We start from the raw sequence: 72,089 nt of genomic DNA, 5'->3' as shown, positions 1-72,089 counted from the left end.
GTGTTTTGAGTTAAAAGACACATTTTATATTGTCTTCTCATATTTTTTTTAAGTCATAATTCTTTAAATTAAAACATATTATCAATATTATTGATGCAGACTCTGTATACCATCTAATCCATATATTACTGACAACTCATGTAAGCTCATGTAAGCATGCAAGAGAAGAATTATTATTAAAGAAATGGAAGCAAATATTTGGTTTAGAACTTTCACTAAATAAATAAGGATGATTTTTGAGACTTTAAAAAATCTATCATAACCCATAACTTAAGAGGTAATAATTCAAATCTCAAACAATCAAAAATCCTAACAATCCTTGGTACTTACCTGACTTTATCCGGAAAAATGGCTATGTAGGAAATACTAAGTTATTTATAAATTTTAAAATACAAAACCTTGATGCAATAATTTTTAAGTTATTGTTTTCGTTATAGAATATAAGTTGTTTATAAATTTTTGAATACAGAAACTTGATGTGTTCATTTTTAAAGTTTTAAATTTCATTAGAGAAATAGATAATCGTATATAGAAATACAAGTTGTCATATCATATCGATTTTACTAACTTTAAATTATTATGTAATGCTATTATTGTGAAATCCTTGAATTATGTTTTTGGATCCTTTACTCTACCAAGTGTAAACACTGCATACCCTATAAGAAATTTCTAGATCCGAGTCCAAAGGCCAGGAGCGAACCGGATTTTTAAATTCAAGTGCAAGAGTCAGCCAAAAAATATGAGCGCTCTTGCACCATACTTTTTTGCGTCACCCTATCTTGCTGCAGATTTTGGCCACTGTTTAGAATGGTTATGGTATTATGGTTATACTCGTCTGATTACTAGATTTCGTATGCAATTCCATTTGTCTCCATCTATGTACCCGTTCCGTAACCATTTATATTTTTGGAATACTTATTATTTTATTATTAATATATATGATTTTAAAGTTATATTATAATATTATATATGATAGTAAAAATAAGGAGTGAAACGATGCTGGTCGACGACGAGCATCGTAACCATCATCGTCATGAAGGGCTGAAGGACAAAAGTAAAAAAATGAAACTTATGTGAAAGCGGTTGAAATTGTTTAGCAAAGAGATGGTGATCAGAAGTTGGATCGCTGGTCGGTCAGAGACGATGGGGAGGTAGGACGTCGTCGACTTTTATGTTAGGATATGAAATCTCAGTGGCTTGTTTAGGGTTAGAAAAGGTCTTCCAAAACCAAAAAAATATCATTTTATCTTCTACAAAAAAGGTAGAATTTCGTATATACCCTTAATAAATGTCAAAATATCATATTTGTTGAACCTATTTTTTAAATATCATGTTTACCCATCTTAAGTTGTCAAAATATCAAATTTGTCCAAAATCTTTTTCTTTAACATTTTTCAATCATTTCTTGTATTTTAAAATCATTAAAATTGAAAAAGAAATTTGAATGGATTATATTGCCCTTGCTTCTAAATCACAGGAGCTCTTTATGCAATATACGTACAAGATCATCTTCGCCATTCGAACCTGAAATTCAAGTGTTAACCTCTCGTCGTCTTACCTCTTGCCCCACTCCGTCTTCCTTCTTGTAGACGTTTATAAGAATCAATCAATTCTAGGTAATTCGGGTGTTAACATCTTAGAATTTTAGGGATTTCCTTGTGAATTCATATATTGTTGTATGAGCTTTTGATATATTTCAATATGTGAATGCAATCAATCTATATCTGCTCTTTTGATCAATTTTGTTCTTAATATCTAAGATGAGTTGTTGATTGCATCATTTTCATTGGGTTTTAGCTTACATGAGTTGTTGATATCATCATACTATCATAAATACTTTGCAGTGAGTTATTCTTAAACGAAAGACTTGGATGATCAGGTTTTTTTCTCCATAATATTGCATCAAGCAATTAGTATTAATTAAGAATTGATATTCTATCTTGGAGGATCCCAAAAAGGAAAAAGAAAAGAAAAGAGAACCAACCGATTGATCTTCTAAAGTTTTGAAAAGAAAATATGTAACGCCCGCGTTTCTAGGCTAGGCATTAATATTGATGTAATAGTCTAGGTGAACCTTTGTAACTCGTTTTGAAATAATAAGAAGGTATTATTTGAGTATTATGTGTTTTATGCTTAATTGTGTGGCTTAATTGAATTAAGAATAAAAATAAGCGTAAAAATGAAATGTTAGATAAACCCAATATTGATATATGAAGGTGTAGTAGTCGTGACGAGGTTTCCGAATATATAAAGAATGCCGAAATCCGAGTTATAACGAAGAAGTTATGATCTGTCGAAGTTTCACGATAGAACCGGTACGACACTACGTGACGTAAATAGTGAATTTACGATAGAGCAATATTTAGCCTTAGTGATCTAAACGAAAGTTGTAGAATAAGTTAAACCGAGAGCGTGCATAAGAAGAACGTCTAAATCTGACTTTGTATGAGGAAGTTATGATTTTTCGAAGTTTCGACTTAGCAGTATGCAGCCCAAATCTCGAAATAGAGATCGAGTGATATTTGGCCGAAACAATCTAAATGAGAATCGAAGATCTCGTTGATAGTAGTCCAACAGTACAAAGACAGACGAAAACGGATGTCCGATGAAGAAGATATGAATTTCTAACGGAGTTTTCCTGTCCCGGCCTACTAAAAATAATATTATAAAAATAAAAGTCAAAATTAGCCGACGGAGTCTAAACGAAAGTTGTAGAGCATAATCTCACCTATGCGCGGATATAAAGAACGTCGAAAACGGAGATCGTATGCGAAAGTTATGAATTTCTGAAGTTCGAGGCGCGCATCCCAAAGGGGGAACGCCCCGCGTTCAATTGGGAACACCCCGCGTTTGGAGCCCAGAGCCTGTCTCGTCGCCTGTCAAGTCCGAAGTTCGTAAGCAATGACGCACGGCGGAATGCGCTGCGTTCGGGAACGCGTTGCGTTCGTTCAGGGAACACGCTGCGTTCGGAGGGTCAGCCTCCCCCTATAAATAGAATGCAAGGTCTCCGGGATTTGTTGCTCATTTCTTCTCTCTCACTCCTTATTGCCTCGTTTTACGTGCAAAGAAATACCCCCGAAGCCCCGATATTATCCCGAGACCCGAAGCAAGTCCCGAAGCCCCGAGGATCCCGAGAAGTAAAGTTTCCGAGCCGAAGCTCTGCTTGCGAGAAGCCCAGTGTGTGAAGATCTTCTAGTTTCACCGAAGAATACTACTTTTAAAGCCGTAGTGCTGTCCGATCATCTTCTGATCAAGTGAGTGTATTTTCATTTTCTTCTAACACATAGATATGAAGTATTCTTTATAAAATACGTGCTATGTGTTTATATATTATCTGTTTATTTGAACTAGTTGTTGAATGAATGTTTTGTACAGGTTTTAAGCTGTATATAAATGTATATATTTTATCTACTAATATGTTGGGTAGAACATGGGTAGACAGTTGGTGTGTGATGAAATAATATGATGAGAGGCCTCGATGTTGTTGTTGATCTAGTCATCTAGCGGAGTATGGATGACGACCACAGACTCTTTCTAGACAGTCCAGTGGGACGCTAGCAGGCTCATAACATGTAGGTGTTGTGAACGATGTGTTCATCGGTGTACTCCATCCCCCTCATTGTGACAACCGTCAATTTTGGCCAAGTCAAAGTCAACTAAAGTCAACAAGTCAAACCGGTCAACTCATCTAACCCTTGTATATTAGGGTTTCCATTATGTTTCTTATCGAACAACTCGCAATCTTAATACAAAATATCACTTAGAGTTTTCACGTGTTCGGAAATTCAAAACCCTAATCAGGGCAAGTGATGAAACTACTCGATAAAACATTATTCCTTGACCCTCGGGGAATATAACAATCATAACAAGACTTAACGAGGTTTACGAACCTTGAATTACAGAGCCAAACACTCAAAAAGGTCACAAAAGAAGTCTCTCTCAATCTCTTTCACTCTAACTCTCCCAAATCTCTCTCTGTATGAGAAATCTCTCCAAGAATGTGAAATCTCTCCCAAATCTCTCCAAGTATGCCAAATCTCTCCAAGTATGTCAAATCTCTCCCAAATCTCTCTCAAAACCTCTTTTGATTTATTTTAATCATTTGGGGCATCCCGACACTTGACTTGGTGAAAAATCATTCGAAACGGGAAGATACATTGGAAAATAGCCTTTTAGGGCCGAAGTCCCTCTATAGGGACCAAACCTTCCTTGAGTCGAAGCCCCAAGGACCAAAACCGAAGTCCCCTTAAGGAACCGCAGCCATCGGACCGCAATGACTAAGGACTGGAACTACTGAGGATCGAGGCTGCTGAAGACCGCAGCGCTGAACCGCACCCGCAACTGGAGCACCGCACCTGACCCCGCCTTCGGTCCCTTCGGATGAGTCCGCCTGCGGTACCTGCTCGGACCGAAGTCCCTTCTGTGACATCCCCATTTTCACGGCCAGAAAAGACCGATTTTGTTTATGCTTGTTTGAAAATCAGAGTAACATTTTAAATAAAAGTGTTGCGGAATTTGTTCCCAAAATAAAATATGATAGAGATTTATCAAAAGCATTTCCAAGGAAATGTATTTCATTAAAAGACTCGGGATGTCATGTTCGATACAGATCAAAAGCATAAACAGTACAATATAAGCCTTACTACATTATTTCGTATTTACAGGCCTATATCCGTAATCCCTCATCCAAAACATCACATCTATGCTCGAGCGCCACTACCTGTAATACATGAAACTGAGTGGGTCAGGCTTGGGAGCCTGGTGAGCACATAGGGTTTTCAACCCACAATAAATAAGTTTATTAATTTCATCAATCAACAATAACCCGATTACCCGTTCCCGTTATCCTCACATTACGTCCCTAAAACACCTATCATAAGGGACCTAGACTAAGGATCAATATCGGGATGGACACTACTGTCAAGGGGTTTCCTCAGCAATAAATGTCCTAAAGGCAACCATGAGGGGGATGGAGTACACCGGTGAACACATCGTTCACAAACACCTACAGGTTGCGAGCCTCCTAGCGTTCCACTGGACTGTCTAGAAGAGTCTGTGGTCGTCATCCATACTCCGCTAGATGACAGAATCAATAACAACAACATCGAGGCCTCTCATCATTTTATCACACATCGTCTTATTACATCTACCCATGTTTTACCCCAACATTTCTTTTTTTGTAGATATAAAATACATATACAGTTTAAATTATTTAAAACATGTATAAAAATCTTTCATCAGTATAGGCAGCAAGTATTCAGATAATATGCACACATAGCATGTAATTAATATAAAATACTTCATATCTATGTGTAAGATGAAAGTAACTATGCACTCACCTGATTAGGTGGTGACTCGGTACTCGAACAGCACTCCGTTATCTCAAAACAATTTTTCCTTGATCAAAACCTAGTATTAATATCACTAGTGTTTAGTTTTAACGTTAACCGCGACTAATTAATAGTCTGACTATTATTATTATTATACAAGCGTTAAATAACACCCAATATATAAATAATAATAGCCCAAATAATTATTTTAAGGACCTAATAACATTACTATAATTATTTAAAAGTTATATTAAAAATTTCGTAGGCGTACCTTACTTACAGCGGGTTTTTCTCAAAACCGGACTTCGCTGGAGCAGCGTTTCCGAGCCGAAAGGTTCTTTTATCGGGACTCCGGGAGCCTCGGGACTTCCTTCGGGTGCTAGGGGGTTTACCTAGACTTTAGGGGCTCAAGGGAGCTTAGAGAGAGAGTTTAGAGAGAGAAAGTGGAAGAGGAAAGGTGTAAGAAATGAGAGAACCCGACACTTCTATTTATAGTGAGTTGGGGCATGTGGTGGCCTTCTGGTGGTGCCACTTGTCCAAATTCTGGTGGTGTCACATGTCCAATTTCTGGTGGTGCCATGTGTCCAATTTCTAGTGGTGCCACATGTCCAATTTCTGGTGGTGCCATGTCACCCAATATCGCGTATCGGCCTCCCGTCTTATAAAAATCATAACTCTCGCATACGAGCTCCGTTTTTGACGTTATTTATATCTACGCGAAGGCGGGAACGTAATCTACAACTTTCGTTTAGACTCCGTTGGCTAATTTTGAATTTATTTTAAAAGTTATATTTTTAACAGGCCGGGACAGGATTGGTCCGTTAAAAATTCATAACTTCTTCATCCGACGTCCTTTTTCGTCTGTCTTTTTATTGTTACGCCACAATTAAAGAGCTCTTCGATTCTCGTTTAGGTCGTGTCGGCTAAAAACTCGCTTTATCATAAATTCACTATTCACGCTTCCCGGTATCGTGCCGGTTCCGTCGTGAAACTTCGTCGGGTCATAACTTCTTCGTTATAACTCGGATTTCGGCGTTCTTTATATCTCTGGAATCCTTGTTTTGACCACTACAACTTTATGTAAAGATATCGGGCTTATCTCATATTTTAATTTTGACGCTTATTTTTATTCTTTATTAATTATACATTTATAATTAAATAATAAGCACATAAATTCACAAAATACTCAAATATTTCATTTTTATTACATCAAAAGAGTTACAATAGTTGACCTAGACTATTACATCGTCTAAAAATGCTTAGCCCCGAAACCCGGGCGTTACAATTCTCTCCCCCTTAGGATGATTCCGTCCCGGAATCATGCGTCAGCAAACAGATGCGGATAGCGACTCATCATGTCATCCTCTGTTTCCCAAGTGAGATTCGGCCCATTCGAATGTTTCCATCGGACTAGCACAAAGTCGACCATCTTGCGTCGTAACTTCTTAATCTTACGGTCAACAATTGCCTCGGGCTCTTCGATTAGCCTCTTATTCTCATCCATTCTTAACTCCGAGATCGGAATTATGTCGGGAACTTCTCCCGTGAATTTCCTCAGATAACATAAATGGAAGGTGTTATGAATACCATCGAGTTCTTCGGGCAATTCCAGCTTGTAAGCTTGGTTCCCAATCTTCTGAAGAACTTTGAACGGTCCAATAAACCTTGGACTCAGCTTTCCTCGTTTCCCGAATCGTATAAGTCCTTTCCACGGTGAGACTTTAAGCAAAACGGAATCCCCAACTTCGAAGGTCATCGGTCGTCTTTTCTTGTCAGCATAGCTCTTCTGACGATCCTGAGCTGCTAACATCCTTTCCTTTATCACCTTCAGTTTCTCAGCAGTCTCATGGATTATCTCGGGGCCCATAAACTGCTTTTCTCCAGCCTCAAGCCAACAAGAAGGCGTACGACACTTTTGTCCGTACAAAGCTTGATAAGGTGCCATCTTGATGCTCGAGTGGAAGCCGTTGTTGTAGGAAAATTCTACCAAAGGTAAGTGCTCATCCCAGTTACCTTGGAACTCGAGGGTACATGCTCTCAACATATCTTCAAGCGTTTGAATCGTTCTTTCACTCTGACCATCAGTCTGCGGATGGTAAGCTGTACTCAGACATAACTTCGTACCCAATTCCTCTTGTAGACTTCTCCAAAACCTTGACGTGAAACGACTATCACGATCCGATACAATTGTTAGAGGAACACCGTGAAGTCTCACAATTTCCTTCACGTAAGCATTTGCAAGCTTATCCATAGACCACCTTTCATTGGCAGCTATGAAGTGTGCACTCTTTGTGAAACGATCCACGACCACCCAAATCATGTCGTGACCGTTCTTCGTCCTGGGTAGTTTAGTCACAAAATCCATGGTGATGTCTTCCCATTTACCCATGGGTACAGGTAAGGGTTCTAAACTCCCATATGGTTTCTGATGTTGTGCCTTAACTCTTGCACAAGTTACACACTCGGCCACATATTTCGCAACGTCGAGCTTCATCGTCGGCCACCAGTAGTAGGGTTTTAGGTCCCTATACATTTTAGTGCTACCGGGATGAATCGAGTACATGGTCTTGTGAGCTTCTTCCATCAGAAGATCTCTTATTCCTCCAGTCTTAGGTACCCAAATCCGATCTTGGAATACCTTTAGTCCTTGACTGTTTGTACCGAACACTAATGTTTTTCCCAAACGTTCTTCTTTTCGGTCACTCTTCTCTGAAGCTTCTTCTTGAGCTTCCCTGATACTTTCCACAATGGTCGAGACAACTTCTATTCTTAACGCTCTTGGCCTTTTTCTTTCAAGGTTGACTTTTCGACTGAGAGCATCAGCGACAACGTTTGCTTTACCGGGGTGGTAAAGTATCTCACACTCATAGTCCTTGAGTAATTCTAGCCAGCGTCGTTGTCTCATGTTCAATTCTTTCTGATTAAAGAGATATTGGAGACTCTTATGGTCGGTGAAAAGTTTGCACTTCGTACCATAGAGGTAATGCCTCCATATTTTTAGAGCGAAAACTACCGCCGCCAACTCCAAGTCATGAGTCGGGTAATTCTTTTCATGTTCCTTCAACTGTCGAGACGCATATGCGATCACCTTTTCTCTTTGGGTCAAAACACAACCCAACCCAATACCAGACGCATCGCTATAAACAACGAAGTCTTCAACTCCATTGGGTAGAGAAAGTATCGGTGCCTCGCATAGTTTCTTCTTTAGCTTCTCGAATGCTTCTTTATGCTTATCACTCCAAGCATAGGTAGTTCCTTTGTGGGTTAACGCTGTTAATGGACTAGCGATTGAAGAAAATCCTTGGATAAACCTTCGGTAATATCCGGCTAATCCCAAAAAGCTTCGGATCTCCGTGGGACTTTTTGGTTGTTCCCACTTCATTACCGCTTCAATCTTTGCTGGATCGACCATTATCCCCTCCTGGTTAACCACATGACCCAAGAATTGGACTTCTCGGATCCAAAAATCACACTTGGCGAATTTTGCATACAATTTCTCCTTCTTCAAGACTTCCAACACTTCTCGTAGATGCTGGCCATGCTCCTCTTGGCTTTTCGAGTAGATGAGAATGTCATCTATGAACACTATCACGGATTTATCGAGGAATGGTTTACAAACCCTGTTCATCAGATCCATGAATTCTGCTGGAGCATTAGTTAGTCCAAACGACATAACCAAGAACTCGTAGTGTCCATATCTCGTTCTGAACGCAGTCTTCTCAATATCTTGATCTCTCACCTTCAGTTGATGATATCCTGACCTAAGATCGATCTTTGAGAAATAACTTGAACCATGCAGTTGATCGAACAGGTCATCAATCCTTGGCAACGGATATCTATTCTTTATTGTTGCCTTGTTCAGCTCTCTGTAATCAATACACATTCTCATACTTCCATCTTTCTTTTTCACGAATAACACCGGAGCTCCCCAGGGTGATGAACTAGGTCTAATGAAACCTTTGTCCAATAACTCCTGAAGTTGCATCATCAGCTCCTTCATCTCCGTCGGTGCTAATCGGTAAGGTGCTTTTGCTATTGATGTCGTTCCTGGTAACAAGTCAATACGGAATTCTACTTGTCGATCAGGCGGTAATCCGAGAAGATCTTCGGGAAATACTTCCGGATAATCACACACGACAGGAATGCTCTGTATCACCTTCTTTTCCTTCTTAGCATCGATCACGAATGCTAAATATGATGTACATTCCTTGGTCAAACATTTTCTGGCTTTCATTAGAGAAATGATTCCAGAATTTACCCTGCGTTTGTCCCCATACACCATAAACGACTCTTTCCCAGGCGGGTTTACTTTTACGATCTTCTTTTTGCACAGTATTTCCGCATCATTGGTGCTAAGCCAATCCATTCCCAACACGATGTCGAAACCGTTAAGTTCGATAGGCAATAATTCCTCGTGAAACTTATTCCCGTTCAAATCAATTAAGATGTTTTTCATACGATGGCTAACAGGTACAAACTTGCCACTAGCAACTTCGACTAATAAGGCATTATCTAGTCTATCGACAGGCAAAGCTAGCTTTCTACCAAATTCATGCGAAATAAAGGAGTAGTTGGCTCCAGAATCAAATAAAATTTGGGCAGGCAATTTGTTTACGAGAAAGGTACCTGAAGCGACATCAGCTTCTTCCTTAGCAGCCTCCAGTGTCATCTGGAAGGCTCTAGCCTTCGGCTTTGGTGGAATGTTGGGTCTTCCTGCTTCCTTCTTCTTCGGGCAGTCCCTCGAAATGTGCCCCTCCTCGTTGCACTCATAACAGACCTTCATAGTGAATGTGCATTCATTGGCATAGTGCCCAGGCTTCCCACATTTGAAACAAGTGACCCCTCCGTCGCACTTCCCAGAGTGCTTCTTCTTGCACTTGTCACACCACTTCACTTCGCCTCCTCCACCTCCTTTCGAACTAGACTTTGAGAATTTACCCTTTTTGCTGGACCCCGAGGGTCCGTCAAACTTCCTCTTCTCACCAACCTCTGACCTTTCCAGACCTTTCTCTCTGATCTGGGTCTCAACATTTCTGGCAGCCCAGATGGCGGCTTTCAACGTGGTTGCTTGCTTAACCATTGGACCATAGTCCGCTGGTAGTCCAAGGGCAAACTTATTGACCTTTGAGAGTTCTGTTGGAACTAGGTATGGGATAAGCTTCATTTTCTCCGTGAAACTTGCAGCGTATTCAGCAACGCTCATCTTTCCCTTCTTCAAATTCTGAAACTCGTTATTGATTTCCAGTAGGTCCTGCTCTGAGCAGTATTGCAGTTTCAGTTGTTCCACAAAATCTTCCCAAGACATTTTACTCGCTTCTCCCTTGGGCATAGAATCAGCTAACAGCTTCCACCAACTCAACACGCCAGATTTCAACAACGGGATCGCAAGAGCGGTCTTCTGCCTGTTGCTGCATTCACAACTTTCAAACATTGTCTCCATTTCGGAGATCCAATCCATAATTTGCACCGGCGTCAGGCTTCCGGATAGACACGGTGGCTTAGACGCCATAAAATCCTTGTATTTACATCCTCTTCCATCATTTCCTCCATTACGATTGCCTTGTCTAACAATTTGTGGGTTGTCTTGACCAACGGTACCACTAAAGTTTCCACCTTCCGATGGCCCTCCATTCACTTCGGGCTCTTCAACTTGGATTGAAAGTTCTTCACGATTTTGTCGAAGCAGACGTCTAGTTTCTTCCATCTGATTATCCAACATCGCCTGAATCATCAATTGTACACCAGCCATCGTTACTGGCTCAGGTGCTGCAGCTACAACATGTATTTGCTCAATTACAGGTGGTCGATTCCTGTTTTCGTTTGCGTTTCCAGCTCCACTGCGGGTTCTTGCCATTTTGATCTATACACCGAATAAGGTGAATTTAGATCTTTATTTAGGATAGACGTTTAAATCATCCTTATCTCTCCGAAACGTTTACATGTTAGTTATAATATCGTAGTTGTACGTTTAGAATCCTAAACACATAAGGTTTCCAGATCCGGTCGGCAACAGACCATAGATCCGAACAAATAACAGCATATAAGGCATAAATCATTTAGCACATAAAAGCATTTTAGGCACAATTCCTAAAATAAGCTAGTGCTCACACCTCACAATCATTGCTTAGCATTCTAAGTTTAAGTCTAGAAATCCTACAAATTCCTAGTTCGCTTAAACTAATGCTCTGATACCAACTGTGACATCCCCATTTTCACGGCCAGAAAAGACCGATTTTGTTTATGCTTGTTTGAAAATCAGAGTAACATTTTAAATAAAAGTGTTGCGGAATTTGTTCCCAAAATAAAATATGATAGAGATTTATCAAAAGCATTTCCAAGGAAATGTATTTCATTAAAAGACTCGGGATGTCATGTTCGATACAGATCAAAAGCATAAACAGTACAATATAAGCCTTACTACATTATTTCGTATTTACAGGCCTATATCCGTAATCCCTCATCCAAAACATCACATCTATGCTCGAGCGCCACTACCTGTAATACATGAAACTGAGTGGGTCAGGCTTGGGAGCCTGGTGAGCACATAGGGTTTTCAACCCACAATAAATAAGTTTATTAATTTCATCAATCAACAATAACCCGATTACCCGTTCCCGTTATCCTCACATTACGTCCCTAAAACACCTATCATAAGGGACCTAGACTAAGGATCAATATCGGGATGGACACTACTGCCAAGGGGTTTCCTCAGCAATAAATGTCCTAAAGGCAACCATGAGGGGGATGGAGTACACCGGTGAACACATCGTTCACAAACACCTACAGGTTGCGAGCCTGCTAGCGTTCCACTGGACTGTCTAGAAGAGTCTGTGGTCGTCATCCATACTCCGCTAGATGACAGAATCAACAACAACAACATCGAGGCCTCTCATCATTTTATCACACATCGTCTTATTACATCTACCCATGTTTTACCCCAACATTTCTTTTTTTGTAGATATAAAATACATATACAGTTTAAATTATTTAAAACATGTATAAAAATCTTTCATCAGTATAGGCAGCAAGTATTCAGATAATATGCACACATAACACGTAATTAATATAAAATACTTCATATCTATGTGTAAGATGAAAGTAACTATGCACTCACCTGATTAGGTGGTGACTCGGTACTCGAACAGCACTCCGTTATCTCAAAACAATTTTTCCTTGATCAAAACCTAGTATTAATATCACTAGTGTTTAGTTTTAACGTTAACCGCGACTAATTAATAGTCTGGCTATTATTATTATTATACAAGCGTTAAATAACACCCAATATATAAATAATAATAGCCCAAATAATTATTTTAAGGACCTAATAACATTACTATAATTATTTAAAAGTTATATTAAAAATTTCGTAGGCGTACCTTACTTACAGCGGGTTTTTCTCAAAACCGGACTTCGCTGGAGCAGCGTTTCCGAGCCGAAAGGTTCTTTTCTCGGGACTCCGGGAGCCTCGGGACTTCCTTCGGGTGCTAGGGGATTTACCTAGACTTTAGGGGCTCAAGGGAGCTTAGAGAGAGAGTTTAGAGAGAGAAAGTGGAAGAGGAAAGGTGTAAGAAATGAGAGAACCCGACACTTCTATTTATAGTGAGTTGGGGCATGTGGTGGCCTTCTGGTGGTGCCACTTGTCCAAATTCTGGTGGTGTCACATGTCCAATTTCTGGTGGTGCCATGTGTCCAATTTCTAGTGGTGCCACATGTCCAATTTCTGGTGGTGCCATGTCACCAAATATCGCGTATCGGTCTCCCGTCTTATAAAAATCACAACTCTCGCATACGAGCTCCGTTTTTGACGTTATTTATATCCACGCGAAGGCGGGAACGTAATCTACAACTTTCGTTTAGACTCCGTTGGCTAATTTTGAATTTATTTTAAAATTTATATTTTTAACAGGCCGGGACAGGATTGGTCCGTTAAAAATTCATAACTTCTTCATCCGACGTCCTTTTTCGTCTGTCTTTTTATTGTTACGCCACAATTTAAGAGCTCTTCGATTCTCGTTTAGGTCGTGTCGGCTAAAAACTCGCTTTATCATAAATTCACTATTCACGCTTCCCGGTATCGTGCCGGTTCCGTCGTGAAACTTCGTCGGGTCATAACTTCTTCGTTATAACTCGGATTTCGGCGTTCTTTATATCTCCGGAATCCTTGTTTTGACCACTACAACTTTATGTAAAGATATCGGGCTTATCTCATATTTTAATTTTGACGCTTATTTTTATTCTTTATTAATTATACATTTATAATTAAATAATAAGCACATAAATTCACAAAATACTCAAATATTTCATTTTTATTACATCAAAAGAGTTACAATAGTTGACCTAGACTATTACATCGTCTAAAAATGCTTAGCCCCGAAACCCGGGCGTTACACCTTCCCCCTCGGATCCAATTCACCCACCCAAAACATCACTCCGGTTCTAAGGCTGCTGAGACCGGACCCTCGCCCTGACTTCGGATTTTCCGTTTTTCACCCGGTTTTCGACCACTACTCCGTTTTAAGCCCGTTTTTCACTATTTTTGCGTGGGATTTTCACCCAAAATCATGTTTTAACATATAAACCCCATACTTCATGAATAATCACGTTTTTGAGTGTAAATCTTATCCAAGAAGAGTGGGTGAAGTACTTGAGGTGGAGTGTTGACTTTACTTTAGTTTATGACACAAGCAACCACCCACACCCACTCCATGACCATCCCACACCCCCCACCATACCTGGTCATTCATCGTCCTTTTCCCATCATTTCCCAACCCCATTCCTTGTCTAAGGCTGAAATCTATCCTCTCTCCTAACACACTCTCTCATTTTCTCATTCTTCCACCAAAGATTAAACACATTTTCTCTCTCAATTCTCTCACTAAAATTCGAGATTCAAGGGCCTTCTTCCAAGCTTTTCTTCCACTTTTGGTAAGTATATTCATCCTCCATATAATTATTTCACTTCCTTCTACTCAAATCATAGATATTTTACACAAACATCATCACATTCATGTTAGATCTTCGAGCCTTCAAGGCATCTTCTTAGTGTTCTTGAGTTGAACACTACCTTTCTCCATCATCCATCTACTGAAATCACTCAAGGTGAGTTCATACCCCTATCTTTTCATGTTTTTCTTAAGTTTTAAGGGGGGGAATACAAGTTAAACACCAAGAACACAACTAAACTCAATCAACAGCTTTCATCAGAAAAGTTTAACTCCATTCACGGACTGTTTTGGTCAACTTAAACATTTTATTTTTCAAAACCGTATTAGGTGCAAATAGTTCAGATTCATACCTTTAAAATGACTACTTGCACATCACCATACGATTTTTCTACGATTTATGGTGAGTTTTACAAAACTGCCTATCATTTCAAAAACGAATTCGGACCAGTCTGTGAATATGAACATTTTAACACAAGTTAAAGACCTCCAAAAATCATAATAAAAATTATGAACAAACTAGACACATTTTATGAACCCTCAGAATTTACGGATTCAGTTTTCGACTTCGTATGATTTTTCTAAAATAGCGCAGAACGATTAAAACTCGTTAACAGCTTATAACTTGCATAACACTTTGTAATATGTTGAGCAAAGTGTATAACCATAAGTTCTAAATATTGAATGTATTATCTTGTTAGTTTATCATCATAAACTGAAATTTAGTCATTTATGATAAGGTTTACTCATTCATTTCGAACACATATAATAAACTTCAATAAGTATAGTTTATGGATTTTACTACATGAAAAAAGTTTTACTCTCAAAACAAATGGGTTTTTCATATCCTACGTGATAAACTATAATAGTATTAGTTTAAGGATTTCATATCACTAATTTATTCAGAAAGGGTGATTTTAATTCCTCCACGGAAGAGGTTTTAATATCAAACTATGTGTAAACTAGTTAACTTAGGTTGTGAGGCAATTCTCTCCCCGTACGTTCGAGTACGGGATCCCAATTCCTGTAAGTTATAAGCAGAGTCTCTTGTAGGGAGAGCGTGATAATTGTGTATAGATCTATATTGGGATTGACACCCCACACCTCGCTGCTAGCTACAGCCAGACCGGCAGGTCTGCGGGTGACAAGAGTCATAGTATCTTAACGTCTGAAAAACGTTGTGCAGGTTATTTCTCGTCATAGTATGGTTATAGCGACTCACATAGGTAGTTAACAATCTTTCAAGTTTACATGGAAAATTCTACTTTGAAAAAGGGTTTTACTTCTAAACTAAACGAGTTTATGTCGATTTAAACTTGCATGAATTACTTTAAGTATGGAAAAATACTTGTTTACTCTCGGTCCTGGGATTTAGGACTACATAACTTTTATAAGGAAAATATTGGATTTTCTGGAAATCATACTCTATCGCTTTTACAAGGAAAACAGTTTCTTCCTCAAACAAAACTCTTATGAACTCACCAACTTAATTGTTGACACTTTTTCAAAACTACTTGTATTCTCAGGAAATCAGTGAAACAGGAAAACCAACAGCATTTTGAGGATGGGACGATAAATCGTCAAACAGTACATTTTGTCATCATAATGTAATTGATATTGAAACATGTAACTTATTCTATGGTGTAACCTTTTCAATTATATTTATGATGGTTGTATTTACTTTGAGCACTATTATACTCGTTGTTGTGATACTATACATGAAGTCCTCCACCCCCGGACGTTTCCGCCATCCTTGGTTTAGGGGTGTGACACTCATGGTTTCCTTTAGGACATCTATTGTTAAGGAAACCCATTTGCAGTAATGTCCGTCCCGATGAAAATCCTAGATTAGGTCTCTTGTAATAGTTGTTGTTTTAGGGACATAAAGTGAGGATAACGGGATTGGGTAATCGGGTTATTGTTGGTTGATGAACTAAATATAATTATTTATTGTGGGTTGAAAACCCTATATGCTCACCAGGCTCCCAAGCCTGACCCACTCAGTTTTTCTTTGTATTACAGGTAGTGGCACTAGAGCATAAGTTGGATGACATTGTCAAGATATTTTTGGATTATAGACCAGTAGTTATATGTAACTGTTGTAAGGTCTATTTTGTATTGTTTATGTTTTTGGTTTGTATCGAAACATGACATCCCGAGTTTTGATATATAATGAAAATACATTTCTTTAAGAAATGCTTTGATAAACTTTATTTTATCATGTTTTGTTTTGGGGACAAATTTCCGCAACTCTTTTAAATCAATGGATTTACTCTGAAATTATTTTAAAAACATAAATGAAACCGGTATTTTCTGGCCGTGATTTTGGGGATGTCACAAAATAGTTGCAACATATCATGCTTGTATATGAAATAAAGTTAGATAGATTCAAACAGAGGTTAATAATTTGAACGGTGGTTGTGTTCTTGATCAATCTTAATTAGAGACAAGGAGAAAATGAAACTGTAAAAAAATAGTTTTTGGAATTCCTAGTGGTTTGGTTTTATTTGGTGAGTTAGACTTGTATAATAAAGCATGAGATTTCTTTTTGACTTTACTTTTGTGAAATGAAACAAATTTAATGGAAAGGTAATCAGTTTTCTCCTGATCTGCATGCCATCTAAATCACATTTTTTGAACTACCGGTTAAATCAACAAAAGAATCAATCACTTTATAAAAGCTTTTAAATCCTGATTTGCATGCCATCAGTTTTTGTTTCAAGATTTCGAAAGTCATGCTTATTAACATGTTTTAAGTAAGTTATTACATGTTTTTACAGAAATGCATAGAAAAACGTCCGCACTTTACATGGTGATTTTGTATAATATTTTACAATGTGAAATGATTCATAAACTTTAAGAAAATTTCATCAAATAAAGTAGTTTGAACTTATATTACTAAACATTTTTTTTATTGATTCTAGTTACATTGGTCTTTAGACTTCAAGATTCCATATTGTTATGCCTTACCATTATCTTAGATTATTGACATATTGGGGATACATATGTAATCTGGAGAATATTGCATTAATATGATGTTAGTTTGATAATTGATATAGTGTTTAACATCGTACTCTTACAAATGGTCAGAACCCCACATGAACAAGATTGTATCTTCTAGTTTGTGAAGATATGTAAGTGTTTTTTTGTATGATGTACAAGTGGGTAATGCATTAGTGGTTTGGGATAGTGAGACTTCATCAATGAGATTGTCGGTGAACTTATGTCGACTAAAAGAATCAAGATGATAGCCATATTTTGAAAAGAGACAATTACAATTAAACATAGTTTTTGGTATTTTGGATAAATATGATATTTTGAAAGTTTATGAAGGGTATAAATGATATTTAAAAGACAAAATTGCAAGAATGGTCCCTGTGGTATGCATTTTTTTGGGGTTTCAGTCCAAACCTTGATTTTTTTGGATTCATGGTCCTTTTGGCATAGTTTGTACGTAAAATTGGTCCTCCGACTTAACTTCCGTTAAGTAGTTGCTGTTAACTCCCTCATGTGCCTCTCACATGAGGGTATATTTATCTTTTCACTTCTAAGAGACCATTTTTGCACCTAAAAAAATATATTTTTTTAAAAAAAAAAAAAAATTAATACATATTTATTTTATTTTAATAACTAAAAAATAAAAGATCTCTCTCGATTTTATAAAGTCAAAATCAAACCATGAATCTGATATTGAATCTCCATTTAGAACAAATAGGGAAAACCCATACAAAGAAAAAACCCAGAAGAAACTGTTAGCCCCCATCTCCATCGTGGTCCTCCTGCTCCGACACCCATTTTCTCGTTGAAACCACCTCCAACGCCACTATCATTTTAGCAGCGACGTCAATCTTCACCGTCATCTCCCTCGTTCTTCAACTTATCTCCTCACTAGTGCTTGTTAGAAAGAAGCGTGCTCCAATCTAATTGTATTGACTGGATTATGTTTGTAATTAACAGGAAAGCAGAGTAAGAAAGGTGATCGACTTCAAGTAGCAAGGGCTCAACAACATCGTGTCAAATTATCTCAAATCTAGGGTTCTAGAGCACCCAGCTATCGATGGAGGCGGAGATGGGTGGTGGTGTTGGTTGGAATATGAAGAGAGGAAGAAGATGATGATGTTCGTGAGGAAGAAGACGGGTGCACTCCAGGTGCTCGACCTTATGTCTAGCTTAGTCTTCGGTCCAATTCCTCCGTTAATTGGTTCTCTAAATCAACTCAATCTTCTAGGGCTGGCTTACGTCGGCGATGGGTGGCAGCGTGAACGACATCGAAGGTCGCAAACGGTGGTGGGTTGTTACAACCGGAAGCTCGCCGGTGTCATTGTCTTCGTCGGTAGAGTACGAATGACTGAGAGAGGTCACAAAGATAATGATGAGGTGGTGACATGGGTTTCACCCGTGAGAGAGAGAGGGGGGGGGGGGGGGGGGGGACTCACACGAACACCACCATGTATGCACATTGATTTGATTTTCATCCACCCAAGTCCCAACACCCACTCTTAATTTAGTTTATCCCCATGCATTGAATGCCACAGTATCCCAGAACGAAGAATTGAAAGAAACATGCATGCATCATTACCACTATCATTGCATTCCAAGACCAACAATCAACAGAGCATAATATGTTTTCAAAGAAATAATTCATACGACCATTTCATCAATGGACTCCATGTGCACAGGTACCGTTAATTATGATAAAAACTAGAAAAAAGAGTAGTCGCACCTGACATGGCTGCCGCCTGCTGTGAGGAGTATTTTCTCCCGCCACAAACTTTGCAAAGAAAAAGGTTTGTAGAAATTACGAGAGAAGATAAACAAGTTGAAGTGTTGAACCATACAGACCACTTTACCCACATATGGAGAGAGAGAGAGAGAGAGAGAGAGAGAGAGAGAGAGAGAGAGAGAGAGAGAGAGAGAGAGAGAGAGAGAGAGAGAGAGAGAGAGAGCTCTTTTATTTTTTAGTTATTAAAAATAAATAGGTATTAATTTTTTTTTTAAAAAAAGATATATTTTTTTAGGTGCAAAAATGATCCCTTAGAAGTGAAAAGACAAATATACCCTCATGTGAGAGGCACATGAGGGAGTTAACAGCAACTACTTAACGGAAGTTAAGTCGGGGGACCAATTTTACGTACAAACTATGCCAAAAGGACCATGAATCCAAAAAAATCAAGGTTTGGACTGAAACCCCAAAAAAATGCATACCACAGGGACCATTTTTGCAATTTTGTCTATTTAAAATTATATTTATAAGAGGGGTATTATAGTCAATTGATAAAAAATAAGAATTAAAAATGATTAAAAAATATTAAAGAAAAAGATTTGGGCAATTTTGATTTTTTGAAAGGTTAATAAGGATAAATGTGATATTTAGAAATTAGATTGGACAAATATGATATTTTGGTGCATTTTAGGTTTTGTTATTAGAGCGAGAGGAGACAAATATGATAGAGAAATTAAATTACCTCCTACTTTTTATGCATACAAATGTTTCTACCCAATAAAATTATGACAAGTGTCATCATTCCATATTTTTTTAACTAACTCATTAAAGCTGCTATACTAGGAATATATCAAATAAAATTAAATTGAATGGTGATTTGTCATAATTTTAGTGGGTATGAATAAGGGTCATGATTCTTCCACAGAGGGTTTTTATCCTTCCACTGAAAAAACAATAGATTGACAATTATACCCCTGGTTTTAATTTATAAATATTTAAGATAAGATATGGAAAGTTCCATTTTTTTCCAAACGGTGAAAGAGAGAAAGATCTTTTTTGTTTCCTCCGACGCTTCTCCTTCAGCTGGTGACGCTGTGAGTAGAGAAAGCAACTTTAATGCATTGGTAATTGGTTTGTGTTATAAAGTGATAATTTGTGTAATACTGAGTTAAGAGGTTGGTGAATATGTAGTAATATTTAAGGGTCTTCAAGGAAGGATCTATATAGCTGTTTGGGGACCTCTGAAGACGACCATCATTATTCATTAGTGATGATGAAGATGTTGTGGTTTGAATTCGGGATACAGAGATACATTTTCTTTGTCTAAGTTAATGCAGTTAACTTCTTAGCACAACCATCTAGAGAGTAATATTTGTAGAATTTTCAAAAAATCTCTGAACAAACTGTTATCTTATTCTTAGGGTATGTGAGTTTGGGAATTAAAAAAAGGATTGATGTATATGAATTATTCTGCTTTATTATTTTTCTCCAACTGTTGGATACAATCTTGGTGAAGAAGATGAATGGATGGACTTTGTAAAATATTGATATCCCAACCAAACAATATTATTGGAAATTATTCAACAGCGGTTATTGCATCGGAGATTTTTAAATGTTGAAGCTAGGCCTCCATGTCCACTATTAAAAGCATGAAATAGGTTCTAAGGTAAGGAAGGAGGAAACCGTTGTTTCATGGTACTATGGTAGGTAAGTAGTTTGGAAAGAAAAAAAAAATCTCTCTTAAATATTTATAAATTAAAACCAAGGGTATAATTGTCAATTTATTGTTTTTTCCAGTGGAAGAAGAAAAACCATCTGTATAAAAATCAGGACCCTATCAATAATTATAGAAATAAAAGGTAGGAGGTAATTTAATTTGGTGCATTTTAGGTTTTGTTATTAGAGCGAGAGGAGGAGCAAGTCATCCAGAAAGACGGAAGTATCCACTATTCCAGTATGGTGGAACCCTTAGAAGTCCAAAATATATATGAAACGTTATAAGAAAAATGATTTTCTAATAGAGCATGGTTGATAAACGTGTTAAAGAACATGGATCGTTTCATAAATGATCATGGCCCACCATATTTAATTTAATTGATTTCTATTCACATTTCTTCTCCATTGAGACCAATATTGGATAATGTTAATATTAATTTCTATATTTGATTTTATAGAAAACTAAGAAATTTAAAAACTTTCCTTTTGGTTTTCTTTTAATCATCCCTAAATTCTTAGTTCTTATAAATAATATATTTTGCTTTTGTTTTATTATTTAATATAAAAGCATAGGTTAGAATATAAATAAATAGGTGAGACCCATTTATAAACATTTGGAAATCTTTATAGATAGTATTTATAAAATGTAGAAGTTTATAGAGGGCGTGATTGTTTATTTAATATGTATATTAGCTTATTTGAGTTTGACATCTGTAATAAACATTTTTAAACCAACTCATTCTAGTATGGTACCACCAATAAACACTTTTTGATAAATATATTGTTTTTCTTTTATTTTTAACACTAAACCCTCTACCTAGAAATCCGTTTGAGTAATATTGTCTTGATTTGAAGATGAAAATGATACAAATGTTGCTTAGATGGTTAGTAAATCATGCATTTTTCTTAAATAAATCAATTATAAAATTGTTAATGCAAATAAAAAACAATGCCTAGCATGTTTAACAATTCAACATACATGCAAACTGAAATGAGGTCGATTTAATCATGACATCCTATATCTACATTAACATAATCACGAGAAAATACTCATATTCCAAGCATATAATCAAGTTTTTACCGTAAATGAGATTACACGCTTGCTATTCTAAGCATTAACTTATCATTAATTTCATAAACATTTATAAATTTGAGAAATTATTACAGTTCTTTAAAATATTAGCATACTAACTCTTGAATACTAAAATATACAATCATGAAAACTTATAACTTTAAAATAACATATAAACCACGAAAAGGAAAACTATACCGTGCATTGTTTTTCTCTTTTATGGCAAAACAAAGGTGTTACGAATGATAGATCTTTGACATGTTAATGAATTCACACGGGATTATAACAACAATCAATTATTTAAAAATAAGTAGTCAATGTTTACCACAATTTTATTTATTTATTTTATTTTATTTTTGTCAAAAGCAAATCAATGTATCAAAAACTTTAAAACTTACATTAGGCTACACGGTATGAGAGGGAAGTTTACACGTGAAAGCTTATGTGACACACATTCTTACCCGTAAACACCATCCCAACGAGGAGTAATTGTCTTGTGGAGGGGCTGCCTTCACGGATGATCACGGACCATTTGATTGGTGGAGACACGAAGGCCATTAAAAGTGTTGTGGAGTAGCTATCTTGATGATGTGACATGTTCTTCATTACTTTTTTTTTATATGTGACGGTAACTGATAGCCTTATGTCACAAACACAAACGATTGTCAATTTAACTAGTTGCATGAATTTATCTTATTTTTTTTACATTTAATAAATAAGGTGATTACATAACGTCCGAACCGAATCCAATCCATATCTAACCGAATCGTTAACCAATAAGTCGTTCCTAAAGACTAGATAGACCAAGTTTCCTAAAGACCAGATAGGCCAAGTTTCCTAATGCATGCGCATTCACGCTTCCATCTTTCTAGGACCAATAGAATATGATTTCCATTCTTTTCTTTTCTTGTTCCTAAGGCCTTCCGGTATGGTGGCCATGAACCACGACCGTGCACACCTTCCCAATGACTCGTCGTGGGTGGTGGTCATGGACCTTCGTGTTCCGGACAACGATCTCAAACGCCCAATCAATTCATTTCCTCCTTTGACCTCCAACGACTACTTTCATTTATTTTTTTCCTCCAATATATTACCTATAAATATTACCACCTATCTTCTTAGTTTTCACACATTTCTTCTCTCCCTTTAGTCATATTCATACATTTTTGTTGTTTGATCTTTTAAAAACTATGCCTCCCAAAAATAAGAAATTGTCTAAAGAGGAAGAAGAGAAATTAGCACAAGCATGAGTGACGGTTTTGGAAGAAGGCGCTGGTTAAACGTCTGGTTCTTTTTGGAGAAATGTTGAAAGTGTTTTTTATGGTTTAATGAGTTGTGCTATTCGAAATGTTGATGAAATATGCTCGAAGTGGCGCACTATCAGGGTCAAATATTGTAAGTTTAATGAAATTTACAACTTTGTTATAAACAACGTACACGAAGCCGATATTGATCCCGTTAATATGAGCATGGAGCAATATGAAAACACAAATTATAAATGTTTTGGACATGTCAAAGCTTGACAAAAATTGAAGAATTCCCCAAAATGGAATAACATTACTTAAAACAGAAATTATAAGTTTGGTATTTTTAGGTTTTTTATTTTAACTAATGTAATTTTTATTTTAATTACTGTAGTTTTTATTTAATGTAATTTGATATTTAAAATTAGTGAAAAACTAATATTAAAAAAACTTATATAATTTTTATATATTTTTTATTTAAATTTAATTAAAAAAATAATATGAAGTGGCGTGTTTAGTGGTGTGTTTAGTGGTGATGAAGTGACAAGGGATGCTCTACAGATTACTGCGTAGTGTATCTTTCCCATATATTGGCACTGCATTTGTTGGGAATAAACGTCAGAAAATTTCTTCTCTTTGGAGACTACACTCTCAAAACGGTTATATCATAACCAATTTAGTTTCCATGATTAACAAGCAATTCGCCATCAGATACTCATCGTTGAAGCCCCAATTTGATAACCTTGTAATCAAGTGCAAAAGCATTAGGCAATTCAAACAAGTACATGCTCAAATAATCGTTCATGAAGGCTTTCTTCCTCATGAAACCTCACTTCCAGAATTGTGTAGGCTGGCGTCTTTTTGTGCGATTTCACCTCATGGAAACTTATTTTATGCTAAAACCATATTCGATCAGCAACCAAACCCCACTGTGCAACTCTATAACGCGCTCGTTAGAGGGTTTTCGGCATCCCCTACCCAGCCTCAAGAAGCCATCTTCTTGTTCCGTCAAATGCTACGTAATGGTGTAGGACCCAATAATATGACTTTCCCGTTTGTAATTAAGTCATGTACGTTGTCTTCAAGCATTGAATTTGGGATTTTGGTTCATACCCATATTTTGAAATGTGGCTTTGAGTCTGACTTTTATGTACAAAGTTCGTTGATTAAGTTTTATGCGGATGCTAAACGTTTGCCTTCTGCAAAGAAGTTGTTTGATGTGCATCCAGAGAGAGATATTGTTTGTTGGAATTCAATGGTCGATGCATATGTAAAATCCGGTCACATGGACCTTGCAAGGCAAGTGTTTGATCAAATGCCACACAGGGATGTGATTTCTTGGAACAGTATGATCAATGGCTATGGAATTGCTGGGAATCTTGATGAAGCAAAGAGGCTGTTCGATCAAATGCCTGAGAGAAACATAGTCTCTTGGAATTCAATGTTAGCTGGGTATGTCAAATGTGGCAACGTAGAAGATGCACTCAGAATTTTCCGCCACATGCCTTACAGAGATGTGGTTTCATGGAACGCCATGTTAGCTTGCTATGCACAGAATGGAAAGCCAAATGAGACACTTGCATTATTTGATGAAATGAAATTAGCAGGAATAAGGGTGGATGAGACTACAGTTGTTAGTGTATTATCTGCCATTGGTCAATTGGGTGTTTTAGATAAAGGTTTGCACTTGTATTTGTACATAAGTGAACAAGGCATCAATATTAACCTAATTGTTGGCACTGCATTGATAGATATGTATGTCAAATGTGGTAACATTACAGAAGCTTCAAAGATATTTAATTCAATGCAAACTAAAGACATTCTAGCTTGGAATACCATGTTAATTGGCATGGGGATGCATGGTTATGCCAAGGATGCTCAAAATCTATTCAAACAGATGCAGAAAGAAGGCATGGCACCAAATGACATGACTTTTGTTGGTATGCTTATTGCTTTCTGTCATGCTGGAATGATAAAGGAGGGTCAAGAACTATTGTCTTCCATGGAAGGTGCTTATGGTGTTGAACCAAAAGTTGAGCATTATGGCTGTGTTATTGACTTACTATCTCGAGGTGGAAGATTGGAGGAGGCTTTGGATCTCATAAGGAAAATGCCTGTGGAGCCCAATGCTTACATATGGGGTGCATTGCTTGGTGGTTGCAAGATTCATGGGAATGCACAGGTGGCAGAGGCAGTGGGAAAGTACCTCTTAGATTTAGAACCACAACATGGTGGACGGTATGGAGATTTTTCTCTTACTATTAAATCTTTTTCATATATATAATATCATTAATACGTATAGAAATTGATGATTGAAACATATATTTCAGATACATACTTCTTTCAAACATATATGCTGAAGCAAAAAACTGGGATGATGCAAGAATGATGAGGGATCTTATGGAAGCCAAGGGTGCAGCCAAAGTGGCAGGATTAAGCGTGATAGAGTCGGAGGATGGTAGAGATTGCAAGGAATATATATATCATAAATAGTTTAGCTTTCATGGAAAAAATGGACTTGGCCATATGGGATTTGGGTTACTAACAAACTGAGTCATCTCAAACCCAGGAGCAAGACTCAAGTTATGTTCAGATGAATTATTGATCCAATCTGTGAACCATTGAGTTTGAGTCCCCCTTTGCATCCCATCTATACCACTCATCTTATCCACCACCATAGCTTGTTTATCCAGTGCATGCATCACAACTCCTTTTTTCTTCATTTCATTAGTAGCATTTGAACTGCTACCACCACCAGTGGCCTGTGGTGGTGGTGGTGATGGTAGTGATGGTGGTGCAGCTACAGCTTTACCGGGAATGGCTACTTTGAGAGACTCAATCCTCCTGCAAATGTCTTTGAGGGTTTGGTCAACTAACGCACCCAGGTCATTCAAATCTGGCATGGTCAAGTTTTCTATTGAACCTTTTCCAGTCAAACATTGATACATGACCTCAGTCATCTCTTTCTCTCGGTTCTCCTTCATCTGCTTCTTGAGCTGCTGATTGGATTTGGTGATCTGTTTCCTGATGAAGCTCTCCTGAGTCATCATGTTCTTGCTTCTCTCCATCTCTGGTATCCTCTTAAACTGAGCAAGAACATGTTGGATACTGATATTGTTGGGCCATATCTCGGGTTGATGTTCATATGGGCTATATATGATAGCACATGCATCGATGCCACATAAGGTACTCAACTCATTCACCTTCTTCATCAAACCTTTCTTCCTTTTCTTGTAAGTTGCTTTCCTTGCTGAGTCATTGGTTATGAAAGCAAGCTTCACTTTCTTTCTAGTCATGGCCACAGAAGCAAAGAATCGATAGAAATATGGTATTTTTGTGTGTGAGTTGCTAATGGACATTGGTATATACATATTACAGGTACAGATTTGGCAAAATCTTAATATTAAAATCTTATTCTTTTATGGGAAATCATTAATTCAAAGATTTCCACAAAATCTGAAGTAATGACCACACATTAAGTGTGAATATTACAATCCAAGATATTTAATTGCTAGTGCCATTAGTAATGAATGTCTTGTGATGGAATACAAGAATGTTGTTACCATTCTATTATAGTTCTCACCTGTTAATTTTGTTTTTTGTTTTTTGGGTTACATTGGAGATAATATGGTTTTCGTTAGTGAGGGACTTTCCTGTTTCCTGTGATTTTTTTTTTGGCATGAGAGGCATGTTGATGGGGAACTGTAAATGTAGTGACTAGTGACTCAATGTAACAGTGAATAAAATTGAAGAACAATGGATTCAGGGAAGAAGAAGATTTGATATTAATGGAATGATTGCCAAAGATACAAAAATAACCAACTCCAGGGAATCTTCCCTCTCTCTCTAGCACTATGCTAAGAGCCAATGAAATTATTACAATAAGATAACTGATCATGCACACACCACACTCTCCATTCCCTTTTATTCTCTTCTTACCCCAGCAAATCTTTAGCCACTTACCGGTTTTGCCCTTCTTGAGTAAACATGGATAATTCTTGGTTTAGGCCCATTTGTGTTTAGTAATTCCAAATCTTTATCATATGTTTACTTGGTAGGTTTCTTTAGGCTGTGTTTGTTACGTGGGATAAGACTAGACTGGATTGGATTGGACAAGCTTAGTAGGCTATTTTGATGATGAGGATGAAGTGGGAGTTCATATCTTTTGTATAGACTAGTGATCAAGAGCAAGTCCATATCCTGCCTTGTTCCTCTTTGTGGGTGGGAAAAAAACTGCAACTTTTGTCTTGTTGACTGACATCAATCCCAGTCCAATGCACGCCAAATGTAGTACAACCTGTTCTATCCTATCCTGTGTAACAATTGGGCCTTAAGAGTGAATTAGTTTGTACTTTAAGAGTGAGTTCTTGTATTTTCTTCCGAATTCATGTGTAACTATAAGTCAAATATTACATACGGGAAGTAGCATTTGAGGCAGACTACATGATTTTCACCTTAACATATAATGCATAAGGGGCTTGTGCGTAGGCTTAACACTTCTTTAGCCACGACAAATTGTGTAAGATATCTCATACTATTAGAGAAACACCAAGTGCTGTATGAAATTTCCCACTGATATGCCACAAACACTTTGTGTTTCTGTGTAAAATGTATGACAAGGACAAACAGGTTTGTAAAATATAAAATTGTTCTCTGCTAATTGGCAATCAAGTTTTTGAAAAGGGATTTGTGAAAAGATATATCTTGACCATATTAAACCAGATTTCGTGGTGAATTTAGAAGGTGAGGTTTCCATTCATTACAGACTCGATGACTTAAAATGAAGTTACATGATGTTCCACAATAATTCTTGTTTCCATGAGTTTGAATTATAACTATCAAGTGTGTCCAAAATTTCTAACACATGACTGATGCTGATAGAATCGGTTTCTTTCAAGAAAATACATTCAAAACAGGAAAATATATAAAGTTTAACAATCAGGGAAAAATGGATGTGGCCATATGCGATTGGGACCAAGACCCAAATTTTGTTCAGACGGATTGTTCATCCAATCTGTGAACCATTGAGTAGTTTGAGTTCCCCTTTGCATCTCATCCCTACCACTCACATTATCCACCACCATACTTGAACTGCTACCACCAACAACCGCCTGTTGTAGAGGTGGTGCAGCAGCTGCAGCTTCATTGGGATTGGCTATTTTGAGAGACTCGATCCTTCTTGAAATGTCTTTCAGGGTTTGGTCCACCAATTCCCCCAAATCTTTCAAATCTGGAAGGGTCAAGTTTTCTATTGAGCCTTTTCCAGTCAAACATTGATACATGACTTCAGTCATCTCCTTCTCCCGATTCTCCTTCATCTGCTTCTTCAGCTGCTCATTGGTTTTTGTCACCTGTTTCCTGATGAAGCTCTCCTGATTCAGCATGTTCTTGCTTCTCTCCATCTCTGGTATCCTCTTAAATCGAGCAATCACATGTTGGACACCGATGTTGTTGGGCCATATCTCGGGTTGAGGTTCATATGGGCTATATATGATAGCACATGCATCGATGCCACATAAGGTACTCAACTCATTCACCTTCTTCATCAAACCTTTCTTCCTTTTCTTGTATGTTGCTTTCCTTGCTGAGTCGTTGGTTATGAAAGCAAGCTTCACTTTCTGCCTAGTCATGGTTAATGAAGCAAAGAATCAATAGGAATATGGTAGTTTTGTTGTGTGTTGCAGATGAGTTTTGCTATATATATAAAACAGGTGCCAGATTTGACAAAATCATAATATTAAAATCTTCTTGTTTATGGGAAATCATTAATTGAAAGATTTCCTTAAAATCTCAAGTAATGACCACACATTAATTGTAAATATTATGATTAAGGAAATTTAATTGATAGTGTGTGTCATTGTCATGACTCATGAATGCCTCGTGATGGAATACAACAAATGTTGTTACTATTCTATTACTTGTTAATTTCGTTTGTTTTATAGTGAAAATTATTTTTTCAAAACAAATGCAATATAAGCATTTGGTTTTTATTTGCTTCACATGTTTAGATATTGTCTATATTCTTTCTGACAAGTGTAAACACAATGTACAAGAGTATCATGGATACATGGAACCTGAAGCTTCAATTCAAGTTTGAAGACTAAGATCGTTAATGATTTCAATCTTGTGGAATTTAAAAATACTAATTTCCTTGAAGGAGCAGTTCCTAGAAAGTTAGAACCGAAACTGGAACCGGTCTAGGTGGTTCTTAAATTTTTGGAAGTGCAATCAATTTGGACTAAAGATGGACACTATATATATATATATATATATATATATATATATATATATATATATATATATATATATATATACCTATATATATATATATATATAGGTAAGAAATTTTGTTTGGTAGGAAGGTAAGAAGTTTTTATTCTACATATTTTTTTGACGAACAAAATAAATGAATCACTAGATGATTCATTTGTAAGATGATTCATAAGAAAAAATTCCCAAAAAAACATCTTTATGATTCATTTTTAAGTAAATTAAGAAAAAAATTCATTTTTATGACAATTTTAGTGAATAACAACAAAATCATTGTATAAATGAATCATCAAGATGTTTTTTTGAGAATTTTTTCTTGTGAATCATCTTACAAATGAATCATCTAATGATTCATTTTGTTTGTTCGCGAAAAAAGTATGTAGAAAAAAAACTTCTTACCTTCCTACCAAAAATTTCCTTCTTATTTGATCTTGACTCTATATATATATATATATATATATATATATATATATATATATATATATATATATATATATATATATATATATATATATAATAAAGTGGTGATTTGTTCTATATTCATATAATCCAAATTTAATTACGGGTAATATTTACAAAATTAACAACACTTGTGTTTCTGAATGTCAAATTTCAAAGACGTATTTTCCGTCTTCTATCTAAAAAGTCATTACGATTTTATTATTTTTTTCAGCGAAGAAAACCCAATGATAATTTGAATATATCATTTAAGTTATTATTTTTACTAGCTAAGTTTTGTCCGACCAACATCAAATAATAAAATGTTCTAAAAAGTGCGTCATGGCAGCAACATGTCAACCCACTATATCGAAAACCTTTGAGGTATTGCGCAAGCCCAGACAAAGTAAGGCACGTCATGGTGCATTATGGCAGGAGTTTTTCATAAGGCACATTTTTATCGTTTTTTTTTATCGGGCATCAAACCATTGTGTTTTTGTTAACCTTTTGTTATTAGTTGTTGATATAACAAAACTTAAAAACTTGATATATTTGATATAAATCTATAATTATATGTTTCTAATGACTAACTCCACACCCTTAAATTTACTCTTAGGTCTACATAATTGTACCAATCGAGACTATAAATCCCCTAACTTCTTGGCTAAGTGATACCTTTCGGGCAACTTCTGACCATGTCTCACCATGACTCGTAAAAGTTGAGACTTAACCTTTCTGCCACGCTTCAGATTGTTTGGAACCATGGGTATATCATATTGGTCTGTTTGGAGTGAACATCGACATATTTTGGAGTGGACTATTTTAGATTAAACTCTTTTCATTCGAATTAAATTATATCCGTATTTCTAACACCTAACCAATATTAATGGCTAAACAACTTAGATGAAAATATCCAAATTATCAAATGTTTTCTCTTTTAAAACCAGTTTTCAAGTGAAATAATTGAAAATGTAAAGTCTTTTATGAAATTTTCACTTTTCAAAACTATAATGTGATCTTATGAATAAAACCATCACCCTAAAACTAATGATTCTTAAGTAATTTGCATTTTTCCTTGACAAGTAATTTTCTTACAACTCGTTAACTACTTTTTTAAATCTGTTTAATCCTAATCCAAAACTAAATGCTACAACTTCAGTTCATGACATAACACATGTGTTTGTATCCGTGTCTAGTGTAAAAACACAGACCTCGGTCGGGTTGTGTTTGTTATTGGTTCGTTTTTGTGTTAGTAAAAAAGGAACATGACAAAGTTGAATCGTGTTCGTGTTATATAAAAAAAATTATAGTGTCATGTGTCAAATAAAAACATGACACAATTACCCAATTTGACACCCCTAACTTGAGCAGTATCAGTAAAGCAAGAATAAAACTTGCCCAATTATTCAAGTTCCATTAGCAAATTGTAAATGTATATTAGCCTATGCTTCTTTACCTCCTATGGGTTTTCACTCGTTTATGGGATTGATGTCGAGGGAAGCCTTTAATTTTGCAACCAAATGTGGCAATGCCTTGACATGTTCTTCAACTGTCTGATTAACACATGATTCCATATCCTTTGTTGCATCGGTCCTCATCTGTTGCATCTTTGCAGACTCAAACTTATCTTGGCATACCATCAGTGATCTATTCAATCGTTCTTGTATTCCACAAAGCAAATGTTTGTGATCTCTGAATTCACTACATATCAAGATGCATAATGCTAAGAAGATCTGGTTTTCACAATCGATGTAGATAACAAGATTAATAGTGAGAAAGTACCTGAAACTTGGCAAGTTCGCCTTCAACGAGATTCAGGCATGCTACAATTCTCAACACACATGCTTATGTCTTCCTGCCTCCTCCTGTCAAAGCATTCCTAGGCACATCTAAAGTACGCTTTCTACAAATCCTCAATTTCAAAAATTCCAAATCAAGCGTGTGTGTGTGTGTATATATATATATATATATATATATATATATATATATATATATATATATGTATATATATATATATAGTCAAGATCAAATAAGAATGAAAATTTTGGTAGGAAGGAAAAAAGTTTTTTTTTCTACATATTCTTTTAGCGAACAAACAAAATGAATCATTAGGTGATTCATTTTTAAGACGATTCACAAGAAAAAATTCCCAAAAAAACATCTTCATGATTCATTTTAAAGTAAATTACGAAAAAATTCACTTTTATGACAATTTTAGTGAATAACAACAAAATCATTGTATAAATGAATCATCGAGATGTTTTTTTTGAGAATTTTTTTTTGTGAATCATGTTATTTTTTATTCATTTAGTGATTCATTTATTTTGTTCGTCAAAAAAATATGTAGAAAAAAAACTTCTTACCTTCCTATAAAAAAATTCTTACCGGATATATATATATATATATATATATATATATATATATATATATATATATATATATAGAGAGAGAGAGAGAGAGAGAGAGAGAGAGAGAGAGAAAAAAAGGGGCATTAGTTTAAAAATAACCCTACACTTATAAGTAATTGCACTTGGAGTCATTTATAATTATATTTTGGATAGATTGTACGAATAATCCCTATAATTTGGATAATTTGCATGTTTGGTCTTTAATTTAATTTTTTAATTCAAAAGGTATCTATAGCTTGGTTTGGTTTTGAATTTGGTCCCTAGTCAATGTAAAAAAGACTGATTTGTCATATCTAATTTTAGGTCAGAGTTGAGGGGTAAAAGTGTAACATTCCGAGTCTCAGGTATATTATTTAATTATTTTATACCCATTTTGAAAAGGGAACTCGACGAGTTGGAGGCCACAACTCGTCGAGTAGAGTTTGAGATAGTCGCGAGACTTTTAGAGTCTACTCGACGAGTCGGAGGACCCCGACTCGACGAGTAGGTGCTGAGTGAGAAAACTCTACTCGACGATTCGGAGGACCTTAAGCCTTCATTTCCGCCTCCCTTATCACCCTTCTACTCTGTGAGAAATCCTAATCAAGTGTATTCGTTTGTGAGAAAAAGAGAAGCTAACTTTAAGTGTTCTAGTGCATATTTGGAAGGGCAGTGAAGAGCATCAAGGCTTGGAACGAGAAGAGGCTTTTGGATCAAGAGTTTTTCGGTGCTAGCTTTTGTTTGGAGGTAAAAAGCTACCACCTTGATCATTTCTTTTGTTAGATCTCTTTCTAGGGAGTTTTAGGGCTTTCTTCCATCCATCTTTTGGGTATTGAGTCATTTGAGCATGACATGAGGTTGAGACATCAGATATGGACTGAAGGAGGTCCCTTGAGTCCAAAGATCCAAGCTTTATCAAGCTAGAGACAAGCTTTTATGCATTAGACCCCATATAGAGCTTATTATGGCATTCTGAGCCCTAGATGTCATGCATGGACGTAAAGCTTGCAGCTTTACGTGTTATTTCAGCCTTGGGAGGCTAGATCTAGAGTTTGGGACATTATTTCTGCTTAGAATCGTCGAAATGAGAATTTGGTCTAGACTGACTCGACGACTGCATGAGCCAACTCGACGAGTCAGGAAGGGTTTCCTCGATAGTCTGAACGCGCTACAACTCGACGAGTTGGTGAGACAACTCGACGAGTTAAGTTGGGGTTTTCCCGATTTCCTAAGGACAGGGGAGATCGACGAGTCACATAGGTGCACTCGCCGAGTTCGATCAACATGGATTGTTGACTCAAGTGTTGACTTCCGTTGACTTTTAGGGTTTGGTCAATAGTGGACTTTGGAGACCATGGAGGGGTAAAATGGTATTTTCACCCTTTTGAGACCTAGTTGAAGAGTTAGCTTGGTGATTATTAGAAATTGCTTATTAGAGATAATTATGTTATGTAGGCGGAGTCTAGACTGTTCGTGGGGTACTAGATCTACTTGCTTACTTACAAGATGAGTCTCTCACTATACTTACCTGAGTGGTAATGCTGTGTGACCGGAGGGTCTTATTTGAGTTATCGACCGGAGGGTCCTATGTGCTTATATTGAGTTATGTGATATTATGCATCTTTTCTTTGTGATATATGCTATATTATTCTGTGCATTACTGAGATAGGACCGGGGGGTCCAAACCGAGTTGTGAGACCGAAGTGTCTTCACTGAGATACAGGACCGGAGGGTCCGACCGGAGCTGTGTGTGACATCCCCAAATTTCACGGCCAGAAAATACCGATTTAGTTTATGCTTTTAAAATGAAATCAGAGTAATCTTCCAAAAGATGTTGCGGAATTTGTCCCCAAAACAAAATATGATAAAAATTTATCAAAGCATTTCTTAAAGAAATGTATTTTCATTATATAACAAAACCTCGGGATGTCATGTTCCGATACAGACCAAAAGCATAAACAATACATTATAAGGCTTAAAACAGTTATTTACATCTTCTGGCCTATAATCCAAAAATCTCTCTTCATCATCCAACTATGCTCTGGGTCCACTACCTGTAATATAAAAAGCTGAGTGGGTCAGGCTTGGGAGCCTGGTGAGCATATAGGGTTTTCAACCCACAAATAATAATAAATTTATTAATTTCATCAACCAATAATAAATTTATTAATTTTGTCAACCAACAATAACCCTGATTACCCGTTCCCGTTATCCTCACTTTACGTCCCTAAACACCTACCATAAGGGACCTAGCCTAAGAATTTTCATCGGGGTGACAACACTACTTTAGGGATTCCTCAGCAATTTATGTCAAATAAGGCAACCATGTGGGGGATGGAGTATACCGGTGAACACTAAGTTCAAAAACACCTACAGATTGCGAGCCTGCTAGCGTTCCACTGGACTGTCTAGAAAGGTCCGTGGTCGTCATCTATACTCCGCTAGATGACTGAAACAACAACAACATCGAGGCCTCTCATCATTTTAACACACATCAACTATTTCATCTACCCATGTTTTACCCAACATATTTGTAGATAAAAATACATATACAGTTTAAAACTTGTATAAAACATCTATTTAACACCCATCTCAAATAAACAAACAATATAATTACACATAGCACGTATTTTATAGAAAATACTTCATATTTATGTGTAAGATGAAAGTGACTATACACTCACTTGATAAGACGGCGGTTGGAAAGCACTTCGTCCCTTAAGGCAATCTTTTTCGATGAAACCAGGATGTTTTCTAAAAAACTGGGCTTCACGCGGACAGAGTTTTGTCTCGAAAAACTCTTTTCTCGGGAACTTCGGGCTCTCCGAGGCTTGCTTACGATGCTAGGATGATATTCTAGGCTTGGGGGTATTTTTTGTAGGTAAAAAGAAAGAAAAAGGTGTAAGAGTGGAAATTTGTAAACAATTTTCGGAAGGCCTCGCATCCTATTTATAAGAGGCCGAAGCTCCTTATTACGTTGGGCGTAACTTCCTGGTACGCGGGGCGTACTACTTCGTTCAGTTCTTCACTGGGCGTACGAAGGGATCAGCTCGGACACGTCAATGCTACGAACACGTGTTCATCATTCGAAGGAGTAGTGGGGTGACGAACTCCGGATCACGTACACGAGTACGCTGGGCGTACTCCGATTTTTCAAACTTCAAAAGTTTGTAACTTTCGCATAGGAGCTCCGTTTTTTACGTTCTTTATATCCACGCGTAGGTGAGACCGTGCTCTACAACTTTCGTTTAGACTCCGTCGGCTAATTTTGACTTTATTTTTAAAGTTATATTTTTAACAGGCCGGGACAGGAAAAGTCCGTTAAAAATTCATAACTTCTTCATCCGACGTCTGTTTTCGTCTGTCTTTTTATCGTTGAACTACTATCAACAAGATCTTCAATTGTTGTTTAGGTTGTTTCGGCTAAATAATCACTCGATCTAAAATTCGAGTTTCGGGCTTCACACTTCTATGCCAAATTTTAGAAAATTCATAACTTCCTCATACGAAGTCAGATTTGGATATTCTTTTTATGCAACCTCTCGTTTTAACGTATACTACGACTTTCATTTAGATCACTAAGGCTAAAAAGCACTTTATCGTAAACTCACTTTTTACGTCACACAGCAACGTGCCGGTTCTGTCGCGAAACTTCGACATGTCATAACTTCTTCGTTATAACTCGGATTTCGATATTCTTTATATCTCCGGAATCCTTGTTTCACCCACTACAACTTTCTTCATAGATATCGGGTTCATCTAATATTTATTTTCGACGTTTTTTTTATCCTTAACGTATTAAATCATAATAATTAAGTATAAAACACATAATACTCAAATAATACATCTTATATTTCAAAACAAATTACAAAGGTTGGCCTAGACTATTACATAATCTTTAATGCCTAGCTTAGAAACATGGGCGTTACACTGTGAGACCGAAGGGTCTTCACTAAGACACATGACCAGAGGGTCCACACTGAGCCGTGAGACCGAAGGGTCCTCACCGAGACGCATGACCGGAGGGTCCATGCCGAGCTATAGCTATGAGAGGCTTATTATTTGTGTTTGTGGTATTTTGGGGAACTGAATAAGCTTTGTGTTTACAGTGTCGTATGATATGTGTTTCAGATACTTCTCAGGATCGCGGGAAGGCGCCGACTTGATTGTACATACTTGTTGCAGATTATGTTGTGGATTTTGGGATATTATCGGTTGTTTTTGTTGACTTGTGTTTTTGACATTTGATACATTGTGATTTTGAGAACATGTGACATCGAGTTTTATGTGATTTAAAATTCAAAATTTTTGTTGAAAATTTACGGTGTTACAAAAAGAATAATGGGGGTAGGGTAAGGTCAAATTAATTTTAAATTTTTATGTAATTGAGTGTATGATCTAAGATGAGGTATAAATTATGAATCTTGTATTATATTTTTTTGCTAACATTAGTGGTCCAAAACTACATTAATGAGGTGAGCAATAGGAATAGTGGTCGATCCTATCCATATGTTAAGCATAATAGTACTGATTTAATATCCATGATTGAGTTATTAGTTTAACCAATTTGAGAAGACTGATCAACTAATTGAGTCTTTAGAATCATAGGATTAGTGACTTGACCATCCGATCCAATCAATTTAGGAATCGATGAACAACGTATCAATATCTATTTAGGTGAAATTGTCATTAGAATGAGGAGTGGTTAAATACAAATATGAGTACCTTCAAAGTATGTTATCTATATAGTTAGCCATGGTTATTTGTTTAATTATTAATTGGTTTGATTATTTGAGTAACATTTATTATAAATCCTATTTATATGCCTTCTTATAAGATTGATTAATAATTGGATTTAAAGATGGTAATACATCTCCGTTTCCCATGTGTTCGAAACTCTTACTTACCTAAGATATGTTGTCACTCATAAGGTACACTGTCTGGTGTAGATAGTTTTAGTTTGGTTTGTTCGGTTTTATAAATGTAAAACTAGATTTGTATTTTAAATGAGTTTATTTTACAAACTATCTTTAGCACATCAAATATGGATCTGTCTCTTGGGTCATGAGTTATTGTATTATGTTTTGATTGCTTCCGCTGTGTATGACTTTTTGGCCAAAAGATCCTCATAACCCAACAAAACCTCAGTCCAAAACTCCATGTCCATCAAAGTTTGACCAAAAGTCAAACTAGTCAAAAAGCCTTTGGCCACATCGCTACCACTATAGTCCAAAATAGTCGCGAACCAGACCAAGCTTCGCGCTGCGACCAAGCCTTGGTCACGGCGTGCTTCATGGGGAGAACAACCACTTCTTGTTAAGTTCTTAATCCATTATATCAAGACTATAACCTTTTAGACACCATCTTGGGAGGTGTATGATGGATACAAATCTAAACTTTATAAACATGCAAGCCCCTAACATGCTAAACACAAACCCTAGATCTAAAACAAGCCTAAAAGGCTAAGGTTTTCTTGCATGATTCAAATAGAGCATATGCATGCACTCTTTTCACCACATTGAGTCCAGATTGCCATCCAAAACATCCCACCAACCTAGAGTTTTCCAAAATCCAAGGAAATCATTCCAATAAGGGACCAAAGTGACTAAAACTCTAGATCTACGAGTATAGGGTTATAAAGATGCAAACTTTAACACTTATAAAGGTTATTGAGATGACAAGAAGGTTGGAACTTTTTGCATTTATCTTCCTTTGCACCAAAACTACTTGCTTCTTCTTAAAGCTTCACACCAAATTGCACCAAAACTCAAGAATGTGGAAGGAGGCTAGGGTGTCCTTAAATAGTGTTCAAAACCTAAGTCCTAGGGTATTGGGCTATGGCGGCGATACATCAAGAACCACTTAAGGTCACGTCGTGACTTATTAAGCTAGTGTGCGCCACGACCAGCATTGGTCGCATCGCGAAGTCGATTCCATCTCAAAATCTTCTTTCTTATTTTCCTTAATAAATAAATAAACATACCTGGATACCTGGAACCAGGCGTTACACCACTACGGGTTTGTCAATCGACTTAATCTGGTTCAGTAGGCCATGGGAATCTTTGCATCTGAACACTTTTTCATTCCAAATCAAGTCAATAATATCTTTGTATACGCTTATTGATTAATGAATATTCCTTCGTTGATTTGTTTTATGTTCAGCCTGATGTGTGATTTATAATCATTTTGAAAATTTATAATTGGTTTTAATATAATTTGATACTAACACATAATTGGGAAAATGTACCTAATCGTATAGTAGTATAGTTGTGGTAAGACTGATTGTCGAACGCTAGGGGAAACAGGTATATGATTTAATTCAAAATATTTAGATACTAGTTAAACTAAAAGGAGAAATGTGAAAGGGGAATTTTGTCTAAACTGAATTAAACGATACTAAAACGAAACAAACAAAACTAGAGATTGGATTAACAACAAGATTTTTAAGGTACGTTAACTTAGATTCGATTCCCCCGTTGATTTTAGTTGATTTCTCATAAGTGCAATGGATTTAGTTCGTTGTCTACCGATTCCTATATTAATTAGTTATCTTGGTACGATTAACTAACCATAATGATTACAAGGAAAATTAACACAATGATCATGTAATTAACTATCAAAATAAATACCAAAGGGCATTTGTCCTAGCGGTAAAGAGTGACACTCTCAAATGAGAGGTCAGGGGTTCAAGTCTCATTAGGAGACATAGGTGATATTTAGGAGTAGGTTGGTTCAAAAAAACTATCAAAATAATTAGTATTAGTTTGTATTATGCAAGAGTTGATCTAGTAATTAATCTCATTAAAGTTCATTAATTTTTTTGACCTAATTTTGAGATTTGGTCCATCACTAGTAATGTGACATCCTCAAAATCACGGCCAGAAAAGACCGGTTTCATTTATGCTTTTAAATAAAATCAAAGTAATCCTTTGATTAAAAGAGTTGCAGAATTTGTTCCCAAAACGAAATATGATAAAAATTTATCAAAGCGTTTCATAAAGAAATGTATTTTCATTATATAACAAAATCTCGGGATGTCATGTTCCGATACAGACTAAAAGCATAAACAATACAAAATAGACCTTACAACAGTTATACATAACTACAGGTCTATAATCCAAAAATATTTTGACACTGTCATCCAACTTATGCCCTTGCGCCACTACCTGTAATACAAAGAAACTGGATGGGTCAGGCTTGGGAGCCTGGTGAGCATATAGGGTTTTCAACCCACAATAAATAATTATATTTAATTTCACCAACCAACAATAACCCGATTACCCATTCCCGTTATCCTCACTTTATGTCCCTAAAACAACAACTATTACAAGGGACCTAATCTAGGATTTTCATCGGGACGGACATTACTACAAAGGGGCTTCTTTAGCAATAGATGTCCTAAAGGCAACCATGAGGGGGATAGAGTACACCGGTGAACACATCGTTCACAACACCTACAGGTTATGAGTCTGCTAGTGTTCCATTGGACTGTCTAGAATGAGTCCGTGGTCGTCATCCATACTCCGCTAGATGACTAGATCAACAACGACATCGAGGCCTTTCATCATTTTATTTCTTCACACACCAACTGTCTACCCATGTTCTACCCAACATATTAGTAGATAAAATATATACATTTATATTCAGCTTAAAACCTGTACAAAACATCCATTCAACAACTAGTTCAAATAAACAAATAATATGTAAACACATAGCACATATTTTATAAAGAATACTTCATATCTATGTGTTAGAAGAAAATGAATATACACTCACTTGATAACACGATGATCGGACAGCACCTCGTCTCTTAAAAAACAATAATCTTCGATGAAATCGGGATGTTTTCTTCAAAACCGGGCTTTACGCGGGCAGAGTCTCGGCTCGGAAACTTTACTTCTCGGGATCTTCGGGCTTCGGAACTTGCCTCGGGTCTCGGGAATAATACCGGGGCTTCGGGGTATCTCTTGCACGCAAAACAAGGAAAATATGGGAGAGAAAGATAAGAAATGAGCAACAAATCTCGGAGACCTTGCATTCTATTTATAGGGGGAGGCTGACCCACCGAACGCAGCGCGTTCCGCCGTGCGTCATTGCTTACGAACTTCGGACTTGACAGGCGACGAGACAGGCTCTGTGTAATGCCCGTGTTTCTAGGCTAGGCATTAATATTGACATGATAGTCTAGGTTAACCTTTGTGACTCATTTTGGAGAAATGAAAAGGAATTATGTGAATTTTATGTGTTTTATGCTTAATTATTAGGGTTTAATTAATTAAGAAAAAAAATGAGCGTCAAAAATAAATATTAGATAAAGCCGATATCTATTAAGAAACTTGTAGTGGGCATGACAAGGATTACGCATATATAAAGAATGCCGAAATCCGAGTTATAACGAAGAAGTTATGACATGTCGAAGTTTCGCGACAAACCGGCACGGTGCCGAATGTCGTAAAAAGTGAGCTTTTGATAAACTACTTTTTAGCCTTAGTGATCTAAACGAAACTCGTAGTATTCGTTAAACCGAGAAGTTCGATAAAAAGAACGCCCAAATCTGACTTCGTATGAGGAAGTTATGATTTTTCGAAGTTTCAGCTTAGCAGTAGACAACTAAAAAAAACTCGAATTTTAGATCGAGTGATTTTTAGCCGACACGACCTAAACGAGAATCGAAGGTCTCGTCATTAGTAGCACAACGGTAAAAAGTCTGACGAAAACGGACGTCGGATGAAGAAGTTATGAATTTTTAACGGATTTCCTGTCCCGGTCTGTTAAAAATAATAATATAAAAATTAAGTCAAAATTAGCCGACGAAGTCTAAACGAAAGCTGTAGAGCGTAATTTTACCTACGCGTGCATATAAAGAACGTCAAAAACGGAGCTCGTATGCGAAAGTTATGGATTTTAGAAGTTTTGGCGCGAAAACCGAGAAAATTCGCATAGTCACGTTTTTGCCACGTCACCTTCGCTGAAAGAGTGCCACGTGTCCGAAATTGGTGAGTCATGCGAAGCCACGTGTCGCCTTCCCTCGCATGAACAGTAGCTGCGTGTCGGATTCTGATTCGACCGAAGGGAGGCCCAATCCGAAGCTCGCAGCTGGACCGAGCCTCGCACCGCCTTAGCCTCCGAGCCTCGCAGATGGACCACTAGACCTCGGTCCAATCAGGAGAGGACAGCGAGGCCTTCGCACGTGCAGCCACCTGCGCACCCTCGCCTGCGGACCCCACCACCAGACCGACTTCGGACCCTATAAATAGAAGGGTCATGCGAGCCTTCTCGGGTACTTTTTGGAAATTGTCACTTTTAGCCCCTTTTTCCATATTTTCTTCATCTTAACATTCCCCGAAGCCCCGGTATCGATTCTAACACCCGGAATACGCCACGAAGTGCCCGAGAAGCCCGAAAAATTTATCTTTTCGGTTTCGAAGTCCAACCCTCGCAGAGCCCGGTTTCTCAATAAAACTCTCGGTTTTATTAGAAACGATCGTTTTAGGAAACGAATTGCTGCCCGATTTTCATTAAATCAAGTGAGTGTATAGTCACTTTCATCTTACACATAGATATGAAGTATTTTATATAAAATACGTGCTATGTGTATATATGTTGTTTGTTTATTCGAGATGGGTGTTGAATGAATGTTTTATACATGTTTAAAATGATTTAAAATGTATATATATTTTATCTTCGAATATGTTGGGTAAAACATGGGTAGATAAAGTATGAGGGATAGAAGTACAGTATAGATGTACGTTGGTAGCTATGAATTTTGTACAGTATAGATGTACGTTGGTAGCTACGGATTTAGTATGTTGGCAGCTATGGACTTAGTGCCTGTTGTATAAATCTTGGCGACGATGTGACTTCGTGCCTATTAGATAAACCCTGGTGACGATGTGACTTCGTGCCTATTGTATAAACCTTAGCGACTATGAGACGTAGTGCCTATTGTATAAACCCTGACGACTATGAGACGTAGTGCCTATTGTATAAACCTTAGCGACTATGAGACGTAGTGCCTATTGTATAAACCCCGACGACTATGTGACGTAGTGCCTGTTGTATGAAACTTGGGCAGCGATGGACTTCGTGCCTATTCCTTAGGATGAATCCTCAGGAATGAGTGAGATTTGATTCTTAGGGTAAATCCTTAAGAAATAAATAAGATAATGGGGATTGGGTAATTGGGTTGATTGTTTGATGTTTAAGCATAATAAATTATTTATTGTGGGTTGAAAACCCTATATGCTCACCAGGCTCCCAAGCCTGACCCACTCAATTTGTTTGTATCACAGGTATTGATACGAAGTTACTTTACACTGAGAGATTAAAAGAGATGTAGATCACTACTATAAGTGAGTGTAAGTTCTGTTTATGCTTATGTTTCTGTATTGACGATGACATCCCAATGGTTTAAGTGAATAAAATACATTTCTTCAGAAATGATTTGATAATATAATTATCATGTTTTTATGGGAACAAATTCCGCAACACCTTTTAAAAGGATTACTCTGATTTTATTTTAAAAAGCATAAACGAAAATCGGTCTTTTCTGGCCGAGAAAATCGGTCATGTCACTCTCCGTTTCCCAGGTGAGATTTGGCCCATTCGCATGTTTCGAACGGACAAGCGCTAATTTGACCATCTTACGTCGTAACTTCTTAGTCTTTCGGTCAACGATTGCCTCCGGTTCTTCAATTAACCTTTTGTTCTCATCAATTCTCAACTCCGAAAGTGGAATCATGTCGGGAACTTCTCCCGTGAACTTCCTCAAATAACACATGAAAAGTGTTATGAATTCCACTCAGTTCTTCTGGTAGTTCGAGCTTATAAGCTTGATTCCCAATCCTCTGAAGAACTTTAAACGGTTCAATAAACATTGGACTTAACTTTCCCCTTTTTCCAAACCTTATAAGTCCCTTCCACGGCGAGACTTTAAGCAAAACCGAATCTCCAACTTCAAAAGGCATCGGTCTTCTTTTCTTGTCAGCATGGCTCTTTTGACGATCCTGAGCTGCTAACATTCTCTCCTTAATTATTTTCAACTTTTCAGCACTTTGATGGACTATCTCCGGTCCCATAAACTGCTTTTCCCCAGCCTCAAGCCAACAAGACGGCGTACGACACTTTTTTCCGTACAAAGCTTGATAAGGTGCCATCTTAATGCTCGAGTGGAAACTATTATTGTAGGAAAATTCTACCAAAGGTAAATGTTCATCCCAGTTACCTTGGAATTCCAGGGTACATGCTCTCAGCATATCTTCAAGTGTTTGTATCGTTCTTTCGCTCTGACCATCAGTCTGTGGATGGTAAGCTGTACTCAAACACAACTTGGTACCCAATTCCTCTTATAGACTTTTCCAAAATCTTAAGGTGAAATGACTGTCACGATCTGATACAATCGTTAACGGAACACCGTGAAGCCTCACAATTTCCTTCACATAAGAATTCACAAACTTATCTATAGACCATTTCTCATTGGTTGCTATGAAGTGCGCACTCTTAGTGAAGCAATCAACGACCACCCAAATCATGTCGTGACCATTCTTCGGTCTGGGCAGTTTAGTGACAAAATCCATAACAATGTCTTCCCATTTACCCATAGGCATAGGTAAAGGTTCTAGACTCCCGTATGGTTTCTGATGTTGTGCCTTGACTCTCGCACAGGTCACACACTCCGCCACATACTTCGCAATGTCGAGCTTCTTCGTCGGCCACCAGTAATAGGGTTTTAGGTCCCTATACATTTTAGTGCTGCCAGGATGAATTGAGTACATGGTTTTGTGAGCTTCTCCCATCAGAAGATCTCTTATTCCTCCTGACTTAGGTACCCAAATACGATCTTGGAATACCTTCAGTCCATGACCGTTTGTACCAAACACTAACGTTTTGCCCAAACGTTCCTCCTTCCGGTCATTCTTCTCTGAAGCTTCTTCTTGAGCCTTCTTTATACTCTCCACAATTGTCGAGACAACTTCTATTCTCAACGCTTTTGGCCTTTTTCTTTCAAGATTGACTCTCCGACTGAGAGCATCAGCAACAATATTGGCTTTACCGGGGTGGTAAAGTATCTCACAGTCGTAGTCCGTAAGTAATTCTAGCCAGCGTCGCTGCCTCATATTCAATTCCTTCTGATTAAAGAGATATTGGAGACTCTTTTGATCAGTGAAAAGTTTGCACTTCGAGCCATAGAGGTAATGCCTCCATATCTTTAGAGCGAAAACTACCGCTGCCAGCTCCAAATCGTGAGTAGGGTATTCTTCTCATGCTCTTTCAGCTGTCGAGACGCATATGCTATCACCTTTTCTCTTTGGGTCAAAACACAACCCAACCCAACACCAGACGCATCGCTATAGACAGCGAAGTCTTCAACTCCATCGGGTAGAGAAAGAATCGGTGCCTCACATAGCTTCTTCTTTAGCAACTCGAATGCTTCTTTGTGCTTATCACTCCAAGCATAAGTAGCTCCTTTGTGAGCCAAAGCTGTTATGGAGTAGCGATCGAAAAAAAGCCTTGGATAAACCTTCGGTAGTATCCGGCTAATCCCAAAAAGCTTCGGACCTCCGTGGGACTTTTTGGTTGTTCCCACTTCATCACAGCTTCGATCTTTGCTGGATCAACCATTATTCCTTTTTGGTTGACCACGTGACCCAAGAATTTGCTTCGGACCTCCGTGGGACTTTTTGGTTGTTCCCACTTCATCACAGCTTCGATCTTTGCTGGATCAACCATTATTCCTTTTTGGTTGACCACGTGACCCAAGAATTGGACTTCTCGAATCCAAAAATCACATTTGGAGAACTTAGCATACAACTTCTCCATTTTCAAGACTTCTAACACTTCGCGCAAGTGTTGCCCATGCTCCTCTTGGCTTTTCGAGTAAATCAGAATGTCATCTATGAACACTATCACAGATTTATCAAGGAACGGATTACAAACCCTGTTCATTAAATCCATGAATGCTGCTGGAGCATTGGTCAGTCCAAACGACATAACCAAAAACTCGTAGTGTCCATATCGTGTTCTAAATGCAGTCTTCTTGATATCCTGCTCTCTTACTTTCAGCTGATGATATCCTGACCTTAGGTCGATCTTTGAAAAATAACTTGAGCCTTGTAGTTGATCGAACAGGTCATCAATCCTCGGCAATGGATATCTATTCTTTATCGTTGCCTTATTCAACTCTCTGTAGTCAATGCACATTCTCATACTCCCGTCCTTTTTCTTTACAAATAACACCGGGGCTCCCCAGGGTGATGAACTAGGTCTAATGAAACCTTTGTCCAATAACTCCTGAAGTTGTGTCATAAGCTCTTTCATCTCTGTTGGCGCTAGTCGGTACGGTGCTTTTGCTATTGGTGTGGTTCCTGGTAACAAGTCAATACGGAATTCTACTTGTCGATCAGGCAGTAATCCAGGAAGATCTTCGGGAAAAACTTCTGGATACTCACACACGACAGGAATGCTCTTCATCTCCTTTTTCTCCCACTTTGCATCAATCACGAATGCCAAATATGATGTACATCCTTTGGCCAAACACTTTCTGGCTTTCATTAGAGAAATGATTCCAACACTTACCCTGTGTTTATCCCCGTACACCATAAATGACTCCTTCCCTGGTGGGTTTACTTTTACTATCTTCTTTCGGCACAATATTTCGGCATCATTGGCGCTAAGCCAATCCATTCCCAGCACGATGTCGAAACCATTTAGTTCGATAGGCAACAATTCCTCGTGGAACTTATTCCCATTCAGGTCGATTAAGATATTTTTCATACGATGGCTAACAGGTACAAACTTGCCACTAACAACTTCGACTAATAAAGCATTATCTAGTCTATCAACATGCAAAGCTAGCTTTCTACCAAATTCATGCGAAATAAAGGAGTAGTTGGCTCCAGAATCAAATAAAATTTGGGCAGACAATTCGTTTACGAGAAAGGTACCTGAAGCGACATCGGCTTCTTCTTTAGCAGCTTCCAGTGTCATCTGAAAGGCTCTCGCCTTCGGCTTTGGTGGAATGTTGGGTTTTGCTGCCTCTTTCTTTTTCGGACAATCCCTCGAGATGTGCCCCTCCTCCCCACACCCATAACAAACTTTCTTGGTGAGGGTGCATTCGTTGGCATAGTGCCCTGGCTTTCCACATTTGAAGCACGTGACTTCCCCGTCACATTTCCCATGATGCTTCTTCTTGCATTTGTCGCACCACTTCGCTTCGCCTCTTCCTCCTCTCGAACTAGACTTCGAGAATTTCTTTTTCTTGTTGGACCCTGAAGGCCCATCAGACTTCCTCTTCTCACCAACCTCTGATCTCTCCAGACCCTTCTCCCTGATCTAAGTCTCAACATTCTTAGCAGCCCAGATGGCGGCTTTCAATGTGGTTGCTTGCTTAACCATTGGACCATAGTCCGCTGGTAGTCCGAGGGCAAACTTATTGACCTTCGAGAGTTCTGTTGGAACTAGGTATGGGATAAGCTTCATCTTTTCTGTGAAACTTGCAGCGTATTCAGTAACGCTCATTTTTCCCTTTTTCAAATTCTGAAACTCATTATTGATTCCCAGAAGGTCCTGCTCGGAGCAGTATTGCAGTTTCAATTGTTCCACAAAGTCTTCCCAAGACATTTTGCTCGCTTCTCCCTTGGGCATAGAGTCAGCTAACAGCTTCCACCAACTCAACACGCCAGATTTTAACAAAGGGATCGCAAGAGCGGTCTTCTGCCTGTTGCTGATTCGCAACTTTCAAACATTGTCTCCATTTCGGAGATCCAATCCATAATTTGCACCGGCGTCAGGCTTCCGGATAGACACGGTGGCTTAGATGCCATAAAATCCTTGTATTTACATCCTCTTCCATCATTTCCTCCATCGCGATTATCTTGTCTAACAATTGGTGGGTTGGCTTGACCAATGGTACCACTGAAGTTTCCACCTTCCGATGGCCCTCCATTCACTTCGGGCTCTTCAACTTGGATTGAAAGTTCTTCACGATTTTGTCGAAGCAGACGTCTAGTTTCTTCCATCTGACGATCCAACATCGTCTGAATCATCAATTGCACACCAGCCATTGTCACCGGCTCACGTGTTGCTTCTACAACAGGTATTTGCTCGATTACAGGTGGTTGATTCCTGTTTTCTTTCACGTTTCCAGCGCCACTTCTTGTTCTTGCCATCGTTGATCTATACACCGAACAAGGTGAATTTAGATCCTCCTTCACGATAGATAATTATCCAAATCACTCCGAAACGTTTATATGCTAGTTCTAATATCGTCGACGCACGCTTAGAATCCTAAACACATAAGGTTTCCAGATCAGGTCGGCAACAGACCATAGATCCGAACAAACAATATCATATATAGCAAACATATAGCATTTAGCACATAAAAGCATTTTAGGCATCTTTCCTAAAATAAACTAGTGCTCGTGTCTTAAATATAACAGACACTCATCTCTCAACCTTCACTTAGCATTCTAAGTTTAAGTCTAGAAATCCTACGAATTCCTAGTTCGCTTAAACTAATGCTCTGATACCAACTGTGACATCCCCAAAATCACGACCAGAAAAGATCGGTTTCATTTATGCTTTTAAATAAAATTAGAGTAATCCTTTGATTAAAAGAGTTGCGGAATTTGTTCCCAAAACGAAATATGATAAAAATTTATCAAAGCGTTTCATAAAGAAATGTATTTTCATTATATAACAAAATCTTGGGATGTCATGTTCCGATACAGACCAAAAGCATAAACAATACAAAATAGACCTTACAACAGTTATACATAACTACAGGTCTATAATCCAAAAATATCTTGACAATGTCATCCAACTTATGCCCTTGCGCCACTACCTGTAATACAAAGAAACTGGATGGGTCAGGCTTGGGAGCCTGGTGAGCATATAGGGTTTTCAACCCACAATAAATAATTATATTTAATTTCACCAACCAACAATAACCCGATTACCCATTCCCGTTATCCTCACTTTATGTCCCTAAAACAACAACTATTACAAGGGACCTAATCTAGGATTTTCATCGGGACGGACATTACTGCAAAGGGGCTTCCTTAGCAATAGATGTCCTAAAGGCAACCATGAGGGGGATGGAGTACACCGGTGAACACATCGTTCACAACACCTACAGGTTATGAGCCTGCTAGTGTTCCACTGGACTGTCTAGAATGAGTCCGTGGTCGTCATCCATACTCCGCTAGATGACTAGATCAACAACGACATCGAAGCCTCTCATCATTTTATTTCTTCACACACCAACTGTCTACCCATGTTCTACCCAACATATTAGTAGATAAAATATATACATTTATATTCAGCTTAAAACCTGTACAAAACATCCATTCAACAACTAGTTCAAATAAACAAATAATATGTAAACACATAGCACGTATTTTATAAAGAATACTTCATATCTATGTGTTAGAAGAAAACGAATATACACTCACTTGATAACACGATGATCGGACAGCACCTCGTCTCTTAAAAAACAATAATCTTCGATGAAACCGGGATGTTTTCTCCAAAACTGGGCTTTACGCGGGCAGAGTCTCGGCTCGGAAACTTTACTTCTCGGGATCTTCGGGCTTCAAAACTTGCCTCGGGTCTCGGGAATAATATCGGGCCTTCGGGGTATCTCTTGCATGCAAAACGAGGAAAATATGGGAGAGAAAGATAAGAAATGAGCAACAAATCTCGGAGACCTTGCATTCTATTTATAAGGGGAGGCTGACCCTCCGAACGCAGCGCGTTCCGCCGTGCGTCATTGCTTACGAACTTCGGACTTGACAGGCGACGAGACAGGCTCTGGGCTCCGTACGCGGGGGGTTCCCCCTTTGGGATGCGCGCCTTGAACTTCAGAAATTCATAACTTTCGCATACGATCTCCGTTTTCGACGTTCTTTATATCCACGCGAATGTGAGATTATGCTCTACAACTTTCGTTTAGACCCGTCGGCTAATTTTGACTTTATTTTTATTATCTTATTTTTAGTAGCCCGGGACAGGAAAACTCCGTTATAAAATCATAACTTCTTCATCCTACCTCCGTTTTCGTCTGTCTTTTCACCGTTGGACTACTATCGACAAGATCTTCGATTCTCGTTTAGATTGTTTCGGCTAAAAATCACTCGATCTCATATTCGAGTTTCGGGCTGCATACTGCTAAGTCAAAACTTCGAAAAATCATAACTTCCTCATACGAAGTAAGATTTAGACGTTCTTCTTATGCATGCTCTCGGTTTAACGTATTCTACGACTTCCGTTTAGATCACTAAGGCTAAATATCCCTCTATCGCAAATTCACTATTTACGTCACGCAACGTCGTGCCGGTTCCGTCGCGAAACTTCGACAGATCATAACTTCTTCGATATAACTCGAATTTCGACATTCTTTATATATTCGGAAACCTTGTCACGATCACTACATCTTCCTTCATAGATATCAGGCTTATCTAATATTTTATTTTATCGCTTATTTTTATCTTTGATTCAATTAAGCCACATAATTAAGCATAAAACACATAATACTCAAATAACACATTCTTATTATTTCAAAATGAGTTTACAAAGGTTAACCTAGACTATTACAACAACATTAATGCTTAGCCCAGAAACACGGGCGTTACAAGTAATAATAATTTAATGGTCTTAAAAGAGTTATGATTCAGGCAAACATAGTTAGATTGGTCATCTAGACTATATAAACTCAACAATAGGTAATAAAAATATAAAATTTAATACATAAGGATCAAACATAATAAACTAAACAACTAATAGTTCTGAAACTAATAATCAAACCGTAAAATAAGGGGTTCCCTTACATCCAAGGTTGTAAAAAAAGTTTGAGCTAGTCGGTGGAATGGGGTTAATGGATTAATCAGCTAGGCGGTGATTAATCGAGGACCCTAAATTGCTAATTTCTTGAAATTTAAAAAATTAAATATGACAAATATCATAACAAAGTTCGTAAATACCACTAATATCATAACAAAATGGGTTAATATGCTTAATACAACACTAATCATTTTGCAAATAGTTTCTATTGAAATAGAACTTCGTCAAAGTGTTAAAATTTTATCGTTTGCTACTGTTTCGCTCATTGTGTAAGAAAGGATTAATCGTTAGGCATATTCTAGACGGTCGGGTAGAGCCTAGAGACTAATGGGAGATTAATCGATACCTAGTTGGGATTTTTATAACACTGTTTACATCTAATCAAAAGTATATGGGATTAGCTCGTAACCACAGGAAAAAAATGAAGTTGCTAAACATCTTAATTAAGAAAAAGTAAAGTGATTGATGTTACTAATGATTTCACTCCCAGATCTTTAAAAACTAGCTTGAATGGTGATCTCCGGCTTCAAAATCACTCAAAAAGGGTTTCTTTCAATTAATCACTTTAACTGAAGTATGTTTTTCAAGTTATTATTACTGATTTCTTTCAATTAACCACTTTAACTGATGTTCTCAATTTGGCGGAGAGCTTAATATGCGGAGAGCTTAATATCATCAACTCTTGGAAGACACATTTTCAAATGGCATTTTCTCTTAAAACAATTCAAGAAGATTGTATATGAATCATGATGCATGCACGATGTTTGATGAAATGTCTAAGAAAAATCTGTTTTCTTAGACTTTGATTATCTGTAGCAAATAAAAACAGTGAAAAAGCTGACAAAAACAGAACCCAAACTGTGGACAGTGGAGGAGCTGGGCAACAGATTCTTGACTAATAATAGCAACTTATAATTTTCTACCACTAATAGTAGTATGCAAAAAAATAAAATACATTGCCCATATTGGAAATGAAATGTAAGTTCTCATCTTATATAACATTCTATGTACCCTGAACATAAATACTTGTACATTCTCATCTAACTTAATATGAAACTTGAATATTTATATCCTTTGAGTTTGTTGACACAAGCACAAATTTACACATTGTTACAGATATTAGAGGATATCCCCCTATTAGTATCTTCTATCTTAATATTCACAATTAATGCGTGAATATTAGTCATTACTTGAGAATCTGTGGAAATCTTTGAATTGATAATAATTTCCCATAAACAAGCAGATTTTAATATTACGATTATGTCAAATCTGTCACATGTGGTATTTAATTATTTATATAGCAATGCTCATTTCCAATTTCCAACTCCCACACAAAAATACCATATTTCTACCGATTCTTTGCTTGTTTGGCTATGACTAGGAAGAAAGTGAAGCTTGCTTTTATAACCAACGACTCAGCAAGGAAAGCAACATACAAGAAAAGGAAGAAGGGTTTGATGAAGAAGGTGAATGAGTTGAGTACCTTATGTGGAATCGATGCATGTGCCATCATATATAGCCCATATGAAGCTCAACCCAAGGTATGGCCCACAAATAGAGGCGTCCAACATGTGGTTTCTCAGTTTATGAGGATCCCTGAGATGGAGAGAAGCAAGAACATGCTGACACTTGAGAGCTTCATCAGGAAACAGGTGACAAAAACCAATGAGCAGCTCAAGAAGCAGATGAAGGAGAATTGGGAGAAGGAGATGACTGAGGTCATGTATCAATGTTTGACTGGAAAAGGTTCGATTACAAATTTGAGCCTCCCTGATTTGAATGATCTAGGTGGATTGGTGGATCAAACCCTAAAACACATTTCCAGAAGGATCGAGTCCCTTAAAAAACCCATTTCTGGTAAAGCTGTAGCAGCAGCTGATGTAACGATGCTTGCACTTGAGAAACGAGATATGACAGTGGATAATGTGAGTGGTTATATGGATGGGATGCAAAGGGGGACTCAAACTCAATGGTTTACAGATTGGATCAACAATCCATCTGAACATAATTTGGGCCTTGCTTCTGGATATTCCATCACTCAATTGGCTGATAACCCTAATCCTTTATGGCCAAATTCATATTTTCCATAAAACTTACAACTATATATGTTCCTGCTTTTCATTTGATCAAGAGAGTGTACAAGGTTCAATTTGGTCCGGATAGATTCAATGAAAAACTCAAACCTGGCTTTGTTCCTTTTGTAACAGTTACTCTGTTTATGTCCCCTGTTTTGTTTTGTTAGCTTAAATTTAATCAATCCTACAGTTCTAAAAATATAACACCAGGTAACCGAAAGAAATCAGTATTCATAACCTGGAGACCATATTATCTGCAATGTAAACAAATATACTTTTCACTAAAAAATAATCAACATTAACAGGTGAGAATTATAATAGAATAGTAACAACATTCCTTTATTCCATCCCTAGACATTCATTACTATGACAGACAGATTAATATTTATAATTAATGTGTGATTTCTTCTGATTTTGTGGAAATCATTAAACAAGATTTAGATAATATGATTTTATCAAATCTGACACCTGTTGTATCTATATATCAATACCCATTTCCAACTCACACAAACCTACCATATTTCTATCGATGGATGACACTGCAACTGTTGGTGCGTGTATGGGGCCCTTAGTTGTTTGTACATGGGTTGCAAGGAAGAAACTAACCATATTTCTTCAACCGAAGAATATTATATTAGACTAGTTCAATACATATCGATTGAAGGCAAACGGGCAACAAGCTGCGCCGCTAGCCCTTTCTGGATGGCAAACCCAATTCTTTTAAAAACAACATTTGCGGATCTAGGAGATATGACATTAGAATGCATGACCCGTTGGACTCTATTGAGGAGCTCCACCGCCTCTGGTGCGAGAAAACCAAATGTATCGAATGCAAAAGGAACAAACACATGTTGATTTTCTATACATGCACTCTCGTGTTTTACCACTTTGCACGCAGCGGCTTTCAAAGCGACATGCCCAGCTGTGAAACCCCCTCTCCCCAAACCAACGAGAGGAGAGACCCCAGTAAGATCCACGCACGCATGCTTCCCTCCTATCCATCCAAAGACCAAAATGTCAGCCGGTCTAAGTGTGGACCTTCCATCCTGCGGGTCCGTCAAAAAGTTCACTGGCGCTTCTTTCTTCACAGAAATACCAGCACGCCGACAAGCATCAAAGAGAACATCCCGAACCACATCATGTCTATACTTGAAACCAGGGAGCTCTCTACAATGAACCGCGTGTTCCCCAAAGCAAGGAATATACAATCCACAACCCAAATCAACAAACAATTATAGATATGACATCAGCAACTCTCCTATTCTCATATGCCTGCCTATATAAGAATTGAAAAGTGTGTTTATTTTTCCTATTTATATGTTTTTTAGATACTTAAACTTAAAAACTGAAGCTAGACGTAGTCGTCAGGCTCCATCTACCAACATAAGAGTTTAGCATATCTGTTAATATTTTTCAATCTATTGTTGCAAATCATCTTTCTTTTGGGCAAAAATGTGAAAAATAGCAACATAAATGGTCTGTGTTTCATAAAATTACATAAATGGTCAGTGTCTAATACCAAATTTGCAGAAATGGTCCCTGTTTTTCACAAAGTTACAAAAATAGTCTCTGCGAGTTTATAGAAATTGTCCCTTTGTTTCATAAAACTACAAAAATGGTCCCTATGTTTCACAAAATTACAGATGTAGTCCTTGCCTAATAGCAAAATTACAGGACCTATGTTCCACAAAATTATAGAAATGGTCACGACCTAATAGAAAAATAACATAAATGATTCCTATGTTTCACAAAAAGTACAAGATTGGTCCCTGCCTATTAGCAAATTTGCCGACATGAACCCCATGTTTCAAAGCAAAACTACAAAAAACGACCATATGTAACAGAGCATTACAAAAATGGTGTCTAAATATAAGACTAATAACCCCGTTGCAATTAGTTGATATTACAACTAAGGAAATGTAAAGATATTGCCATTATGAATAATAAAATAAAGTGCGTTGCTATTTGCTATAATTTACTTTTTTTTTTTTTCTGCTATGTGAATTCTATCTGTCCCTCTTCTATACGCTAACCCAACTAGAACCCACGTCTTTTCTTATGTCCTTATCAATCATCTCCTTCCTTACCTTCCAACTATCTTCCCACTTACCTTCTTCACAATAAATATTTGACAACATTACATACCCCTCTGCATTTTTCTCTGGAAACAACTCCAATAATTTCTTCACACCCATTTTCCCTAACTCTTTCTCACCATGTATCCTACACCCATTAACAAATGATCTCCATATACCCGGCCAAGATTGATAAGGCATCCCCTCAATCACCCTTTTGGCTTCTTCCAAATACCCATTTCTTGACAACAAATCAACAAAGCAACCATAGTTATCAGGGGAAGGATCCATTTTGTAATCCAACACAATCGTTCTGAATAACATACGCCCAACATCAACAAGACCTACATGACTACAAGCCGATAAAACCGACACAAATGTTGATTGACTTGGCTTTAGATTCATCGATTTCATCCTCTCATAAACTTCGATTGCTTCAGTTACAAGACCATGATTAGCATACGCCATTATCATTGTATTGAAAAGTGCCACGTCAGCAAATCTCCATGATTCATGAAACCCGATGGTTGCACTTGTTATATCGCCGCTTTTTCCGTATGCATCTATGAGTGCACTCGCGACATATTCGTCTTTATCGAGCCCGATTCTGAACACTTGACTGTGAATCGATTTTGTTAGGTTTAGAGACGCGATTGTAGCACACGCGTTTAAAACACTAACGAATATGAATTTATCGGGTTTTTTTGAGTCTTCTTTTAGACGATTGAAAACCTCAATGGCTTCCTTCGTGTAGCCTTGATCCACCAATGCTGAAATCAAACCTCCCCAAGTCACTATGTCCATTTTATCATCAAAAAACGCATACGAATCGGTTAGGAATCCAGATTTAGCATAACCATGGACTAACGAGCTACACACGTGTCCATTGAAAGCAAAACCGGATTTAATTATAATCCCGTGAACTTGTCTACCAGCTTCCACATTTTCAGCCTTGAAACATGCTTCGAGGGCACATGAGAAGGTATACTCATTTGGTTCAATGGTTGAACTTGAACCCCATAAGTTCATGAAAAGCTTAATGGCTTCAAGATCACAGCTCAAGTTATACCCATGGATCATCTCGTTCCAGTTCTGCAAGTCTTTAGAAGGCAAGGAATTGAAAATCAAACGTGCAGTTTCTTTGGCACCACATCTACAGAACATGCCAATAAGACAATTTGAGACATTTGGATCATCATGTAAACCAATACGGAATGCAAGACCAAAGAACTGTAGACCGAGGTTGACCATATGAGCATCCCCACACATTGGGAACAAGATTGAAAATGTTATACGATTAGGTTGTAAGCCCATGATCATAAGATCAGTGAACAAGGGTACAACTTGTTCTACAGAAGAAAGAGCTAAAATTGTGTTCCATGTTGCTATATCCTTGTCCTCCATTGTTTCAAAAAGCTTCCAAGCATGGTCCTTTGCACTGGTTTTATAATACATATCTATCAATGAGTTCATCAGTGTAACCGTTGCTTCAAAACCCTTTCGAACAATCTGTCCATGAATCTGGCTTCCAAAGTCCAGATTAGATGTAATTGAGCATGCATTAAGAGCATGTATGAAGGTGAATTCATCCATTGGGACTCCTTTCGAGTGCATGGAAGATACAAGATTGATAGCTTCGAAGCTATGTCCACATTGTGCATAGCCTCCAACCATGGTGTTCCAAGAACCAAGATCGGGATCATTCAGACTCTCAAACAATCGTTCAGCTGCTTCAATGGCTCCATATTTGGAGTACATGTGTAGAATTGAACTACCCACAAAAACATTATTTTCCAGTCCGATCTTGACAGAAATACAGTGGATGCACAGACAAAATTCTACAGCTCCCATACTAATACCTGATTTCATGATGCTACTTAAAGCAAACTCATTAGGCATGAAATACTCAGTTCGCATCATTTCAATAAACAACCCCATAGCCATCCCATACTCACCGATTTTATTTGCTCCGGATATAATCAGAGTCCAAGAAACCAGATTTCTCACAGGCATTTCATCAAATAGCTTGCATGCATCACTGAACATTCCACATTTCATGTACATTTTCACTAAATTGTTTTGAGAGTAAATGTCATTTGAAAAACCGTGCTTGATTTTACAACCATGAATCTCGGTTCTAAGAATATATGATCTTAAACTCCCCGCCAAACTGAGAGCATAAGTTACAGTGCTTACATTCTTTAAACAAAAGCGCGAGTTGTAGAGCCTTTGTGGGTTACAGGAAGCTTGGATTGCAGAGATGGAGACATGCCTCTTAAGGGATAACAATCCGCGCATTTAGCTCATACGAAGTTCAACCCGAGCTATTTGCTTCTACACAAATGCCAATGACGGCTCTTGGCAGGCTGAAAAGTTTTGTATTCAAGAAAACGCTGTAAATGCTCCGACTCGAGGGCAGTGAGAAAGATCAAACTTTTCTTGTAACCATGGAGGTGACATCTCTTTTAGCAACACCCTGTTTATTTAGGCGGAAATATTGTTTGGAACAAGTGCAGAGGATTCTTAAACCATGTTCAGTGATGCATATTTGAAAACCCAACCGGTAAAAATCAGTTGACGCTCGAATCCGAAAACCTAATTTTACAAAATTTCGTGTTTTGATATGAGCATTATATTAACGTAGCCGGATACAATTTCCAAGTATAATAATTTAATTGAATAATGGAAATAAGATGCTAGAATAAGCAAATCAATGAAAATAGGTTGCTCGCTCTCTCTTGCATTTAAACATGTAAGAGTAAGAAAATTATACTTTGAAAAATAAACCCAAATAAAACTAGATAATTTGTTTTAAATTTAGATAACCTTGCTATAATTATAATCATGTAAAATTCTCAAAATTTTAATTCTCAAAACTTTAATGTAGTACTAGAAAGAAAGGATAGTAGGATTCTTTCTATATATCTAAATGTAATTATATTTTAAATATATGTTTCAAACCAATGAAAGTGCATTATTCCTATTTCTTGCATCGAAACATCTAAGATTTCCATAAATGTAAAGACATTTAAATAGAAATATGTCAAAAGGTTTTTGGCCAATACAAAAAAGCAATCAACATGTTCTCAATTTGTTACACCAAAACAATTCATGGATTTTATGTAGGCGAGAAAAATTATGCACATTATTCGTGGCTTTTGGCATGGGAATGTGAAGAGGCACTTGTTACATGCAAGGGTGAAATTGAAATGTGTTTGAGCCCAAATATATTCTTTATAGGAAACATGATATTGTTGTTGAGCTTAGCTTGCAATGATTGAGGAGAAAGCTGATCTGGTCGTTCAACAACTTGGATTGTTCGGCTTGCTGCAAAGTTCACCTATACATACAGAAAACAGCAAAAAACTTATTGATAGGTAGAGAGGCATAAGTTGAAATTTACTGCATTTGGTGTGCACCGATAAAAGTATAACATAACGTATAAACAATCTGCTACCACACATTTATCATATCACTAATAAAATCTGATATCAAAAATCAATTGCTTTTCTTTTTCAAAAACAAAATAATTATACATATCATACATGAGCAACTTAACCATCAATGTATTTTGAAATCCAAGTATATTTATCATCAAATGAAATGATACTTTTGTTAGTGTGAAACGTTTAGCATAAGATGCTTACTGATACGATTAAAAAAAATATATTTATAAAAGAAATATAACAATTATGATGACAAACTATTTGTAATGTTGTATTTGGTTTATGGATAAACATTTAAATAATAATAACACCTTATTATGCTAAAATAGTGATGGTAATGAAAGAAAAACTTTGAATACAAATACAAATGATAATAAAGAACAATGGAAGGGTATTAGAGAAATATGGGAATTGTTTAGGGCTGAATGGGGTGGATGTTTTTTTTTTGCTGTCTTAATAAAAAGGGTGAATGGATATGGAGGGGACCGAATCAATCATCAAGTTGCAAGGAAAAATGTAAATATGGTTGGTCATACTCATATCATTAAGTCAGTCCCACACAAACAAAATCCTTACTTTTGCCAGATTTTTCACAAATAAACAAAGCTTCATTGAATTGATTAATCATACTCAAAACAACAAAGGAAAACCCTAATAATGCTTTACCAGAGTCTACTTCTCTTTCTCTCCCAGCCAGACTTTTCACAAAAGATAATCTACTCTCTTTCCCACTACCCTCTTATAAAGTTATAATATTCTGTCATAAGTCATACTCGTAAGCCATAACAAACTACTGACTAGATAATGTAAAGAGTAAATTACACGGATCGTCCCTCGTCCAGGTGCCAAAAAGCACATTCAACCCCTATTTTCAAAAATTAACTCGGATCGTCCCTCGTTTGGTTAAAAGTTGCACATGTCATCCCTCGTTAGTTTAAATTTACACGTTTCATCCCCCTTACGAGACATGAAATGACTATTTTGCCCTTTTTATTTTATTTTTGATTTATTTTATTTTTCTTACAATTAATAATAATATACAAAATAAAATAAAAACCTCATCCCTCCCACCTTATCTAACCCCTTCCCTTCTAAACCCACTTTCCCCTAAAGCAAAATCATCACCACCACCGGACAACTTAGCACCACCATTGACCACCGCCGGACCACCACACACCACGGTTGACCACCGCCTCTTTTTCTTTCAAAAACACCGCCGATAACCCCTTACCCCCCCGCCTTCTTCCCAAGGGTCCTTAAGCCACCACCGTCGACCACCAAGCCTTGTAGAAACACCAGTCGAAGCAAGAGAGTCGGAATCACCAACCATCACCACATGTTCGCAGATCTACACTCCAGTTGGTGTTAGATTTGATTTTTTCAAAAGAGGTGAGTAATGACAGACTCGATTTCTTCAAGGTTGAAACTCTGTCGAGTTTGATTCAACACAAAACCGTCTCATATTACTCTGGCGAAATGTACCTCCGATCTAGGGTTTCAAACGGAGAAAGAGGCGAAAAAAAAGTAGATTCATTCTTCCGTTTCTGTCAGGCGAGGGGTGAGGGAGAAGACGGTGATGGTTGTGTGCAGATGAAGGGGGTGGTGGTTTCGAACGCAGATGGAGGCGGCGATGGTTGCTACAATGATGGCAGAGAAAGAAAGAGAAGAGATGTGTGGTTGTGGTTTTCAGCAACTTCATGGTTGTCGGCGACTTCGTGAATGGTGTGCAGATCTTAGACGGTGGTGGACAGGCGGCGAACGGAGAAGCGGAGATGGAGCGGTGGATGGTGGTCTTCATCTGGAGACCTGGTTTCAATGATGTAGAAGGAAAGGGGGGAAACGAAGGGGAAGGGGGACCCGGAAGGGGTGGGTTGATTGGTAGGGTATTTTGTTTTTTTTTTCTTTTTTTTTTTAATCTAAAAAAAATGATAAATACATATTAAAAAATTAAAAAAGAAATTATTAAGGGTAAAAATGTCATTTTATGTCCACAGGGACGACCCGAGTGAAAAAATAATTATACAGGGACGGTCCGAGTTAATTTTTGAAAATAGAGACTCAACGTGCTTTTTGGCACCTGGACGAGGGACGATTGATGTAATTTACTCTAATGTAAAATGCATAAAAAGCCCTTCCACTCAAAGATGCTCCTTATTTGTTGAATTCCCCTTTTACCCCCCGGCCCCTTCAAGGATACTCTCGACTTACTGGATGTGTAGCACAAAGTATACTCATACTTTGAAATACAAACAAAATATAAAAACATGCAACTGGAAGTTCTATTACTCAAAATCTATGAGTCTTCCAACTTCAATTTCGTGTTTGTCAAAATAACATATATAGTTAAAACTTTCACGAACTTCAAAAACGTGGCTAAAAATTCATAAAAATTAAATTTAAAAAAAAAAGATTCATATACAAAACATTTTATTTGCCAGTCAATATTACACTAAATGCAAGAAATAGCAACGTATTTTCATTCATTTGTCTATTATAGCGTCCTACTTTCATCTCTTTCTACTACAGCATTCTACTTTCTGTTGCATTTCAAGTTTTTTTCTTATTAAGGCATTGTACTTTGATAAATATATCCAATTTATAGCTGTTTTCGTATGACATTATACTTTGAAAAATCTATCAAATTATGGCAGTTAAAATAGCTTTGCATCCGGATGTATTGCTATAATTGAATAGATTTTTTAAAGTAGATAGCTTTAATAGGAAGAAATGAAAGCACGATGATATATATATACTACTATATTGTTTTTCATGAATTTACCAACAGTTAGTGCAATGAGATAAAGAGAAAGGACATTGATGAATGCATTGAGTTTTATACCTTGATACAACACAAATGAATCATATATATTTTGCATTTCAAAGATCAAATAGGGACCTTCATAAATGAAAAGATTGTTTACTTATGTAGATTCATCCATTGCTTATAGATCATCAGATTGAATAGGTTTTACATCTATTTATTTAAATCGAAAGCATACACATCCAAATATTTGAATGCAAATGAAGCTAATAATATATACTAGATAACCCAATTACGAACCTTTGCCATAAAAATCCATACAAGTTATACACAATATCACATGTAATTCATTTGGTTTTGGATAAAATGACTAGAAAAAAAATAATTAGGAAGATCAAACTAGAAGTTAATTTGAATTCGATAAAACAAAAGCAAGGAATATACATGCACTAAGCATATATAAGGAAAGACAATCATACCGATTCAGAAACCATTGTAAGCAAAGCCTTCCCAAGAGGCACAATGCAAAACCTTCAGACAGGAAAAGAAAATTTAACATCAGCATATTATCATGCCATACTTCCATTTTATAAGCAACAAAAGATGATTTTCTTGACAATCCCTATATGTAAATGAATCAAAGAACTCAAACTCGCTTATGAATGCCAAATTTAGTACCCTAAAATACAAATTTACACCAACTCCGTTACTTGGTACTTGGTATGCACCAATTTTCTTTTAGTTTTAGTAATTCTATAGATAGATGTCATATAAGTAATCCATTTCTTCTCCAAAAACAAATAATTCTAATTGATTCTAAATTCCACATGTAACCTGTCTGGCTTCTGCAAATCGAACCCTGTGATCGTGGTTAGGAAGCAAGGTAATCCAACTGGTACGAATTTCCACTTTTAAGCAACCCAATACTACGTTGTTGAGAGCTCACTATACATCGAAACCTAGTTATCAAACCCCTGAACGTTCTAGAAAAACCTAATCAATTATCAAGCGTAAAGGCAGTTTGTTCGAATTTTTTTTGTCAAAATGTAGGCTACGTTTTATAAACGTCAGCGTAAACAATTACTCAATTAGTAAGAAACGAATTGCATAACAAGAACGAGAAAAAGGAAATTACATTCCGCGGCCATACGCTAGTGCAACTTCCGAAGGTTCTCTCCATTCATCATATCTGCAATAAAATAAGTAAATTATAGCTATTTGCATTGGTATAAATGAAGAATCGAAAAAGTAAATATATGACAGAGAGACAAATAATTACACATAGCCGTAGCGTTTGTCAAACAAAAACCGTTTTGATGAAAGTTTGGAGCTTGAAATAGATATCTTAGAACTCGACTGAACTTCCATGGATATCTATATTTCCTTTACAACATGAATTTGGATATGAAATTAGAGGGACGACCCTAGCTTACGCAGTTTCTGACTTGGTGTTTTTGGGGGGTGTTTGATATCGGGTAAAAAGAGCGTTTGTCAAACAAAAACCGTTTTGTATTTTTGGTGCGAGTCGGTCGGGTCACAATCACACAATGGACCTTGGAACACATTTTCAAAAAGTTTACAAATAATAAATTAAATTAAACATTAAAAGTTAATTAAAATATCAAATTTATTAAACTAAAAAGTTTCAAGTTGTTAGAAGGTTTAATTAATGATTAAATTAATATTTTAGTGTTTATGGACTAAAAGTGTAATTTAGCCCAAACTAGTTTTGTCTTTCTTTGACAAAATATTTTAGAATTGACGTTTAGTTACCAATTTAAGAGTTTGATCAAGTGACTAAGTCAAATAGTGTCTAAGTTGAGAAAATAGGTAGTTGAGGGACCTAAGTTGCCAACTAGATGAAACTTCAAACATATCATACCACCCATATTTGAGAAAACGGTCTTGAAGAAGGAGGAAGAGGAGAGCATGGTGATTTTATTTTATGGAAGCTCTAAGGGTTTGATTCAAAGAAAAAAAAAAGCTTGAGAGTAAAACATAGAGCTTGGAAATGTACAACTCCACCTTGTATCTCTAAGATTTCGAATTATGGTTTAGGTTTACAACCAAATCCGAATCTCTAAGGATAATATAAGTTTTTTTTTATGAGATTAAAGACTAAAATCATGCATTAGATCATCAAGGACTCGTCATTCCACCCTTGGAATGATTGATTCCACAATTATAGTGGATTTGGGGAAAACTAGAACCCTAACTTGGTGGGATGATAATTTATGGTTGTAGATCTAAATTTCAATTGTACTAACGTATATGAGTAGTTATAGATCCAAATTCGTGATTTTAGGTTAATTAAGTAAGTCAGATGTCTATATTTTGATCATTGGTATGTTCTAATGTTTACATGGCGTTTGTAATATTGACATGGTGTTTGTGATATTTTACATGGAATTTGTGAGTTCAATTGTTGATCCCAAAGGTAATTCTCCTTTGAAATGGAATGAAATAACTTCAATATCAAATTTCTATCACAGAACCCTTTTGAAATTTACAAATGAAAGCAGTGTTTTCAAATCTAGATGTACTTGGGAGTTTTAAAAATGTTAATGGATCATTCGAACTCATAATGAAATATGTGAAGTTAAATCTCACAAATCCATTTTTGAACTTGGAAATCATAGATTGAATGTTAGAAATAGAGACATTTTAATGTTTAAATCATGTTTAGAAATGTCTTACATGATTACTTAGTTATTTGGAACCAATATAGTTGAATCTAAGAAGTCATTGTAGACTTACAACTTGAAATGAAAGGTTGATGTCTTCATAGTAATATATCAAACTTGTGAAGCGTTAAGACCTTTGGTCGTTAATTCATAGATACAAATACTATGTAATTGAGTATCAAAATAAGTTCTTAAGACTTATTACATCTATTTTTATCATTTAGAAGGATTTTGAAAGGTTTGGAAGCATATGTGCTAAAGTATAATACCTAAATGAGTGATAAACTGATAATGGTGAAATACTGAAATGGGTATTGTTGGGCTGTACACGCCCCATGTACCTTACAAGGAAAGTTTTACACTGCCCATGTATTATCTTGTTATGAAATCATAACAACTTTTATCACTCTTGCTTGGCTAATTCATTTGACCCCAAATCAATTTCGTTGTTCTTCTAATGACCTAACTAGCTTATTTAGGATAAGAGATAGGTTATTATGGTGAGTTTATCAATATCTTAACTTAGCATTTTAGTGAGGTATAATAAGTTGGTGATGAAACACTATTTGCATCAAATATCACACCCTTTCCGTAAGCCAATTAAGATACATTTTTTTGTTTGAGAATCGAAATCAAAATACCTAGTTAAACCCAAAACCTTTGTCGGTGTTTTCTTATAATCGTCATCTGTATTGATAAAGTCACAAATTATGAAGATAACGAATTCGTATATTAAAATAACCCCTTATATATCTAAAAAATTCCTTATTTATTATTTATTTATTTATTATTTTTTTTTTTTTTGGAAAAAAGCATTGTATAATAACTTAAACTGAATGAATAAACAATGTACTTAAACGATGCACTACATGATATTGACACAAATGCATAATTCCCTAGTCATATATGTTTATATATCTTTATGTCCCTTTTCTGTTGAAGGGCTCCCATGATATATCCCCAAAGGAAGATGGTTTGATAGAGAACATGTTATCATACTTGGCACAACGCATACTTAGATACTCAGATGCTCAAACTCTCAAAAGCAGGGTAGAAATGAGCACCACATGAAGGGTTTGAAAGGTCTAGTGTGTCGTTAATGCCTTCTTAAATGACAACACAAATTCTATCTCAAATAGATACACAGGTCTCTATAAGTGTCCTGATCACACTAGTCTCTTCACCCATATTTGAGCATGAACGAATGCAACATGTCATGATGATTTATGTAACCTAGAGAAGTCTTTAAAAATCATAAATTTTTTTACAGAGAGACCCCTTCTCGAAACTCTTTTACTTATAAGATGTACAACAAAGTAAATGTATAAGAAAGTAATATTTAGTATATATACTCACAAGGCACATAATATGAAAATATGTCATACGTACGGCTATATGTGCTCAAAATACTATGTACTCACTTTAATAGTTTCGTGAATGAACTCCCTTAACTCCCTAGTGGGTTCCTCGATCACATATAAGTCATAACAATCAAGTATAATAAGACTTATGTTTCCTCAGTACAAGTTGGAAAGCCTTTGGTATGATACCCTGTTGTCTAGACCCATTTCTCAAAACTCATCACGTCTAATCTCTACAATCACTCTCATGTATAGGCTAGCAGAAGAAGTATAAAATCACTCTCATCATATCATTTTATCCTTCATTCATACATGCACACACTCAAATGCGTACATGCATACAGGTACCCACCCACTCTTAACACATGATCAGACTTTAGGAGTCATTTCTTAGGCAGCCGAACAAAAACTCTTTTGGACAACACACACACACACACACACATGAATTTAAGGCTAAGACACTGTATACACATTTACCACATAAAAACACTAGCCATCATATGTTTCTACATATGCTCAGCTCAAAGTAATTACACATAAAGCAGTAGAGAACATTTATTAAGATGATAGAAGTAAGTAAACATGCATTTCAGATTCGAATTAAATTACAAATATCCATTGGTTGTGTTTGGTGAGTAAGCAAGTCAAGTAGAGATGTATTTACAAGAAAAACAAGTTATTCAAGTTGTTGCTCCATTGCAATAATGAACACCATTTCCATTTTCATTTCCAGATACTAATTTCCCTTTACCTTTCTGTTTCACATGTAACTGTTTCAACCCCCATATACGTATTGACCGATCATCACTTGCTGATGCCAACATATGTGGATTTGCAGGATTCCAACTGATACAGTTAACTGCCCCTGAATGCCCTTCCAATGTCTCAATCAACTCCCCTGATCCCCTGTGCCATATATAAACCTACATCCATTTTTTTTTTTTAAAAAAAAATCATACATTACTTCATTTCTCAACATCTTTATAAATCAATCTATAAGTTTATATATACGTATATACATACCTGAGAATCTTCACTCCCGCTAGCAATGAATGACTGATCGAGTCCACCAAAGCAAGCCCTAACAATAAACCGAGAACGTCTATGCCCCTTATACTTTGCAACAAGACGAATATGCCCCTGGATGTTCCAAAGATGTAACTCTTCATTCACGAGACTAACAAGAAGATATTTATTGTCTTTTGATAATGTGAATGAAACTATCATCTGATCCTCTTCAATGCATCTTTCACTTCTTGACTCTCTATCAATTAAAAGAATCATGGTTTCCTTGCAAATTGTAACAATCAGCTTTCCATCACTTGTTAATTGTAAATCAGAGATTCTAATGGTTTTTTGGCCTTTTAAAGATTCTATCTCTTTTCCATCCAAACCCCACATTATTATGCTTTTATCAGTTAACCCTGAGAACACACACTTCCCATCTGGAGACCAATTACAGGAGATTAAACCAATGAGGCCCTTTTCATAAACCTGAAGGCATTCACCAGATGAAACATCCCAACGCCTCACAACTTCTTCTAAACCACATGTCAGGATTTGATCATCATTTGGGCTCCATGAAACGCAAGAGACAGACTTTTGGTGACCGATTAATCTATGTTTTAGTGAGAGTTTTCCATCCAGATCAACCTTAAAGAAATCAAAAGATTGAAGTTGATATAAGGGTGAAAGTTGAAACTGTGAAAATGATTGAAAGTTGATAGAAGAGGGAGCAGTGTTACCTCCCAAATAATTGCTGAATTATCGCTTGATGAGGATGCTAAATATTTCCCATTTTGAGAAAACTGTAAGTACCAGACTTCATCGTTGTGATCTTGTAAAATCTATAACACCATAACTGAAACAAATCAATGCTCATAACTTGAAAACTAATCACAAACTGAAGAAACAAGATAAATAGAAGCCCTGACCTGAACTGTTTGTGAAGGAATCTGATCTCTTCCACAATGATGATCAGTGAACAATGATGTTTCTCCAACTGAAGAATTATGAAACAAACAAGCTTCCCGTTGTAAATCAAGAGCTTGTTCTACTAGCTGTAACAACCTTTTATCAGGTATCATCACTGTTGGAGGAAACAATTTTTGCAAATCTTCAAGTAGTTGTGACCTAGGCTTCAGTTTGACCATTCCTTGACCAGAAACTCCATCAATGATCCTATAAGTAGGTGACAAAATGAATGAAGAAAGCTCACGGACTCTATTACTGTTAATTTCAAGAGGTGATATCTCAGTTCTCAGTGTTTTCAAAGCTTCCATCAACTTTCCATGATCCAAAAGTTCAAAGAATTTCTGTTGTAATATCATAAAGGATGCTGACTTAATTATAGATTCCTCCACTATACCAATTTTGTGTAAAGAAGACAAACTTCCATCCCAATTTCCATCAAGAATCTGTTGGATGAAGACAGTGACAGTAGATGAGTGAAAAGGTATTCCAGACTCCTCTTCAAGACATGCCCCGGTTTTACTGTACCCAAGAGAATATAATGCCTCAGCTATAATTCTAACAAATTCCACTTTTTTAACTCCTTTTGTACCAATTACTTCATCATCCCCTTGGGAAGTTAGGGCTAGGGGGCGAGCCATTGAAGCAGCAAATGAGTGATTTGCAGGTTTTTCTACAAACTTTCCGTTTGAAAGACCTCTTTGTTCTTTAGAAGAAGCTTTCACACGTTTTGAGGGTGGTTCATCATCCTCTATACCTCCCATGAAATGATCATTCAGCCCATATATAATCACAAGAGGATATCAAAGGATGATGGACAGAGATTTGTCAAGTACCTCTAGTGAATCACAAATAACCCCCTGAATAAAGAAAGTTAGAATAATTCAAAGAATGATGTACTTTGAACTCTGACATTAGAATATAATCATCATTTCAAGTAAATCATAAGGTATATATGGAAGGATACCTGCGTATTGCAATTTTAGATCATCAATACAACTCTCATAAATCATAAGCGGATTCTGCCTATCCAAGTGATGCAATGTTGGGTTTATTGGAGCCCTCAGGAACCAGTTTGAGAAGCTGAAAGAGTATGAACAGGCTATTTAGATAGATTGAAAGTTGATTAGATAGAACTGATACTCAAAGTTCCATATAAGTTCCAAGTTCAAGATAAGAACAATAATCCAATTCTTGGTTGATCGAAAAGCCCACACATGGACATACTACGCTTAATATCTTGTTTATATGAAATTATATCCGAACTTACTGTAATTCAACTTGATGTGTCACTCCAACCCAATAAAAACGACAAACTTTCATCGGAAAAGAAATATATATAAATCAATCAAAAGATTCTACGCGAAGTCTAACACCCAGGGAAATAGATGGCGGATCTAGGGTTACAATCATAAGTTAGGTGCATTAGAAAAGACAGAGAAGGAGAGATAAAGAAAAAAGCGGGAGAGAGAGAGAGGGAAACAGATACCGAAAGAAAGAGAGAGAGTAAAGAGGGATAAGGAGGACCGATACCTGACGGTGGAAGAAGAAAACCCTTGTGTTCGCTGGCTGTTGTGGACTGTCAAAGATGGTGAAGAATACCACTGAAATGATTTGATCTTGGAAGGTATTGAGGGGTGGGGTGAACTTTTTGGTAATTAGCCAAGGGAGGGTGGGGCATTTTGGGGAGGATAAACAAAGACCAATATTATTATTATTATTATTATTATTATTATTATTAGACAAAATTGCAAAAATGGTCCGTATGCATTTCTTTGGGGTTTAGTTCAAACCTCGACTTTTTTGGATTAGTGGTCTTTTTGAGCTAGTTTACATGCAGTTTTGGTCTCTGTTCAAACTAAAAAGACTATTATACCCTTAATGAATTTAGTTTTCATATTTCTTTCATTTTTTAAAATTATTATTATTATTAAATATAAAATCGGGCCCATCTATCTATCTATCTCTCTCTCTCTCTCTCTCTCTCTCTCTCTCTCTCTCTCTCTCTTCCACTTTACAATGGAGGTATCCTAAAAAAAGTTACAACAATGGAAGCTGCAACAGTCATGTTACCAAATCTCACTCATTCAAATCCCCCAAATCCCCTAAATCGCTCCCTAGATATCACACCCAAATCTTCCATTTATGGTTCTTAATGAAATCTCCAATTCATAGCATCCGAGTCTCAACTTTTTTTTCTCATCGTCTTCCCCATACACACCCACAAATAAAGAAAACCCAAAACCGGAAACTCCAGATTTGCTCATCGTGTTCTTGAATAGAATCTATATATCCTAAATAGTTGTTTCAATCCCAAATAGTTGTTTCTACAACAGTTTTTGGGTATATGTCCTCAAAAGGAATTTCAGCAAATGAGTTGGTATAGAAAGAATCAAAGAGATCATCTAAACGTTTCCTATGTTCTTCAAGAAGGGATGAAGTTGCAATGGAGGTTGATAATGGTGGCACTTGTTGGTACTTTTTTTGATGACCCATGTTCATCATCGTTTTTCACCCTGTCGTTTCTCCCCATCGTTTTCCATTTACCTTAGCAAAAAAAGAAGCACTTGCTGGTATTTTCTTGATGACACTTGTTCATCATCTATGTTATTCGGGGATTTTTTTCATCTAGATTCAACAATGGAAAAACCCCCTGTTCGTATTTAGGGTTCTAAGTTCTAACCATTCCAAATTGCATCGATGTGGGTTTGGGTTTGCCTCTCCTTCGTTTAACGGTTCAATGGAAGAATAGATTGAAGACCCAGATCGGAGTGAAATGGGGCGACTGAGAATGAAGATGAGTGAAATGGGTGATTGAGATACGTAGCAGAAGGAATGAAGGCTAGTGTGTGTTTATGTATGTTTGTTTGTCTGGAGAAAGAGAGGTGGGTCCCATAATTTTTATTAATAAAACTTTATATTAAATAGAAAAAAAACATAGAAAATGTATCATAAGGAGTTTTTTGTCTTTTTAATTTTACGAGGGACCAAAACCACAAACAAAGTAGCTCACAAGGACCGCCAATCCAAAAAAATCGAGGTTTTGACCAAAACCCCAAAAAAATGCATACCTCAGGGACCATTTTTGCAATTTTGTCTTATTATTATTATTATTATTATTATTATTATAAAAGGGACAAAAATAGCTATATTTCTTTTAACACAAATTTAGAAAAAAAAAATGTACAGTTTTAGAGAAATAACCATCAATTTTGTATGAATACTATGAAATGCTCAGCACGATGTCGTTTTAGGCATGCATCATTTCACATTTCGAAAGATATCTTTCGTGTGGAATCCCTTCCCTCCAACAAAATCTGACTTTCATATGGTGAAATATGACATTTGTACTGTGAAATCTGAGATATATACTGTGAAAGTTTGACTTTCATACAACGAAATGGGCACACTTACAAAACTTTTATGTAATTTTTTTAAAAAAAAATGTTCCTATTTATGGTTAGATTTCAGAAATTTACAAGTTAAATTTTCCTCTCACAACAATGATTTATCGAACGAGGTTTTCGTTATTGTTTGTTGTAACGTCCCAAAAATAAGATCCAAAAATTTCATTTTTGATTTAATAAAAACATTAACCCAAACATTGTCATACAACCCCAAAAGATCAAAGTATGTCAATACATCAAAACATATCAGAGTAAATCTCAAAATGTGGAAAAAGGTGGTGTGTGCTCTGCAATCATCCCGAGCTCTTCCCTTTCGATCCGGAAGTACCTGAAACATAAACTGAAAACCGTAAGCTCAAAGCTTAGTGAGTTCCCCAAAATACCACATACCATACATACATAAATAAACACAACATGGGCCCCGCCCGGCATCGAGCCCCGCTCGGTATACAGATCTGTCAGTCATCAGGCCATGCTTGGCATCGGGCCCCGCCCGGTATACATATAACATATAATCATATAAACATAACAACCTCAATAGTCGTGGCCTATACTAACATTCTCTTCGGATGCGATTTCTATCACATAAGTTTCTTATAACAACACTAAAGGCTTACTAAATTTCTTTCGAAATTCATGAGACACAAACGAGTAACCGGCACCCAAATCAAATAAAACACTTGCAGACAAGAAGTTTACAACTATTGTACCTGACACCACTCCATGTGCTTCCTTCGCCTCCTCGGTTGCCAACTGAAAAAAACGAGCTTTAACCTTCCTTGGCTCAACCTTATTACATGCACTCAAGACTACTGCCTCGTTCTTTCTCTTCAGGCAAGTTGTGTTGATGTGGCCTTTTTCATGGTAGGAGTAACACTCCATATCTCGATCCTCCTTCTTGCATTCAAGAGACTTGTAGTTGGGATCTCTACACTTGTAGCACACCTTGCTACCCAACTTACACTCACCTAATGCAACTTTCCACACTTCTTTTAGGTAGGAGTCTCCCCCTTCTTTGAACTCCCACTAGACATTCGACTTTTCTTCTTGAAACCACCTTGTTCCACTTGGTACCTCTTCTCCCCTACCCTCTGCTTCTCTATTGTCTTCCTAAAAAACATATCCACCACATTCTGAGCATCCATAAATGCATCATCCAATGTATCACCCTTCTTCACCTCCACCTCATAGTTGGCAGGTAAACCCTTCACAAAATGACTAATACGACCCCTATTTGTTGGGAGAATGTCCCAAATGAACAACATCCTACGAAATAATTCTTTTACATATTGCTCCATGGTCAGCTCTCATTTCTTTAAATCAAAGAACTCATCCACTAACTTTTCAATGTTGCAAGGAGCACAATAGTTCGCCTTAATCCATTTAACAAACTTATCCCAATACATATTCGTTTCAGCATCATCTCCCAAGGTTTGGCATACTCTCTCCCACCAAATAAGGGCTTGAACCCTAAGTATACTGGATGGAGTGCAAAAGAAGAGTACCCTTGAGTTTAGGATAGGTCTATAACAAATCGTTCACCAATGATAGATGGCGCACCCCCAATATATGGTGATCCCACAATAGACGGTGCACCAACAACAGACGGTGCAACATATTCGATCACTGGAGGTAGTTGTATGACGGGTGCACCCAGACGAGCATCCAACAACTAATTCATCTCTTAGCGGTTCTCTTCTATCAAACCTCAATATAACTTCCATGGTAACTGGCCGGGGATTCCCTCTTGGCACGGAAGTCCCTTCGTCCTCTTGCAGATCTACATCTCTTCTACCACGAACCATTCTGAAACCATAAACCACTAGCATGGAGATATTAATTCATACAATCTAACAATTTAAAAATTCATAAAAGTACACACGGTAAAGATCCTACAACACTTTGGTTCTTTCTTTATCTCACATAGTTTAAGCCTAGGTAGGGACATTCCAACCTAATTCGCTTAAACTATAGCTCTGATGCCAATTGTAACAACCCATATTTTTCATAATGTATGTATGTATGTATGTATGTATGTATGTATGTATGTACGTACGTACGTATGCGATGCTTATTTTGAACCATCATAATGATTTATGATTAAGCACCAATAACTGTCACAAATAACCGCCTGACTGTGACTCTATGACTCTAGTTTTCACTTAACATTAGGCTTAGCTTACTTTCTTACTTTCAACGGTCACTTAATCGTAAAAAATAGTGTGATGACTTTTCATCAATCATTAAGATGTCAGGATATCGTCGCTAAATTTTGAAGGTAAAAAAGCATTTTGTCTAGTAGTGAATTGTGCAATGTTTTTAGTGATATGCCACACTTTGCTTCATTGT

The 72,089-nt window shown here is 36.9% G+C and overlaps 5 protein-coding genes, 1 long non-coding RNA gene and 2 pseudogenes across 7 annotated transcripts; 2 read left to right on the top strand and 6 right to left on the bottom strand.

The window, feature by feature from the left end:
* Positions 1-11,100: 11,100 nt before the first annotated feature.
* On the bottom strand, positions 11,101-12,841 carry LOC145162497 (uncharacterized). The gene is made up of 3 exons (XR_013739145.1): positions 12,707-12,841; positions 12,445-12,514; positions 11,101-11,190 (listed from the first exon to the last, which is right to left on the bottom strand). It is a non-coding gene; the product is annotated as an uncharacterized LOC145162497 (long non-coding RNA).
* Positions 12,842-23,588: 10,747 nt separating this feature from the next.
* On the top strand, positions 23,589-26,422 carry LOC145166033 (pentatricopeptide repeat-containing protein At3g29230-like). The gene is made up of 2 exons (XM_079084963.1): positions 23,589-25,265; positions 25,358-26,422. The coding sequence occupies exons 1-2, from the start codon at positions 23,713-23,715 to the stop codon at positions 25,518-25,520; spliced, it is 1,716 nt and encodes a 571-aa protein (XP_078941089.1). The 5' UTR covers positions 23,589-23,712; the 3' UTR covers positions 25,521-26,422.
* On the bottom strand, positions 25,529-26,349 carry LOC145163701 (agamous-like MADS-box protein AGL80 pseudogene; annotated as a pseudogene).
* Positions 26,423-27,740: 1,318 nt separating the features above from the next.
* LOC145166036 (agamous-like MADS-box protein AGL80) lies at positions 27,741-28,679 on the bottom strand. Its single transcript, XM_079084965.1, has one exon. The coding sequence runs from the start codon at positions 28,655-28,657 to the stop codon at positions 27,959-27,961; it is 699 nt and encodes a 232-aa protein (XP_078941091.1). The 5' UTR covers positions 28,658-28,679; the 3' UTR covers positions 27,741-27,958.
* Positions 28,680-51,296: 22,617 nt separating this feature from the next.
* LOC145166035 (agamous-like MADS-box protein AGL80 pseudogene) lies at positions 51,297-52,131 on the top strand (annotated as a pseudogene).
* A 1,925-nt stretch (positions 52,132-54,056) lies between these two features.
* Positions 54,057-56,174, bottom strand: LOC145163700 (pentatricopeptide repeat-containing protein At3g09040, mitochondrial-like). The gene has a single exon (XM_079082497.1). The coding sequence runs from the start codon at positions 56,172-56,174 to the stop codon at positions 54,057-54,059; it is 2,118 nt and encodes a 705-aa protein (XP_078938623.1).
* A 943-nt stretch (positions 56,175-57,117) lies between these two features.
* LOC145166038 (uncharacterized) lies at positions 57,118-61,794 on the bottom strand. The gene is made up of 4 exons (XM_079084967.1): positions 61,597-61,794; positions 61,453-61,506; positions 60,797-60,848; positions 57,118-57,450 (listed from the first exon to the last, which is right to left on the bottom strand). Exons 1-4 carry the CDS (start codon positions 61,683-61,685, stop codon positions 57,256-57,258), a joined length of 390 nt encoding a protein of 129 aa, XP_078941093.1. The 5' UTR covers positions 61,686-61,794; the 3' UTR covers positions 57,118-57,255.
* A 3,132-nt stretch (positions 61,795-64,926) lies between these two features.
* LOC145166032 (WD repeat-containing protein 26 homolog) lies at positions 64,927-67,994 on the bottom strand. 2 transcript variants are annotated; one of them, XM_079084961.1, is made up of 6 exons: positions 67,867-67,994; positions 67,301-67,416; positions 66,297-67,193; positions 66,108-66,209; positions 65,386-66,015; positions 64,927-65,285 (listed from the first exon to the last, which is right to left on the bottom strand). In XM_079084961.1, the coding sequence occupies exons 3-6, from the start codon at positions 67,095-67,097 to the stop codon at positions 65,043-65,045; spliced, it is 1,776 nt and encodes a 591-aa protein (XP_078941087.1). In that variant the 5' UTR covers positions 67,098-67,193; positions 67,301-67,416; positions 67,867-67,994; the 3' UTR covers positions 64,927-65,042. The 2 variants fall into 2 exon arrangements, with proteins under 2 accessions (XP_078941087.1, XP_078941088.1); XM_079084962.1 differs by lacking the exon at positions 67,867-67,994 and adding an exon at positions 67,604-67,822.
* Positions 67,995-72,089: the final 4,095 nt, after the last annotated feature.

The sequence above is a fragment of the Lactuca virosa genome, chromosome 3 (assembly GCF_052849685.1).
Source record: "Lactuca virosa cultivar CGN04683 chromosome 3, Lactuca_virosa_CGN04683_v6, whole genome shotgun sequence".
In the NCBI taxonomy this organism is placed as follows: Eukaryota; Viridiplantae; Streptophyta; class Magnoliopsida; order Asterales; family Asteraceae; genus Lactuca; species Lactuca virosa.
The sequence above is the reverse complement of the archived record's forward strand: the minus strand, read 5'-3'. Positions and strand labels throughout refer to the sequence as shown.

What these genes read in the sequence shown, in the direction of transcription:
- LOC145166033 (XM_079084963.1), top strand. Translation starts at nt 23,713, where the DNA reads ATGATTAACAAGCAATTCGCCATCAGATACTCATCGTTGAAGCCCCAA. An exon ending in GAACCACAACATGGTGGACG is followed by an intron (nt 25,266 to 25,357) that starts GTATGGAGATTT and finishes CATATATTTCAG; the next exon opens with ATACATACTTCTTTCAAACA.
- LOC145166036 (XM_079084965.1), bottom strand. Translation starts at nt 28,657, where the DNA reads ATGACTAGGCAGAAAGTGAAGCTTGCTTTCATAACCAACGACTCAGCA.
- LOC145163700 (XM_079082497.1), bottom strand. Translation starts at nt 56,174, where the DNA reads ATGTACATGAAATGTGGAATGTTCAGTGATGCATGCAAGCTATTTGAT.
- LOC145166038 (XM_079084967.1), bottom strand. Translation starts at nt 61,685, where the DNA reads ATGGAAGTTCAGTCGAGTTCTAAGATATCTATTTCAAGCTCCAAACTT. An exon ending in GACAAACGCTACGGCTATGT is followed by an intron (nt 61,507 to 61,596) that starts GTAATTATTTGT and finishes ATTTTATTGCAG; the next exon opens with ATATGATGAATGGAGAGAAC. An exon ending in TTACAATGGTTTCTGAATCG is followed by an intron (nt 57,451 to 60,796) that starts GTATGATTGTCT and finishes CTGTATGTATAG; the next exon opens with GTGAACTTTGCAGCAAGCCG.
- LOC145166032 (XM_079084961.1), bottom strand. Translation starts at nt 67,097, where the DNA reads ATGGGAGGTATAGAGGATGATGAACCACCCTCAAAACGTGTGAAAGCT. An exon ending in TTCCTTCACAAACAGTTCAG is followed by an intron (nt 66,210 to 66,296) that starts GTCAGGGCTTCT and finishes ATGGTGTTATAG; the next exon opens with ATTTTACAAGATCACAACGA. An exon ending in GCGGGAGTGAAGATTCTCAG is followed by an intron (nt 65,286 to 65,385) that starts GTATGTATATAC and finishes AAATGGATGTAG; the next exon opens with GTTTATATATGGCACAGGGG.